The sequence below is a fragment of the Poromitra crassiceps genome (genome assembly GCF_964638095.1).
Source record: "Poromitra crassiceps genome assembly, chromosome: 14".
Classification (NCBI taxonomy): domain Eukaryota; kingdom Metazoa; phylum Chordata; class Actinopteri; order Beryciformes; family Melamphaidae; genus Poromitra; species Poromitra crassiceps.
This window is the reverse complement of record NC_139633.1, coordinates 20,001,492-20,073,580: the sequence shown is the minus strand read 5'-3', so window position 1 is coordinate 20,073,580 and position 72,089 is coordinate 20,001,492.

Here is a 72,089-nt window from a genome sequence, read left to right as displayed (position 1 = left end):
ATCAACACTATGAAATAAGTCCAAAACATCTCCCTCAATATCAGCGTACCATAAAGCGTGGAGGTGAACAAGCAGTTTTTTTGTTGTATGTGCTTTCTCTCAACGCTGTTGCAAAGAAGTACAGGGTATTCTAAAAGAATAGCGCTGCCTCAAGGTCAATCACACATCTGTAATGAAGGCTGGGATGTATTGTATTGTATTTATGTCTCACCTGCTCACCTGCATGCAGCAGGAGGACAGGTATGGCATATGTATGGTATGTGGATGTGACTGTTCACATGTCAGTGGCGTGGCTGTGAGAGTAAGCCTCCTCAGTTGGTATAGAAAAACACTTACTGCTAATGTAAATAGCACAGCAGCATAAATCAGGAGGCGCACGCGGCCCGGGAGAATATCGTGTAATAGTTATTGCGAAATGAAGTGGCATTGGGATCAATATCCCACTATATCTCACTCTGGCGTAATGGCGCAGAGGGAAGCTGGAGGCCAAGGGAGTCCGGTGCCTCCGCCGCGCCACGGCCCTATAAATCTGCCTGACCCGCAGCCTGCTTATTAAAGTGCATACACAATCGGCAGCAGCCGTCCAAAAAGACAAGCTTCTGCACTGACCTGGAGTCAGCGCAACGGTGCCTTTACCTTGTCTCAGGTCAGGGGAATGATGGCTTTACCTTGTCTCAGGTCAGGGGGTTAAGGGCTGATTGAGGCTGGGGGGCATCATCTCCCCTGTACTGTGCAGAGATACTCTGGGCTGGGAATACTGTAAACCAGGGCTTTTCAAAGTCTGAGACTGTGGGCCTCCCCCCAGACAAAGTTTTGAAAAAGCCCCCCGCCCCTCAACCCCCTCCCTAGCTCAATTCAGGGATCGATTCATGGGATCATGATTATATTATTTGATCCCATAGTAGACACTCAACACTGGAGCCAATATGACCTGATATTGCTGTTTGACATATTTCAGACTACACCAAATACATTAAAACAAGTTCTGACTTATGGCATTTATTTGTTTCTGGCTCAGGGAAACCAAACTAAACTGAATCTTTGAACTATATCGTTGACCAAACCACACATATTTAGGATCTTCTTTTGCTAACTAATGTAATAATAACTAATGTAATATTCTTTCACTTCCATTCACTGAGCCTCCCCTGAAACTGCGTGGAGCCCCCCCGGGGGGGAGGCCCGGCCGCCTCCCACTTTGAAAACCCCTTTGCTGTAAACCAATTTGTGTCTGTTGTGCTGGATGCAATATGTTTGTTTATTAATTAATTTGTTTGTTTTGTTATTTACTCGTGGTATCTGGAGGCGCAGTGTTTCTCCTGCGCAGTGTGAGACGGCTCGCAATTATGTTCCAAATGTATCTCCGAGCCCCGGCTTTTATTCACCATAATTAAACCATAGTGTATTGTGCAAAGCTGTCAATAGTTATTTGATAATAATAACAACAGACGTGAGAAAGGAAATTATTTTCAAGGTTGAGATTTCAAGGTTGAGATTTCTCCCTCTTGTTGAGAAACGTCTTTTATGTCTTTTGTGCGTATCATGTCTGAGCGGTGTCCTTTTCGCGCCCTCAGGTTGTAATATAACTTGATAACAAACAGCCCACAGCCTGCAGACAGAGATGCGTGCAAAAGAACAATATGATGATAATGGCTGCCTTTCATTTGCCAGATTATTCCTCCTTTTCCAGTTGGTACGTAGTAAGGCCTTGTTGCAAGCTAAGTGTAGCCTTGGGCCAGACAGGATTGGTCAGTAAGAAGACAAAAAGGCCATGAATGGGAATGCTAATACACCAATATGAACAGTCAGACCTGTGCTTTACCTGTGTCTTCTTCAGTGTTGGAGGGGTAACTCGTTACAAAAGTAACATATTACATGTGATATATTACTTTTAGCAGTAACTCAGTAATATAACTTATTACTTATAGGATTTCAGTAATATTACACCAGTTACTTTGTCAAGTAACTCAAGTTACAAATTGAGTTAAAACATTTTTTTAAATCAAAGCACATATTTAAATAAAGATACAATCATTTCCTAATCAAACTGTTTCTATGCAAATAACCACTACAAATGACAATAACAAAGGAAAAGAATAACATTTAGAATTTTTACACTGACTTCAAGGCGGTTGACATTATTTTTCGGGATGGTTCCGGGGCGGCGATGTCATTCTGCTGCTGCTGTTTTTTTGGTGAAAGTAATGCAAAAGTAGTGTAATAAGTAACGACTTACTCTACACAGACAGTAATATTGTAAAGTAACTTATTACTTTCAAATGAAAGTAACTACGGTAGTAATATCTAGTATATTACATTTTGAAATTAACTTGCCCAACACTGGTCTTCTTACAGAACACTGATTCATTGACCTGTGTCTCCTTACAGAAGTCTGATTGGTTTACCTGTGTCTTCTTACAAAACACTGATTGGATGGTATAATGATTGAAGACGGTGGATAATGATGCGTCTCTCTTAATGTCTTGCAGGACTGTGAAGGAGGCTTCCTCGACATCACAGCAACAGTTGGTGAGTGTTTTCTTCAAAGCGTTTTTCTTCACTGTAGATTCACCCGGAGTAGAAAAGGCATTCTAGAGGAACGTCTGTTTTTGTATAGATTTAATCTCCAAACAAACTCTTTTGGCTGGAGGAGGGATGTATCCATCATGAGAGGATGTGCTGAATGTCATTAGAGTATTGATATAGTCACCACATCCACACATCTCATTCTTTCAAAAAGCAGATCCCTTTCTTGTCCAAAAAAAAAGACCTTGGCAAGGTGCTTGAGGGGAACATTCTTTGAATTAAGCCTTTTCCTCTTCCTCTGTATGATTCACATTCAGAACAACTGTTCAGCCTCCGTTTGATTCCAGCCACTCTCTCATTCTGATGTGTGTGATTGAATTTGAACGTGTTATAGTGAGCAGAAGTAAAAATAACATGAAAAACATGCAGCATCCATAAAGGTACACGGGGATTCAGCAAAGTGGATTATTTCTCAGATCTGAAGAGAGTCAGTGCACGTTATGGTCATGTTGTATATTATTGGTATTTTTCATTTCTGTGTTCTTATACATAAGGAGTTCTAAGTAGAAATATGACCTCAAGGAAGCCTCAAGCATGACCTCTGAAAAAAGGTTCAACATTTCCTTTAGTATCAGTGCTAAGAAGCCAAATGATTAGAGTGTATTATTACATTCTGTTAATGTACCGTAATACATTTTAATGCATTTTGCAGTTTTTTAATCAGCCCATTGAAAGATGTATTTTAATATGTTACATTTTAATAATGAGTGTTCAAATCAAACTGCTTAAAGCACTGCTGATATTACTAATTTAGCAAATTATGATTTCTACATATTCAATTGACTTTGTATTATTATCACTGAAGTGTGCAATGATCTAAATCATATAATTAAGAATAGAAAGCAAGCAACTTGCCCTCACAAGCTGCATCATGGGTAATGATGGTTGATTAAATTGCTCTATCTTTACACTGATGACTTGTTCATTGCCGTCTGAGATACAGATTCATTAAGTTCAGCGTTTTCAATAGTTTATGGCAGAGCTCTGCTGCTTTTAATGCAAGCTAGTAATTATACAAACACACGCCTTTTCTCGTGAGCTAATTTCATGATGGTTTTAATAATATAACAAACAGACGATTCCAAACAATCTTTCCTAATTAGCCGTCTGTATTGAGCAGTTCTACTAATCAGCACCCATCTGAAATTGTTTTTATTTTGTTTCAATCATTAATCTAATCAAGTGTATTTTCATGGCTGTGAAGTAGACTTTTATATTGTGTATATTACCACACATACACGATCAATAATTTGTGTGTGTGTGTGTGTGTGTGTGTGTGTGTGTGTACGTACGTACGTACTGTATATGCACACACACACACACACACACACACACACACACACACACACCCCCACACACACTGTACACAGTATGCACACACACACAGGCAGTGGATGGCACACATGGATAGAGTCCTTTTATTCGCAGCATCTCTGCTTGCTGCTCTCGAGTCAGCGGATCAGACAGATCAGCTGATCTGTCATCTGGTCCAGCAGCACCGAGCCTTCTCACACACACACACACACACACACACACACACACACACACACACACACACATGGTGGACACCTCTCCCTGCACCTATCACTGGCCTGGCCTTGACCCTGCAGGGGTCAGCGGGGTCAGAGGGCAAGGGCCAGAGTCTGGCTGCGTGCATTAGGACAGAGGCAGACTCTAGACCTGGAGGTAGAGGGCGGGAGGATGAGGGATGGAGACATTCCCCCCCTCACAGACTGCACTAGTACACGGGGGGGGGGGTGTTGCTACCTCAGGTGATGCTCTTAACAAGGTCCGATATGTATGTGTGGAGACCGCCATGCAAATGCGCTGACCACAGACGTGACCTTTGACCTCTGTGTGTGAGGATCTGTGAGCAGCGGCCGAGCCCCTAATCCCCTCCTCAATGAGTTGACAATAGAGAGACGTATTGATCTGAGGTCAGTCTTCTGGCACGGGGGTCAAGAGCCGGACAAGAGCTGCTCACACACAGACAGCCACACTGCCTCTGCTGGGGGTCCACAGGTAGAGCGGCGTTGGCCCCTCTGCTGGGGGTCCCTCGTCCCACCACCACCTGTAGCCATACGGGAAGGCCCTGTGTCGATCATGTGACTCATCATGTGACTGACAGTCCTCGTGCGTCTGTTCCCACGTCACTCGCTTCACTGCTTTAATTAGGATTACAATGAGGCTATGTGTAAAACATAGAAAAAATAACACATTAGAGGTTATATTACCGCCTCAGGAAATAGCTTCTCTTTCCTCTTAAGACAGCACAAATTGCTTAAAGTAAAGCTTATGGCCGAGAGCTGTGGTAACCTACACCTTCTAACCCCCCCCCCTGAAAAACACGTCTGTGAGCTCCCTCTCAGAGTCCCCCAACTTCCCCCGCTCTCCTCTGGGCTCCGGCCGGCCAGCTCGCCCACATCTGGACACTGAAGAACAGAGAAAACACCAGGAAATTCTCCTTTCCACCACTAGTTCTCCCTCTCGCATTCCAAAACCCCTCTCTCTCTCTCTCTCTCTCTCTCTCTCTCTTTCTCTCTCTCTCCCTCTCTCTCTCTCCCTCTCCCTCTCTCTCTCGGATTTCTTTTGGAGTGGCCGGTGATAGAACAACATCTGGAAGGAGCAGCAGTTTTCTTTGCCTGTGTTTTTTCGGGGAGATCCAGGCCCCCGATAATCCCTCTCCGTCCTCATTAAAAGGAGCTGAATAAACACAGGCCTCTTCCAGTTGTTCCTATGAATTTCCTCACCAGGCGTCAGGAGACCCGAGCAGGGGCTACTGGATCAAAGCTGCCGGCGGCCCCATGAGTGGCCCAGAGCGTCGTGCGTTGCCGGGGCCAGGCCCATTACCTTACTCCCTGGGAGCCGGGGAGGCTCCTAGGTCACAGGCTGTCAGCTCTCTGGCCCAGGCTGAGGGGAGGAGGAGGGGAGGGGAGAGAGAACAGGAGGAGAGACAAGAGGAGGAGGGGAGAGGAAGGGAGGGGAGGCAGGAAAGGAGGGGAGGGATAGGAGAGAGAAAATGGAGGACAGGACAGGAGAGGAGAGAGCAGAGCAGCAGATATGAGGAGAGATTAGAGGAGAGGGGAGGAGAGAGGAGGACAGGAGAGGAGAGAGAAAAGGAGGAGAGGACGGGAGAGGACAAGACAGGAGAGGAGAGGACAGAGCAGCAGATATGAGGAGAGGACAGGAGGGAGAGGACAGAGCAGCAGATATGAGGAGAGGACAGGAGAGGAGAGGACAGAGCAGCAGATATGAGGAGAGGACAGGAGAGGAGAGGACAGAGCAGCAGATATGAGGAGAGGACAGGAGAGGAGAGGACAGAGCAGCAGATATGAGGAGAGGACAGGAGAGGAGAGGAGAGAGCAGCAGATATGAGGAGAGGACAGGAGGGAGAGGACAGAGCAGCAGATATGAGGAGAGGACAGGAGAGAGAGGACAGAGCAGCAGATATGAGGAGAGGAGAGAGCAGAGGAGCAGATATGAGGAGAGGACAGGAGAGGAGAGGACAGAGCAGCAGATATGAGGAGAGGACAGGAGGGAGAGGACAGAGCAGCAGACATGAGGAGAGGACAGGAGGGGAGAGGACAGAGCAGCAGATATGAGGAGAGGACAAGATGAGACTTGAGAGGACAGGAGGAGAGGACATGGTAACAGGCATGCCGGCACATGAAAGGGAGCTGTGAAGTCAGGTTGTCACAGTCCTAAGTTCTACATGTTGGACTTGAGCGACCTGCTGCAGCACCTCTCTCATACCTCCACTATCTACAGCAGGTGTTCTGGGCCAAGCTCTTTGATGCCTTCCTTCACAAATCCTCCCGTGTATTCTTAACAGCAGCAGTGTCCAGTTATAACTCTCTATTACATGCAGCAGCAGCAGCAGCAGCAGCAGCCCTAGGAATAATATGCAAATGTCTTCTTAATGCAGAGAAATATGCAAATCATTATTTATTTCAACAAGCGTATAAAAAAAAGCACGTGCCACAATTACATGTAATATTCTACAGAGAACAAACACACATTGTCCTGGTTTATGTGTGTGCCACTCCATGCAGTGACCCTGCTGTGACATTAATTTTCTAATTCCCTGCACTTCCTGGCAATCAACTTGGAGGGGCAGTGGTTCACTGAGAAACTTGGTGGCGGAGGCAATTAAAGGCAGAAATGTAAGCAGGAACAGCAACAACAGCAGCAGAATCAAAGGAGGCAGTAGAGGATGATGCCTCCCACTGTAATTGCTTGCTCAATAACTCAGAAAGATGACAAAATTGATCAAATTGCATCCCTTGTGCACTAAAGGGAAAAAAACTACAAATATTAAACGGTCAATGTAATTAATTTACCTGGCTACTAGTGCTGCATGATGGGTCCAGATGTGTTTGTGTTGTTGTGTGTGTGTGTGTGTGTGCGTGTGTGTGTGTGTGCATGTGTGCGTGTGTGTGTGTGTGTGTGTGTGTGTGTGTGTGTGTGTGTGTGTGTGTGTGTGTGTGTGTGTGTGTGTGTACAAAAGGCCCTGTGGTCGTCATCAGGCTCCCATCAACCCCTCCATTAGTTACTGAGCCGTGGGTCTGTGCTGGAGCCTACCTGCCCTGAATACTGATGAGCAGGAGAGGAGTATGGCCAGCAAGCACAATGAAGACACACACGCACGCACACACACGCACACACATGCACGCACGCACATGCACACACGCACACACACACACACACACACACACACACACACACACACACACACACACACACACACACACACACACACACACACACATGCATGCACTCACAGGACAACATTAACATATTATCTGCATTACAATGACATATTCTGACACACACTCCGAATCAAAGTAATTGCATTTTACACACCTACAGTAAGTGACTGAAATGCTACATCATAGGCCCAGTTATAATATCAAAAATCATGAAAACATATGAAAAACATAATATCCTGCTTATAATATAATATATATATATATATAATATAATATAATATAATATAATATATCCCCCCGGCTCGGTCACCTGATAAAAGCACTTGTGATGGCTGCCCATCAGCGGGCAGCGAGACGTGCAGAACACTTCATCTGCTGCAGGCAGATCATAGCGTCCACATTGTGGACTAACGTCACACACAGCAGAGTACACACACTGACAGCAGCGCACAAAGGCAAATATGGTCCCCTACTGCTCTCCTCCTCCTCCTCCTCCTCCCAGAGCTGCACACACACACACACACACACACACACACACACACACACACACGCTCGTGACAGGAAATATGCAGGCGGCCATTACAGCGAGCCAAGCAAACATAGAGACACCACACTCGCCGAAAAATGTTTTCGCATGTGCCACTGCTTTGTTGTCGGCATAGGGCATGCGTACACACACACACACACACACACACACACACACACACACACACACTCACACACACACACTCACACACACACACACACACACACACACACACTCATACACGTGCACACACACGTGCGCACACACACGTGCACACACACATGCACACAAAATGGAATGATAAAATGTATCCATGTGAGTGGATGATTGAATTTGTAGCCATGTCCACTGAGCACACGGGCTTCACTCACATTATAATTTAAACATGCTTTATTCTTTCCTGAAGAAGAAGAAGAAGAAAAAATGGATGGTTTCAGTCCAAAATGAATCAAGTTATTACTTCATATGCATTACTCAATGTTTCACAATTACAGATGATTTTTTTTTTGGCGCTAAAAAATAATTCACCATTTTCCAAGAAAATATATTAAAATCGCTGGAAACTTCAGTTAGATGAAATATGAAAACAGAGAAAATGACATCATGTATTAGACACGTTGTCATGCATGAAGACAGGACAGAGGAGGAAGCCAATAAGGCTGCAGAGATATCAGCAGTAACCAGTGGTGTAATGTAATGAAGTATTAATACTTAAGTACAGTACTTAAGTATTAATACTTCATTACATTACACCACTGGCAGTAACTGCTCAGTGTGTTTTGAGGGGATGATGACAGCAGATGGAGAGGGGCCTGGCTGTCCAGGTTGCGTTCAAGGCCAAAGACCGGTGCTTTGGCCTGGGGTTCAAGCACCAGCTCTAGGGCACCAGGGCTGGGTGTGTGTGTGGGGGGGGTGTGTGTGTGATGGCTTCTGTGTGTCCCTCAGGCAGCACGATGGGGCCCTGGGGAGACCTGGGTCAGTAGGCCTCCCTCCAGCCCCCGCGCATTACTGTGCCATTTAAAGCCACCCAGCATCTATTTCCCCCAATAAAAACTAATAACCTTTTCTGTCGGAAAGCACGGCGGCTCCTGAGTGCCGGAGCACAGGCCTGGCTGGATGGCCTGTAATTGCGGTCCAGAAGTCCCCCTTTAGTTTATTTTTTGCAGTGTTTTGGATTTGTGTGTGTGTGTGCGTGCACATGTGTGTGTGTGTGTGTGTGTGTGTGCGTGTGCGTGTGTGTGTGTGTGTGTGTGATCCCCCCCCCCCCCCCCCCCTCCCAGTCTTCTTGGTCCTCTGCGCTTTGCGGCTGATTGCCTGCGCTGCCCGGCCCACACTCAGTAATCAGACAGGAGCTGGAGAGAGCGGCCGAAACAGCAACTCAAGGACCTTTTATAATTGGGGGGGATTTGGAGGGCAGTTGGACTTTACATTTGGGTGTCAGAATGGCTTGTGATGGCTGGCAAAGTCCCCCCGCTGCAGTCAAGTGGCTCATTCTGAGGCAGCTATGAATAGATGTGTGCTCTGCCTCTGCTACTGTCCATTTTGTGCTTGTTGTTGTTGTTGTTGTTGTGGTGGTGGCATCTCTTTTGGAAAAGCGACTAAAAGAAGTCATCCATAGCAGTGTTAGGACGAGCGTCCTCCAACTCTTTATCAACTGTATTGTAACGTTTGAGAAATGTATACATGTAGCCTCTAGGTTCTGTGGTCTGGGTCTTGAATGCTATCAGTTACTGTTACTAAATCATACTGGGGAGGCTGCCTTCCCAATGAAATGAAAGAACTGCTTGTTTTGATCTTTATCGTTATTTGTTGCAGTTACTTATGAAAGATTAAATTCGTGGCTGTTTAGAGTTTCACTTTACAAAGCAAATTGTGATGAACACAGATTCTTATGGTGTGTAGCAGCTCTCTTCTCTCTGTATCTGTCACGTGTTTTAGTGCAGAGTTGAACATTCACATATAGCGACATTTTGTACATCTCTCGTGTGATTTTCTCTGTTACAATGGCTTTGGAAGAAGGTGTAATAAAACTTTCAAACGAGTAAATCATCAGTAATAACGTGTTTCACTGCTAGAGTACACACGCACGCGCGTGCGCGCGCACACACACACACACACACACACACACACTCACACTCACACACACATGCATTCTTGTTGCAAAACCTATATTAGTCATTACTACTATTCGTATTTAAATCTCAATAAGTCGGTTCTTATTAGGTGCTTTTTATTTTGTATGTTCCCGTCCATGATTGTCCTTTAGCCTAGTTTATAACCAATATAGCCCCTGTAAGTATTGAATCTGTAGACTACTACAGTTAATGTAACGGTGCTAGCTAGCTCTGGGCTAGCATCAGCATTGTCCAGGGATGTGGCAAATTCAGATTCAGCCCTCTTTAAATGGCCCGGGGCTTAGAGCCCAGTTTGCCCAGGACTACAAAAGGTCTAGTGTGTTAGTAGCCCTGGGCAAACTACAGTGAAAAGAACTTTAGCTTTAGTAGGATTCTCCATCTGTCTCTGGATAATTATAATCTGGCTTCACCAGCTCTAAGTCCAATTATAAAGGAATCAGTAACATAACTGAACCAATTAAAGGTTCTATCTACATGTATGCAGATTTTCAATTCATTCAAGCATCCGATTATTTATTATATATTTTTTCCATCATGTATTATTTATTGCCTATGTATATTATAATATTTGCCAGGATGAACTTCTTCTTCTACTACTTCTTCTCCACAGTCAATGTTCTCCACTGTATATCTCAGATGAAGGGAACAGAAAGTCAATACCAACCTGCCAGCTCTCCCGTGCAGATCAATTTGCAACCCAGCAGTAATTAATTATTTGCTAAACTTACATGATTGATTTCTTATTAATATTTGCAGAAATGATTTCAATGGAGAATAGCCCGGTCCAGAGGAGCACTGTGTGAGTGTGGGTCTGGGGGATTTGGGATTGGAAAGGAGAGTAAAAATCAGGGGTTCAGGCTAGTGGAAACCAGAACTCTGGGGGTCTAATAAATTGGCCAATTTTTAATTGCATGAGGAGAGGGGTGTGCTTGGGGAGGCGCAGCTGGATACTAATTGAAGTTAGCCGTAAGCACCCTTAAGGTCACTGTCTCTGCCTTTGGGTCCGGCCGTGCACTGATTGCACAGATAGCATGCTATACATGCCCCCTCTGCCACAGAGAGCCACATGTGGCCACAGCCAAGGCCAACATGTCCCTGTAGTCCAGCCAAACACAAGCACATTCTTCTGTTCTTCTTCCCAAAGTGTGCAGCACATGGAGTCATCATCTCTGCTCCGTGCAGGAGAGCTGAGCTGTTCTGTTTTTGCAATCTGAAGCTTTGATCTCAGACTAAGAGGTGGTTGTGAGCATTGATGAACAGGCCCACTGTCACACTCAGGCCTTGCTGAACTTTTGTATTCCACTGGCCTATCAAGAGCTTTCTTTCTTTGCTCTTTGTAATTGAATCGGATGGTCTCTCCTCCCTGTATAACTGTGCATATCCAAGATACGGTATATAGCACAAGCCTGATCATAAATTGATCTATCCATTGTGTCCAATTAATTCAAGATTGATTATTTATTTATTTATTTATTTATTTATGCAAAAGTGCATTTTCAGTTGCATCTTCCTGTAATTTCTACATACTGCATGCTGGATCGATTCTTATGCATGTAGTATTATCTTCTGAACTATTTAATACAACACATGGAATATTCAAAGAGCACCTGTAAGTGATCACTACAAAGACCCAGCAGTGCTTCCACGCCATTGTCTTCCTATTTAGGGACGTGTCACAGTCTTGGAAATTATTTCACACTGATGCCAAAGAACAGAATAATTACTTAATGAGGGGTGAAGAATGCTAAACAAATAGTTGTACAGATTATAAAGATCTGACAAATTTCACTGCATTTTTTTTCCACACTTTATTTATAGCGTTTCAGTTTACAAACAAATAAACAAACACAGAACTCCCCCCCTACCCACCCCATCCCAAGGCCTCACTGGGAAAATGACTATATATATATATATATATATATATATATATATATATATATATATATATATATATATATATATATATATATATATACTGTATATATATAAATCAACAACAACAACAAAGAAGATGGTATGGTTACAGCAATTATAGACATATATGTACAGTACATTACTTAGATGTCAATATAAGAACAATAAAGATACATCCATAAATCCAATTGTCTATCTCATGCGTATGTAATGTGTAAGAAAACATTTTATCAAGAGAGGGTTAGATTTTCAACAAATTCTATAAAAGGGGTCCAGCTTCTAATATTTTTATCTCGGGAATTACTTCGATTATACCTCAACTTCTCTAGTGGAATCATGGAAAGTACCTCCTTAACCCATTGATTGAACGAGGGAGGTTTCGCTGACTTCCATTGCAAAAGGATTTGCATATTCTTCTACAGTATGTGTCACAACCTCTATAATAGTGTTGCAAAGACTACAATCTATAACATAGAAGACAGTTGCCTTGTTTTTAATGTCACTTGAGTTGCATAATAAGAATCACTCATTTTATGTCAATAATTTTAGATCACCCCACATTGTGTCCCTCAGGAAGTGTTAGTACGGTACTTCAGGACGGACACCACACATGAGTCGTAAGGGGACTTGATGTTTAGTTATAGTTGCACTTTTAATCATACAAATACAAATTTAAATTTAGTTGAATCGCTGGGTTTGACCAAGTAAAACCCAAAATAAAATCCGTATACATTTTTATATGGATTTTACAAAATATCTATGGGAAAATAAATGGCGGACGAAATCCCTTGGTTCGTATGCCTAACCCGGAAGTGGGTGTGACATTGGCTCTCTCTGTGTGTAATAGTGATGTGGTGGCAGATGCAGTCTGATCATTCCATACTGTGTGGTAACATGGTGGATGTGTTGCTAGACATCTCAGTTTAGGTCCGTCCTCGGCAATGAACTTGACTTGAAATGTAGGGAAATTCAATTGGTGAGGAATACACCATAATGAGCATATCAATAATAATTATGGAGCCTCAATGTCTAACAAAAGATACCACTGTGGGCATACTGGTGCCTGTGGCCTGTGTGAAGGAAGAGACACAGCTATTTCTTTGAGAATGCTTGTGTATTTGTGTGTGTGTGTGTGTGTGTGTGTGTGTGTGTGTGTGTGTGTGTGTGTGTGTGTGTGTGTGTGTGTGTGTGTGTGTGTGAGAAAGAGAGAGAGAGAGAGACACACACACACACACACACACACACACACACACACACACCGTAAAACAGAGTGAGCTGAGCCTTAAACTGCAGAATTGACATTTTCAGTATATTCATTTTGAAATGTCCAACTCCTCTAGGGTTGGATTGTTTAACCTATCACAGACTGGGCACCGCCTGGCCTGGGCTGGTTGTGATTGGCTGGAACCCAGAATATGAATGAAGCTGTTGCAGAGATGAGGCTGCCAGATGAGATGCTAAAGTGAGAGAAATGAGCGGTGAGATTCCCAAAGCTGTCTAAAGAGGGACCGTGAATACACTTTGCCGCCAAAACTCAAATTAACTTCCTCCACCGCCCCAGAGAGAAGGTAACTTCCTCCACTGCCCCAGAGAGAAGGTAACTTCCTCCACTGCCCCAGAGAGAAGGTAACTTCCTCCACCGCCCCAGAGAGAAGGTAACTTCCTCCACTGCCCCAGAGAGAAGGTAACTTCCTCCACTGCCACAGAGAGAAGGTAACTTCCTCCACTGCCACAGAGAGAAGGTAACTTCCTCCACTGCCCCAGAGAGAAGGTAACTTCCTCCACTGCCCCAGAGAGAAGAGAAGGTAACTTCCTCCACCGCCACAGAGAGAAGGTAACTTCCTCCACCGCCCCAGAGAGAAGGTAACTTCCTCCACCGCCCCAGAGAGAAGGTAACTTCCTCCACCGCCCCAGAGAGAAGGTAACTTCCTCCACTGCCACAGAGAGAAGGTAACTTCCTCCACTGCCACAGAGAGAAGGTAACTTCCTCCACTGCCCCAGAGAGAAGAGAAGGTAACTTCCTCCTCTGCCCCAGAGAGAAGGTAACTTCCTCCACCGCCCCAGAGAGAAGGTAACTTCCTCCACCGCCCCAGAGAGAAGGTAACTTCCTCCACTGCCCCAGAGAGAAGAGAAGGTAACTTCCTCCTCTGCCCCAGAGAGAAGGTAACTTCCTCCACCGCCCCAGAGAGAAGGTAACTTCCTCCACCGCCCCAGAGAGAAGGTAACTTCCTCCACTGCCCCAGAGAGAAGGTAACTTCCTCCACTGCCACAGAGAGAAGGTAACTTCCTCCACTGCCACAGAGAGAAGGTAACTTCCTCCACTGCCCCAGAGAGAAGAGAAGGTAACTTCCTCCTCTGCCCCAGAGAGAAGGTAACTTCCTCCACCGCCCCAGAGAGAAGGTAACTTCCTCCACTGCCACAGAGAGAAGGTAACGTCCTCCACTGCCCCAGAGAGAAGAGAAGGTAACTTCCTCCACCGCCCCAGAGAGAAGGTAACTTCCTCCACCGCCCCAGAGAGAAGGTAACTTCCTCCACCGCCCCAGAGAGAAGGTAACTTCCTCCACTGCCACAGAGAGAAGGTAACTTCCTCCACTGCCACAGAGAGAAGGTAACTTCCTCCACTGCCCCAGAGAGAAGAGAAGGTAACTTCCTCCTCTGCCCCAGAGAGAAGGTAACTTCCTCCACCGCCCCAGAGAGAAGGTAACTTCCTCCACTGCCACAGAGAGAAGGTAACTTCCTCCACTGCCCCAGAGAGAAGGTAACTTCCTCCACTGCCACAGAGAGAAGGTAACTTCCTCCACTGCCACAGAGAGAAGGTAACTTCCTCCACCGCCCCAGAGAGAAGGTAACTTCCTCCACCGCCCCAGAGAGAAGGTAACTTCCTCCACTGCCACAGAGAGAAGGTAACTTCCTCCACCGCCCCAGAGAGAAGGTAACTTCCTCCACTGCCCCAGAGAGAAGGTAACTTCCTCCACTGCCACAGAGAGAAGGTAACTTCCTCCACTGCCCCAGAGAGAAGGTAACTTCCTCCACTGCCACAGAGAGAAGGTAACTTCCTCCACCGCCCCAGAGAGAAGGTAACTTCCTCCACTGCCCCAGAGAGAAGGTAACTTCCTCCACCGCCCCAGAGAGAAGGTAACTTCCTCCACTGCCCCAGAGAGAAGGTAACTTCCTCCACTGCCCCAGAGAGAAGGTAACTTCCTCCACTGCCCCAGAGAGAAGGTAACTTCCTCCACCGCCCCAGAGAGAAGGTAACTTCCTCCACCGCCCCAGAAAGAAGGTAACTTCCTCCACCGCCACAGAGAGAAGGTAACTTCCTCCACTGCCCCAGAGAGAAGGTAACTTCCTCCACCGCCACAGAGAGAAGGTAACTTCCTCCACTGCCACAGAGAGAAGGTAACTTCCTCCACCGCCCCAGAGAGAAGGTAACTTCCTCCACCGCCCCAGAGAGAAGGTAACTTCCTCCACTGCCCCAGAGAGAAGGTAACTTCCTCCACTGCCCCAGAGAGAAGGTAACTTCCTCCACTGCCCCAGAGAGAAGGTAACTTCCTCCATCGCCCCAGAGAGAAGGGCAGAGTGGAAGCATGGCTTGCCCATAAATAAGAAGACATCTGCACAGGCAAAATGGCCCCACATGGAGGTTGAAGTGTAGACTGGCCAGCTGTTGAGATGAAGCCTTGGTTGATTTGAATTCATCTTGTAGAGCTTGTAGAGCATCTTGTGTGTCAGACCAGAGTTCTGCCGTTTCAACCTGCCTGTGCCTGTGTGCATACAGTACTATGAGCCAGCTTTATCAATGCGTTTCTATGTTGTTTATGACATCAAAAATAATATTCCAAACCAGAATGGATATTGCAAGCTTTTCTGCAGGCCCATTTATCAAACTAGTAAACTACAGGACTAGCATATCATATTTTATTCTTAGTGTGTATCTCAGGTGCATAGGAAGCATTTGGGAACATAGCCAATGGCTTTGGATACCCCCCCCCCCATTATTTTTTAATCTGGAGACAAATAATCTGGAAAGATGAATGATTCAAGATTGAAAACTTGGTTGCAGTTCTAGCCTGATGTGTTAAAAAAATCAGACAGGTAAAACACATATACAACAACCAATATGCTTTTTAAAATCACTCATATAGCATAAAATGGGACGTAGTTCAGCTATAAAGTATACCTAAGCATGTCATCACTGTGGGGCTACACAGTAGATGAGATAGAAAATGTAAAAATTGTCACACTTGTTGTCCGTGTGTTGTTCTAAAAAATATATATATATATATATTTGAGAAATGTAAAAAGTAAGACTAGGTAAGCCTAGTTAAGCCAGACCTGGATTACTGCCACTCCAGCTGTGATCCAGCTAGCGAGCACACAGTCCACAGTGTTGTATTTACATTATATTGTGGTTGCAACATAATACTGTTATTGAAACGTGACCGCTAAGTTTCAGATTTGTCCGGTAAAATCAAATCTCAATTCTCCCTCTCTGCTCGGTATGCACTGCAGTGCACTCGCTGTCTCAGTCCTTTGTCCCAGACACTCCCACTTTTCAATGGCCAAATCAAATTCCTCCCAACGCTATGTCCCGCCTTTCAATGCTGTTCCTGCTGCCGCTGCAGCTCCACCCTCACACATGCATGTTTCAACAATGGGGAGTCAGTCAGTCAGTCAGTCAGTCAGTCAGTCAGTCAGTCAGTCAGTCAGTAAGCCCCATGTTTCTTGGCCGGCCCGTTCTGGGTCCAGCAAAAAATGGACACCATTTTTCAGCAGAATCTACATATTTATCATTCTACAGAATATATCTATTTAAAACTCTGAATTAGATTTAAAAAATATATTTATTTTATTTTATTTTTTATTTTTTAGCCCTTAATTTCCCCCAAGGAGAGCTCTTCAAACAGGGTATCACCGTTCACAAACCCAGACTTTGAAAGACATTGTCACAGAGGACGAGGCCCGACTAAGAGCTAATAAAGTAACCTTTTCTGCTTTCCGTTCTCTGTGTGTGTGTCTTTCTGTGTGTGTCTCTCTGTGTGTGTGTGTGTGTGTGTGTGTGTGTGTGTGTGTGTGTGTGTGTGTGTGTGTGTGTATGTGTGTGTGTGTGTGTGTGTGTGTGTGTGTGTGTGTGTGTGTGTCTCTTTGTATGTGTGTGTGTGTGTGTGTGTGTGTGTGTGTGTGTGTGTGTGTGTCTCTGTGTGTGTCTCTGTGTGTGTGTTTTCTCTGTGTTCTCTCTGTGTGTTCCTCTTTTTGTGTTGCAGGGTATTACTGTATGTTTGTGTGCACACTTCCTTAATTGCATTAAGAGGATGACGCACTTTGTTACTCTGTTTAAGCTCACTTTAATTGCCTCTGAATGGTGTGCTAGGGAAGCAGGGACTGACGGCACAATGTGGACATGCAATTAGCTATCTTTCATAAGACGCTCCAGGGGAAAAAGAGAGGGTTCCAATTCATAAAGGAATTTCACACACAAGGCAACAAATGCTATTTTGTGTGGCTGCTGTGCTGGCATCCTGATGGAATGGCATTTCATTCATTAAGGAATCAGACATCCAGGGAGACAGAGAGTTCAGACATCCAGGGAGACAGAGAGTTCAGACATCCAGGGAGACAGAGAGTTCAGACATCCAGGGAGACAGAGAGTTCAGACATCCAGGGAGACAGAGAGTTCAGACATCCAGGGAGACAGAGAGTTCAGACATCCAGGGAGACAGAGAGGTCAGACATCCAGGGAGACAGTGTGAGTTCAGACATCCAGGGAGACAGAGAGTTCAGACATCCAGGGAGACAGAGAGGTCAGACATCCAGGGAGACAGAGAGTTCAGATATCCAGGGAGACAGAGAGTTCAGACATCCAGGGAGACAGAGAGTTCAGACATCCAGGGAGACAGTTCAGACATCCAGGGAGACAGAGAGTTCAGACATCCAGGGAGACAGAGAGTTCAGACATCCAGGGAGACAGTGAGTTCAGACATCCAGGGAGACAGAGAGTTCAGACATCCAGGGAGACAGTGAGTTCAGACATCCAGGGAGACAGAGAGTTCAGACATCCAGGGAGACAGAGAGTTCAGACATCCAGGGAGACAGTGAGTTCAGACATCCAGGGAGACAGTGAGTTCAGACATCCAGGGAGACAGTGAGTTCAGACATCCAGGGAGACAGAGAGTTCAGACATCCAGGGAGACAGAGAGTTCAGACATCCAGGGAGACAGAGAGTTCAGACATCCAGGGAGACAGAGAGTTCAGACATCCAGGGAGACAGAGAGTTCAGACATCCAGGGAGACAGAGAGTTCAGACATCCAGGGAGACAGAGAGTTCAGACATCCAGGGAGACAGAGAGTTCAGACATCCAGGGAGACAGAGAGTTCAGACATCCAGGGAGACAGAGAGTTCAGACATCCAGGGAGACAGAGAGTTCAGACATCCAGGGAGACAGTTCAGACATCCAGGGAGACAGAGAGTTCAGACATCCAGGGAGACAGAGAGTTCAGACATCCAGGGAGACAGTGAGTTCAGACATCCAGGGAGACAGAGAGTTCAGACATCCAGGGAGACAGTGAGTTCAGACATCCAGGGAGACAGAGAGTTCAGACATCCAGGGAGACAGTGAGTTCAGACATCCAGGGAGACAGTGCGAGTTCAGACATCCAGGGAGACAGTGAGTTCAGACATCCAGGGAGACAGTGCGAGTTCAGACATCCAGGGAGACAGAGAGTTCAGACATCCAGGAGACAGTGAGTTCAGACATCCAGGGAGACAGTGCGAGTTCAGACATCCAGGGAGACAGAGAGTTCAGACATCCAGGGAGACAGTGTGAGTTCAGACATCCAGGGAGACAGAGTTCAGACATCCAGGGAGACAGTGTGAGTTCAGACACCCAGGGAGACAGAGAGTTCAGACATCCAGGGAGACAGTGAGTTCAGACATCCAGGGAGACAGTGTGAGTTCAGACATCCAGGGAGACAGAGAGTTCAGACATCCAGGGAGACAGATAGTTCAGACATCCAGGGAGACAGAGAGTTCAGACATCCAGGGAGACAGAGAGTTCAGACATCCAGGGAGACAGAGAGTTCAGACATCCAGGGAGACAGTGTGAGTTCAGACATCCAGGGAGACAGTGTGAGTTCAGACATCCAGGGAGACAGTGTGAGTTCAGACATCCAGGGAGACAGTGTGAGTTCAGACATCCAGGGAGACAGTGAGTTCAGACATCCAGGGAGACAGTGTGAGTTCAGACATCCAGGGAGACAGAGAGTTCAGACATCCAGGGAGACAGAGTTCAGACATCCAGGGAGACAGTGAGTTCAGACATCCAGGGAGACAGTTCAGATATCCAGGGAGACAGAGAGTTCAGACATCCAGGGAGACAGAGAGTTCAGATATCCAGGGAGACAGTGTGAGTTCAGACATCCAGGGAGACAGAGAGTTCAGACATCCAGGGAGACAGTGTGAGTTCAGACATCCAGGGAGACAGTGTGAGTTCAGATATCCAGGGAGACAGAGAGTTCAGAGATCCAGGGAGACAGAGTTCAGACATCCAGGGAGACAGTTCAGATATCCAGGGAGACAGAGAGTTCAGATATCCAGGGAGACAGTGTGAGTTCAGACATCCAGGGAGACAGTGTGAGTTCAGATATCCAGGGAGACAGTGTGAGTTCAGACATCCAGGGAGACAGAGAGTTCAGAGATCCAGGGAGACAGAGTTCAGACATCCAGGGAGACAGTTCAGATATCCAGGGAGACAGAGAGTTCAGATATCCAGGGAGACAGAGTTCAGACATCCAGGGAGACAGAGTTCAGACATCCAGGGAGACAGTTCAGACATCCAGGGAGACAGTGAATTCCAGTCAAAGAGAAAGAATAGAGAGGCAAAGTGAAACGTCACTTCCTGCTTTTCTCCCTGTACCAGCGCTGGAAAAAATATGAATGGTGCTGAACGGAGAATAAAGTTACTTTTTTTTTATCCCATTTGAATTGTGCCACGGGGTGCCAACGTCAATTTTGTCCATTTAAACTGCAAAGTTATGTTTTAAATTGACAAAATGAACGTTGGCACCCCGTGGCACAATTCAAACGGGATCAAAAAAGTAACATTCATCTCCGTTCACCGCCATTGATATTTTTTCCAGCGCTGGTACAGGGAGAAAAGCAGGAAGTGACGTTCACTTTGGCTCTATAGGTCTGTGATAAAAGGAGGGAAATGCAGAGCAGCAGGAGATAGAACGATATAGGTGAGGAGGAGCAAATAAAAAATGAGAGGAGAGAGAGACAGAAAAGGGAGAGCTATAGAGATAGGGGGTAGGGGTAAGGAAAGAGTGATGGAGGTAGATGGACAATGAGAGAGAGAGAGATTGATAGCAATAGAGACACAGAGATATGTGTGAATTCTCACGTCAGTTCAGAAAGAGCACTACTGGTGGCACAATGACAGAATGGCTGTAGAAACTGCTGGGCCTGTGCTGAAGTTAGACATTTGACATTAACATAGCCCATGTGGTCTGACATATAAGCAGAATGAGAGAGAGGTACCACGCATTTTTTATGCACAAGGGGTACAAACAGATTCAGGATGTTGCCGGAAAGTAGCATTGTTTCATTGTTTTCAATGTTGTTCAGACAAACCGTTGCGTAAACCGTAGGCTAGCCTACACAGTAAAGTATATTTAATGCTATGCTTATTCCGTTACTGAGTAAATTCAGTTTTTTGTTTTGCACACGGCACGATGAAAATTCACGGTAAATATTGTAACTGCTTGCTAACACTTCCAGAAGCGCTTCCGCATTCAGGGCGCCCAAACTGATGGCTCGTTAGTGCAGTGGCCAATTAAATTAAATCGCCGCCCAAGACTGGCCATTTGAATTAGACAGGTGTAGATGATCCACAGAATTGTAATGATCCCCGTTGCCACATGAGTTCAGAAATCTCACTTTCATTAACAATATTGTACTTAAGTAGGATTTGTCACTAGGCTGCTCTTTGCACCTCTGTAGTGTGTTGTCCTGTAGCGTGAGCAGCCCTTTGTCTTTTTTGAACATCAAGTTTTCACATGCCGTCACTGATCATTATTATGCCTCTGCAGTCCATAAAATCTTTATACTTTATAAATATTAATTTCTTTAAATCTTTTTTTTTTTCTCTGGGTATGTCTGATGCATATTGGCAATAATAATATAAGTAGCTCTTAAAACGTGATATTACTTTATGATCTTTTATCTCGATTAGGACACGCTGCACATGCATCTTTCATGTGTAAGTGTAAGGCACTATAAGTCAATGACGTCATACATTAGCTTAATGGCATTGTTGCGACACGTATCACAAGCTTCAGATACTGTACAATAGGTAGCTCAGACAGCACTCCCGATGCTCCCCATCTCCTCCAGCTACCCCTCCCTTCCCTCTTCGCTCTCCTTCCACTCATTTTTCTATGCTTCTTCTCCCCCTTCGTGCTCTTCCATATTCCTTTACCCCACCCCCGCCATCTTGGACAGTCTCTCTCTCTCTCTCTCTCTCTCTCTCTCTCTCTCTCTCTCTCTCTCTCTCTCTCTCTCTCGCTCTCGCTCTCCATTCTCCCTATCCCTCCCTCCTCTCTTCATCATTTAATAGTGGACCTCAGAGTGGTTGCCATGTCGACCAGCCCGCATATTACTATGGCAACCAGTCTGAGCGAGACGAGGCTGCTGATTAGGGAGAGATGTCTAGTGTAGCCTGGCCAGCGGAGGGGAGGGGAAGGGAGGGGGGGGGAGAGAGAGGGAAAGGCTGTTGGGGTGCTAGAGGGGGGTTGTATATTATAGGTCTGAACATTGTCTGTGTGTGTGTGTGTGTGTGTGTGTGTGTGTGTGTGTGTGTGTGTGTGTGTGTCTGTGTGTGTGTGTGTGTGTGTGTGTGTGTGTGTGTGCGTGCGCGCGCGTGTGTCCGTGCACTTGCATTTTTGTGTACATCTAAAAAACAAAAATAACCTGATAGAACCTGGTCAGTTCTCTACTATAAGCCAAATGCCATGTTGGCTTCAGATTGGAGCAGCCATGTACTGTCTAGATGTGTCTGGCAGTCTTTCCATTTCTATAAAAGACAGAAATGAAAATCTCTTAACTTGTCACTGTGCTATAGCCATGATCACATAGGCTTTTTATATACAGTATGCCTATGGCTTTATGTGGCTCCCTTGGCTACACTGATAGAAAATGTCTCATGAAGGGACTGATGATGAAATGCACTGTACATTTCCATTGTGTAACATACAGGAAGTCCCCTTAGTTTCCTCTTCCTTGCTGTCCGAGGCCCAGTGCTGTTACGCTATTGTGTGTTAGCGCCGTTATCGGCTAACCTGAACACGGTGCTCGTATTGTATTGGAGCAGAATCATGTCTGGTGTTATGACATGTGAGGGACAGAGCAGACAGAGCTTTTAAAAAGATGCCCCCTCCCACAAGAACACTAATGAACGCTGTGCAGAGGATGCCTCAGACCTCCCACATCCATCAGAGAAACTAATTACAAGATCCAATTAAAGAGAGAGAGAGAGAAGAAGAGAGAAACAGAGAGAGAGAGAGAGAGAGAGAGAGAGAGAGAAGGGGGAAAGTAAGAGATGATGATATGGGGTGGGTTACTCTCTACCATTGACCCATCCAAGCCGTCAGCTCATTCAAGACAGTAATTACAGTTTATTTATTATTCATCCCGGAGCTAAATAGGAGCGTGACATTTCAATAACAATAATAAGGACAGAAAAAAGGCAGCGCCAAACTACAGACGTACTAATTGCGGTGCTCAGAGATTAAAAGACTGGAAAAATGTTGTTATTTACTTATTCATAACATACATAAGCAGCCATAAGAGCACAGCAATGCTCTTCCCTGAAAATCAGTGTGAGGGCGTCTCTCTGGGGGATCTCCCCGGTGGACATAATCCTCCACAAAACCGGGATGTCATAACGAGCTTTCCATAACGAGCCGGTGTTGTGTCTGTATCGCTGGGCGGCGACTTAATGACTTTCTCTGCCTGTTTTTTATTGTGACCGTTGTCTCATTAGAAAGAGTTGTGCCATCCGGCTTGTGGTCACCACTTTTCAATAGATTAAAACAAAAAAAGAATCTTTGGCTTTGCGAGCACACTACACTCTCAATCAAGTTGTTTATTGGGATTATAATTCATAAACACATACTCAGAGTGAGATTTATCTCTTAATGTGGTGATTAGCGGTTGATCTAGCTGCCTGCTTAAGTGCAGACCTGCTCTCTCCCCCTATCCTCCCATTTCCCCCTTTTCTTACCATATACCTGTCTCTCCACGTCTCCTTCCCCCCAGCTGAACTCTCAGGCACCTCATTAAGCCTGCCAGCTCCTGGCCTCCTTGGCTATGGTGGAGGTGAAGAATATCACATAATCATGAAGTGGAGATGGCATTACACTCATCACAAATTATAGATGAGTTTCAGTGTGTGGCGGCAGGCCTAGCAGACATAGGCCCAGGGAGCTAGTGCTTAACTTAAGTGACTGTTGCAGGGGTCTCAAGTCCCGCCCCCCTCCTCCACCTCTCAATCACTCAGTCCCCAGCTCTCTGTTTGGACACTACCGTCGACATAAACTGTACTAACTATCAAGCTTCTGTGGTTCATATCAATGCTATATTGGATATTTTTGCTGCCCCCATCTTCCCTTGGCTCAGGCAGATGTGAAGACTGTGATATCAGAGTTTGGGATCTACCGCACGATCACAACGCTTTGTTTGGACACGCTGTTCTTCAAACCTATAGAAAGGGGCACTTTCTGCTAGGATTTCACCAAACATGCATTATTATTACTGTATATATGTCTATCGCTAATGAATCAAAATACAGGCTGTAGATCCAGTGAGATCAAGTCTAATGACAGTCAAAGTCCATAAACAGCATCCATAACAATTGTTATTGATTGGTGGTCATTCTGAATCCCTGGCTGTGAATATATTTGATCAAACACAGCAGACTTTGTTTGTGCTCCTCTGTCGTTTACCTGCCAGGCAGCATGTCTCTCTGTTTAAAAAAAAGCGAGGGAAATAGCAGCCAGTGATTTGCTTTTGATTTGATCCATTTGATCCATTCATGCGTTGTTCCAGCCAGGCCACTGGAGAAGTCCCAAAACTGCTCCAGTCGCAAAGTCATGTGCAGGAGTACAATGGAATCTAGACTCATCGTCTGTCCCACTGCCATGGGGCGACATGACTGTTCACGTCCCTTTCCTTCCCTTCCCCTCTCCGTGTCTTTGTCCTTGAATCTCAAAGGGGCCTGTTCATAGAGCTCTATTAGATGAATCAAGCAGCAACAGACAGTCTAAACCAATAGTCAATATTTGGAGATATTGTAAAGCGAAGTTAAGAGATGACTGTACTGTTAGATGATTTTGTTTTGTCGTCGGAAGGACATTTCCGACTCCGTATATCTTTGGTAGGTTTCCTATATATATTTTCCTCTTAAGGATGTGCACATAGGCATACACAAACCCACACATGCAATTGTACGCATGGATGCACGTAGGCACACACGCTTGAACATGCACACAAAAAGGCAGAGAGAGGCACATGGTTCTTGACCTTGCAGATCTAAAAGCATGGGGATAGCAGCTCAGTGACCCGTGCAGGGTGCAGGGGGTGGATTTGCAGTTAGGGGGGCTGGAAGGATCATCCAGACACTTCATACCCTCCTCCCTATGGCGAGCTAGCACACAGGAAGGGGTGGGAGGTCCCGGCTTCTATACCACTTATCAGCTGATATGATTGATTTGAGTTTTCACTTTTCACCCGTATTGCCTGCTCCTGACTTTAGCGACGGGGGGTTCAGCTTACACACAGACTTACAGAACGTGGTTGCTGGTTGGCCTGGTGGTCTGTCTGAGCTTGTAGCTTGTGTGGAGAGAGAGAGGGGGGGTCGCTGTTGTCTCTGTGGAGGAGAATTGGAACGGCTCAAAAAAGCCCAGTATAGTCTCTCCTCTCTAAAGCAGTCTATAAAACAGTCTTATAAAAGACTAAGATAGTGATCCTCAGACACGAGGAACGCATGTTGTTCTAGCTTGATATTTACTATGAGCCGTTCCTTTTCAAGCAAACTGCGTGCAAAGCGGAACACATGACTGCACACGCTATAGGCCATACTTACAGGATCACAGCAGACACACAGACAAACAAACACGTTGCTCTCTTTCGGTCTCAACACACACACACACACACACACACACACACCCAGCGAGTGACCAGATCGCACCCCCTCGGGGGCTGCGCCTGCGCGGCACTGCTTGAGCGATGTCTCCCCGGGGGGCTGATATTTTATAGTTTGTGTCCATCAGTGCCGTAGCCCGGCTGCCCGGGGCGCCCGGGTTGACAGTAAGTGCTCTCAACACCGGTGACACTGATTCATCTGAGCTATGACACAGATGAGAGAGGAAGGGGAGGAGGGACGATAATATAGGCGAGTGCGTGGGCCACTAGAGAACCAGGAAATAAGTACAAAACACACCTACAGAGCCAGTTTTGCCCATGTATGTTTTGTGTGTGAGTTACCAGGCCCGTGTGTTCTGTGTGTGTGAGTGAGTCAAATGCATAGCTTGAGCATTATTCATATTTTGTCGTTAGCGAACGCCACTTTGTGAGTGTTCAACATCAACACACACATGGTGCCTTATGGTGAACATGTGCTGGTCTAGAGTGTGGCCTAGACCGTGCTAGACTAGGAGATTGGCTTGAGAAAGGGACTCCAATCTAACATGGCATTTCAATTTCTCATTCCCCCCTCATGGCTGTGCTGTGCACTGCTGCACCTCGTCTACATATATATAGGGAGGACGCCTCTGAACCCCGGCCTTCTGGATGCTGCATACTAAGCAATCAATGTGTCACCTCTTCCTGACAATCCCCCTTTTTTTTTTTTTCATACGGGGGCCATGCTCATTTTTTCTTGTCAGCAGAAGGTAATTTGCTGTATTGTGATTCAGTCCTAAAGCTTGGTGACGAGGTGTCTGATAGGTCGCTACCTCCCCCCTCTGTCTCCCCCACTCCCTCGTAAGCTCACCCCCCGCCCCACCCCCCCCCCCCCGCCCCCCCGCCGCCTTCATCAGCCACAGTATGGAAAAAACTGAAGGAAGAGCACCCTCAACCCCCCCATCGTATCTACACCCAACGGCAGCCCCACACCCCTGTCCCCTCTCTCTCTCTCCACACCCCTGTCCTCTCTCTCTCCACACCCCTGTCCTCTCTCTCTCTCTCCACACCCCTGTCCCCTCTCTCTCTCTCTCCACACCCCTGTCCCCTCTCTCTCCACCCTCCTGTCCCCTCTCTCTCCACCCCCCTGTCTCCTCTCTCTCCACACCCCTGTCCCCTCTCTGTCCCCTCTCTCTCTCCACACCCCTGTCCCCTCTCACCCCTGTCCCCTCTCTGTCCCCTCTCTCTCTCCACACTGAGCCCAACATAGTTGCATCTGAGGCGGGCTGCTAAATTAGATAAGCGGGGCTGCGGCGCGGCACCCTGATTAATAAAAGATGCAGCGCTCCCTGGGGATGGCCCCGCTACGGGCCCGAGCACAATCCAGCCACAGACAATGCGGTTTGCTCTCGCACAATGGACAGGAAATGGAAAGAATGAACCAATCATGGAAATATAACATTTAAAGCAGACCTATCCTGTGACCCTCTGTGCCATTATGCATGCATCATAATATATAATAACTCATTTTGATGGTGGAAAAAAAGAAGGAAAATATTAATATATTCATATATTTAGGAAGCGTATCCTGCTATTGACATATGTTGGATGGAACTGCAGATTTCCTGCGGTTTTATGACGTTCCGGAAAACATTTGCAAGTCCATCAGCAGAGCCACTGCCAAATCATGGTCACTTTCTTTCAGGCTCGTCTCTAACAGCGCACATGTAAAACACATTGGCTGTTATTTATTATGCCGTTGTTGAGACCACTGCAGAATTATGAGAGGATTCCTATAAACCTGTGTCATTCGATTTCTGAAACGTTCTCGCATATTGATAATAGTGCTCAGATTATGAGAAGAGAAAAGCTGAAAGGCTTGCTCTCATGAACACAAAAACACACCCTGCGTTTGGCAGCGCCCCCTAATGAAAGCCACACTTCTCATGTGCGAAGCCTCGGAATAGTTTTGACATCTGATTTGCGTGATGGTTTATTGAAAGCTACAATGGTGCTTTTTCTGTTCGAGGAGCCAGCACTGCCCAGGGCTCTGTGGTCATCTCTCATGCCATTGCAACATGATGGGCCTACCAGATTCTGTCCTCCAACGTAAAACAAGCTAAATGATAGATATGTGTCTGTTCAGGATAATAACATTAGTTGTGTATAAATAGATCATAATTTAATAGAGCTTAAAGTCATACTTTCTTTGGGATTTGTCTGGCGTCTTGATTCTGGGCGGTGATGAAATTGTTAAAGAGACCGACAGACTCGATATGTGAAATAAATGAGAAACAACAGATATAAGACCTTTCTCCTCTGCGACATGCAGATAATCATTTGTCCACCTGTCCAGCTGAATATTCATGCTTTCAGACAACAAAGGTGTGTGATTTTACTGGCACCATGTAGGTGAATTGATGACGAGCAGCTTTGTGCAGAAATGAGTAAACCTGATTCAGATCTGATTACAGTATTACTCAGCTGATAAATAAGGCCTGTTGTCTTCCACCTATTATCATTTCACCCACTAGAAAATTAGATTTTATGTAATTTTCTCACAATATGAGCTGTCATGTGTAGGAAGGCATGTTCACCACAATGATATAATTTCACTATAATAAAATGTAATACAGCTTCAAGAACCAAAATAATCAAAACAACAGGAGGAACATATTATGTGAATCACAATACCATAATTTACTGACTCCAACTGGGTTTAATCTTTGTTTTTAAAATGCAATTAGTGGTTGGCTTGCTGTCATGCCAAAGCAAGAAAACAATGGTACAAAAAAAAGGAAAAAAGGGGAGAGACATTGAGAGTCATCTGATGGTAATTCTGAAAATGATTTCCACCTGTCACCTTTATGATGCTGATATTTGAAGTGATATTTTCATATAAAATCCTGCTTCCTCCGATACATGTGCCGATGTCGCCAGCCGCTTCTTTTCACCTGACAGCAAGGAGCTTCACCGGCAAGACGTACGGTATGTGCGGGAGGTTCACACTATTCCCCCCAGTTCCCCTCCCCAACAAACAGACGCCCCGACCGACCACAGGAGGCACTAGTGCAGGCGACCATGGGACTCATACGCCATTGGCTTCCCACATACAGACACGGCCAATTGTGTCTGTAGGAACGTCTCTCTTACCCGGAAGTACCGCTGCCGGGAATTGAACCCGCGTCTCTGCAGTGCTTTGACTCAGGTTTATAGCTTTGAGAAATACTGTAGATGTTGATGTTGATGTATTCCCCAACTTGACTAGCATTTTGAAATGAATGTTTGCACGTGTGTGTGTGTGTGTGTGTGTGTGTGTGTGTGTGTGTGTGTGTGTGTGTGTGTGTGTGTGTGTGCGTGTGCGTGTGTGTGTGTGTGTGTGCGTGCGTGTGTGTGTGTGTGTGTGTGTGTGTGTGTGTGTGTGTGTGTGTGTGTGTGTTTTGGGTGTGTTTGCATTTGTGTGTGTTGCACACCATAAATACTAACAGATGTTGAGTTTCACTGTTTTCACACCCACAGCATCATGGCATCACGTCATTTCAGTCTCACATCAGCCCCGTTCACATCCCTCACCTAACGACTTTGTTACCAGGAGGATATCATCCCCCTCACTACTCATCTTTAGCAGACAGCCAGCACTGATCCAGTAGCCTATGGAGACCATTGAAAGCATCATCATCCAGTTTTCCTTTCCAAATTTGTGCTTTAAATTGTGAACATTCATGCGGTTCATTTTAGTACCCCACATAATAAAAACATTTTCTCACCGCAAACTATTTGTCAACCGCTGGCAGACAAATATACTGTAGACCCACATCAACCCAGAATAATCAGCATGCCTATATGGACGTAGCTAAATATAGACCCACATCAACCCAGAATAATCAGCATGCCTAAATATAGACCCACATCAACCCAGAATAATCAACATGCCTATATGGACGTAGCTAAATATAGACCCACATCAACCCAGAATAATCAACATGCCTATATGGACGTAGCTAAATATAGACCCACATCAACCCAGAATAATCAACGTGCCTAAATATAGACCCACATCAACCCAGAATAATCAACATGCCTATATGGACGTAGCTAAATATAGACCCACATCAACCCAGAATAATCAACATGCCTAAATATAGACCCACATCAACCCAGAATAATCAACATGCCTATATGGACGTAGCTAAATATAGACCCACATCAACCCAGAATAATCAACATGCCTATATGGACGTAGCTAAATATAGACCCACATCACCCCAGAATAATCAACATGCCTAAATATAGACCCACATCAACCCAGAATAATCAACATGCCTATATGGACATAGCTAAATATAGACCCACATCAGCCCAGAATAATCAACATGCCTATAGACCCACATCAGCCCAGAATAATCAACATGCCTAAATATAGACCCACATCAACCCAGAATAATCAACATGCCTAAATACTGTATACTGTAGACCCACATCAACCCAGAATAATCAACGTGCCTATATGGACGTAGCTAAATATAGACCCACATCAACGCAAAATAATCAGCATGCCTATATGGACGTAGCTAAATATAGACCCACATCAACGCAAAATAATCAGCATGCCTATATGGATGTATATATTTATATATATATAAATATATGGACGTAGCTACCGTGACGTCAGCCATTGCTTTGTGGACTCACATTTTGAAGCCTCCAGGTTGGCCTTTTCACCGTGGTCCGTGATCGGCAAACTGCGGGATCACTGGACAGGCAACCTGTCAATCATGGCACAAAACAGTATTTTTTATCGTCTATTGTTGCACTGCGCCCTTGCCCATAAGAAATGATGGACAATGTTGATCGGAGATGGTTTCCTTGGCTTTTGGTTCTTATTGGGATTTTGCTGACAGTGAGGATACCTGCACATTTGGGGTGCTGTGGATTTGGGTGGGCACTGGGTGGAGGCGTGGGGGGGGGGGGGGCACTGACACCATATATGGGGGTAACAGGTGACATATAGCTCTATTTATTGGCTGCTAATGAGACACAGCTGGAACTATGATTGACAGAGAGACACGTGGGAGCCAAGATGGCGGCTGCTATGAAGTAAGGCAGACTGGATGATAAAGACACTAAGGAGTGTCACTAAGGAGCGGTTGGCAACCGCATATGGAGCGGTTGCCAAGCGAGGAGCAACTGGGCACAGGCACCAGAGATTAACGAACCTGAGGACAACTGAGTGGCTGATGTACCATCTAAATACTGTACTAAGTAGCTAGCTGGACGATGCTAGTTACTAGCTACAAGCCACAGTGAACATTTCCAATAGATCTGGACACCAATGGGTTTTCCAAGCCATGGTACCTTATCATCATCATCATCGTCACTGTGTGAGACTGGGGTTCTCACACATCCTTTGAACTACAAAACCAGAACACAGATGAAGCTGGAACTGATCCAAGGCCAGCGCCACGACGTGGACCTGAGCCGAGCCAGTATCCCATGTCAGAGCCCAACGCCCACTTCAGACCCAGCCGTGGGTGATCAAGACATGAAGAACCAGTGAATTCATAAACTGTTGTCTTTACCGATAGGAAAAATAACACACATACGTGAGTAAACCACACTCAGGGAAAGAGGTTGGTATTGTTACATTAAGGCTGGGAGAGCTAACAGGATAGAGAGCTAACATTGTTGGCTAGGGAAGGATTAACTTAATAACTTCCTAATATCTTAATATCCACTAATAATACCGTTAGCCTTTGCTCTCCGTAACATCTATTTTACTCTAAATGCGACCATAATTTACCAAATTAACATCATGATGTATTGAAGAAGACTTGAAACTAGAGATTGAGACATAAACTCATTAGGAAAGTGTCATAAATCAAGTGAGAAGTATGGCCATTTTTCCATTCACTTCCATGTAATCGTGTTTGCAGCCAGTGGAGTCGCCCCCTAAAGAATGCTGGTTCAAGTTACTTGGCTTCACAAATGGAACTACCAGCTAGCCCCTTGACTCTAATGCACACACACACACACACACACACGCACACACACATGCATGCGCACGCACGCACACACACACACACACACACACACACACACACACACACACACACACAGACAGACCTATCCGCACAGCTTCAGCAGACTGTGTTGGTGGCGTGTGATTGTGGACACTGGGGGGCATTTCTCTTTAAGCAACCTCCACCCCCCTGAACAATAGCGAGAGGCGTCTAATTTTCTGCCAGATACTGGTCGTCATATTGAGATGAAAAAGGTCAAGGGTTGGCTTGGGGGGATTCTGATTGGTTGGGAGCGTCGCGCTGCCCCCCGGAGATAAAATGGAAAGTGATATTTCATTTATAGCACCACGCGTCCAGACCGTGTAGCAATCTTCTACCAGAGTTCCATGAAGTCACCCAGTTCAGTAATGATTAGAGAGCATCTACCAGTCAAATCCTCCACACAGAAATGGCCGCTGTGATGCCATCCCATCATCAGCATCAGCAGGTTGTGTTGTTGTTGTTGTTTTGTGATCAAAGGCTTGTGCTGTATAATTTGACGCATGCTATTTTTATTATTTAGGGATTCAAATTTCCTCCCACCCCCTCCAGCCAGTGAAGATTGATGGCTTGATTTATGAATATGTATAAGGTATGCACATGGAGTTGAACTTGCATTTGACCTTCATCTGCTCACATATGAATTCAAGGCACTGTGAACTACCATGCTGCATCTTAAGTAGGAAGGAGTTTGAGTTCTTGTGGTGTTCCTATAATGCTTCAGAATCACTGAACAAAATATCTAATAATGCATGCATTGACTATTAAAAAGAAAACACCAAGCTACTTGCTGATATGTGAATGTATACTCTACTATACTGCCTGCTCTATGAGTCCATATGCAGACTGTAACTGTCCTATAAGCACTGTGCATTGCAAAAAGCATTAGACAAACAAACAAACAAACAAATCAACCAAACAACAATAAAAAAAACAGAGTGTGCCTCATAAAGGTGTTCCACCTCTAAAAGGTATAGGCTGTTACTCACATCAGATGTTATCATGTGGAAATTCCATATTGACCACTAAATGGTAAATGGTCTGCATTCATATAGTGCTTTTATCCAAAGCGCTTTACAATGTGCCTACATTCACCCATTCACACACCGGGAGCAATTTGGGGTTCAGTGTCTTGCCCAAGGACACTTCGACATGCGGACTGGAGGAGCCGGGGATCGAACCACCGACCTTCTGGTTGGTGGACGACGCGCTCTACCTCCTGAGCCACAGCCGCCACCACTAGACAGAGACACTGACATGTTGCTTACCCAGCATGCTGGCCTGGCCTCTGCATCATCCCTTCGGCCTGATTTCTACATTGTTGTTCTTTGCTTCCTGCCTAGGGGCCAAATGCGTCACACATTTATGCAGTGACCCAAACTGCATTTCCCACAGAGCAGTGCAGCCAGTGGGCGTGGCCAGAGCTTGTTGAGGGGCCTGCCCTTTGAGGTCATTACAGCGGTCATGTGACCGGCCGGCGCAGCAGCCCCCCTGGGCCATATGACAAACCGAGCTGCCAGGCCGAGGTGTGTGTCAGGGGTGTTTTTCCACAAAGCATTCTATAAAAGTGTAACTGGGCTGTATTTGCCCTTTCCTCCTGCGCCGTGTGCGCCGTTCAGCCAACAGGCCCCTAAAGATCTCTTCAAAAGTGCTGATCCACAGAGCCGGGGCCCGGCTAGCGCTCTCGTAATCCTTCCTAGCTCTGCTCCACCTCCTCTCTCTAGCCCACCTTCTCTACCTCCTCCTCTTCTCAGTGGCTCATTCCCTCACCTCCTCTCTCTAGCCCACCTTCTCTACCTCCTCCTCTTCTCAGTGGCTCATTCCCTCACCTCCTCTCTCTAGCCCACCTTCTCTACCTCCTCCTCTTCTCAGTGGCATTCCCTCACCTCCTCTCTCTAGCCCACCTTCTCTACCTCCTCCCTCCTCAGTGGCATTCCCTCACCTCCTCTCTCTAGCCCACCTTCTCTACCTCCTCCTCTTCTCAGTGGCGTTCCCTCACCTCCTCTCTCTAGCCCACCTTCTCTACCTCCTCCCTCCTCAGTGGCTCATTCCCTCACCTCCTCTCTCTAGCCCACCTTCTCTACCTCCTCCTCTTCTCAGTGGCATTCCCTCACCTCCTCTCTCTAGCCCACCTTCTCTACCTCCTCCCTCCTCAGTGGCATTCCCTCACCTCCTCTCTCTAGCCCACCTTCTCTACCTCCTCCTCTTCTCAGTGGCGTTCCCTCACCTCCTCTCTCTAGCCCACCTTCTCTACCTCCTCCTCTTCTCAGTGGCTCATTCCCTCACCTCCTCCCTCTAGCCCAGTGATTCCCAACCAGGGGTACGTGTACCCCTAGGGGTACTTGAGCAGCTTGCAGGGGGTACTTGGAAAGATTGGGATTACAATGTATTTCCAAAATGATAAAAACTAGTGACTTTTTCCCAATTGAAAACTGTCAAAATTGTATTAAAGAGGAGTCATTCAAATTATTTTCATTTAATGAGATGTGTTAGAGAGGCCTACTAAAAGTTTAATATAAGTTTAATATAACAACTTTAGGAGAATTATGGACACACATGAGTGAGGGGGTACTATCGGCATGGTAAAACGCTCAAGGGGTACATAACACAAAAATGGTTGGGAACCACTGCTCTAGCCCACCTTCTCTACCTCCTCCTCTTCTCAGTGGCTCATTCCCTCACCTCCTCCTCCTGCTCCTCCACCTCCTCCTCCTGCTGACTCACTGATGGGATGTGAGTGACACGCTGATGGGATGAACGGGCTTGTTTGGGCCTCAAGCTAATTAGCACACATTAGAGCATGACTAAATAAATGTTAAGTGCCGCTAATTGCACGTTCAGTGAAAACAATAACAACACTGGTAGTTTGCCCAGAGGCTCTGGGGTAGTGAGGGGCTGGGGCACTGGGGACCGGGGGCCCCTGGCAGCGGGCCAGGGGAAGACACCAGCACCATCAGTCAAACCCCCCCCCCCCCCACACACACACACACACACACACACACACACACACACACACACACACCCCTTCCTCTGCCATCACCATGAAAGTCACACGCCACTTGGCACTGTCACTACATACATGCAGCATATGCACCGCACATCCTCCACCCAGTGCCCGGCACCCGCCCCCCCGCAACCCTCCCACCGCACAACACACAGACGAGCACAATCTGTGTGTGGAGCCATCATAGATCACTGCATTAATAAACATGAATTAGTAATGGCACAATTAGATGGGCTCGCGCTGACATTTACTAGTGCAGTAATGGCGTCCTCCCCTCCGCGGCGCTCCCCCCTTTGGCTGGAGCACCAGTACATCTCAGACTAGAGAGGACCGCAGGGGGGCCGACCCGGAAGTGACAGTGTAGCATTGGGCTCGGTTCCCTCGTCTGGAAGTCGATGGCATTTTTTGCATGGCGACTTTGGTTAAAATCCCCGTGCAAAAATCCTGCGGCACTCTAGATGCTGGGGCTGGCATGGGGAGGAGGAGAAGGAGGATCTGGAGATATCTACTGCAGGTACAACAGAGAGGGAGGATCTGGAGATATCTACTGTAGGTACAACAGAACAAAGCTCCAGTCATATTTTCACCAACTCCAACATGACAGGGTTCTCACTCTCCACAATCAGCTGACATCCTGTCTCCCGCTGTTGGTTTGGACAGGCTAACTGCTGGAGTTGGGTTCTGATTTTGCTGTGTGTGTGTGTGTGTGTGTGTGTTTATTTCCCTCTTAGGTTCTGCTCTGCTGTGTGTGTAGAAGACGTTTGAACAGCCTGCGCTGCCTACCAGATCTCCTGCGGCCCAACGGTATGTGGAACACTCCCAGACTGAATGGGGCTACACGAAGCCTTTGACTCTGCCAGTGCACACACCAAACATGAGTGACAACATACCGCAGATGAGTGACAGTGGGAATTCGGCAGAGATCTACTTGTACTTTTTGAAGATTACTTGTCAACCATTATGGGACTAAAGTCTCTTCTTTTCCAACTTGTCGTCATTGGAATTTGGTGAATATTAAATGCTGCCCCCCACAAAGAGACTCAGACAGACAGCCACTGCACGCCATCGCACTCACGCCTGATCTGCACAAAATCAAACCTCTGTTGTGTTCGTGACGTTCTTAAAGAAATGCAAATTATTTATTTTGTCAACCAAAGTCAGTTTGACAGCAAGATTGCTCGAAGTTTCACCTCTTTATGCCCCCGTATTCAGAGGCCCCCAGTATGTTTAATCAAAGATGCAGAATTGCTTAGCTGCCATTCAAAATCTTCAGCAAATATTGGACAGAAAGATGAACCGGCTCGTAAAACAACGCAAGTTGGAAAAAAAACTATAAAAAATTTAAACAATAATTTATTTTTGTGTTTGACAGAAGTCACGTTCTTACCCTGTCACACTTTCTGATTCTCCCCTTGCTCTCTGAAACCACTAGTTTCTCTTTTGCACTGTCACTCTTCTGCAGTGTTTTACTGCTTTCCCGGGGGACGGATCTGCTTTTGTTAGCTCCTCTGTGAACAACACACACCGCCTAATTGGTTGATTAGTTCAGGTTGACTGACCTGTTAATTGAATAGTAATTTGCATTTGATGTGTCTAATGAAGATAATAATTTATCGTTTGGTCCTTGTTCAACTATTTAGTTTTCAGAGAAGGAATCAAACAAAAAAGATAAAAGAAAACCAGAAAATGATTCGGTGCCTCAGTCAGTGCTGCTGTGATAACACATGAATTAAACCTGTATGTGTTGTGATAAAAGTCTTCTTTCTTCAATAGACATACAACGCTGTTGTGCTCCCTGAAGTGGAGCTGAAATATAAAATAGAAAGACACTCATCACTGACAACTGCCAATATCAGTCAAACCCATGCAAATTTATTAAATTGTAGTATTAGTATTTAGCAGCATTTTTGCTCATGTTTCCTAATTGTGGGCAAGATTGCTGTCTTTTGAATGAAACGCAAATGTCAATGGAATATATCTAAACCTACTAATAATTTTCCCTATTGTCCTATAGGCTACATAATGTGATCATGTATTTCTTATATAGACAAAGGCTGATGTAACATAAACAATACACACTGTTTCTATTTTTTCATTTGTAAACAACACCCCGATCACACAAAAGTGAACCCCTCTTGTTGAACGTTATTGAATTTGATATCAATCTAACTTAGTTACATTAGTATAACTACTGAAAAAAACAAGACCATGTGTTTACATTGTGTGCTGCCGGACTGGATTTCACAGGGCATTGAGGTCAAGGTTTGTTCTGTTTCTTTACGCCACAAAAGCAGATTGCTTAACGGCACAAAAACAGGAGCTGCAAGTAATGCAAAACGTTATACAGTATCAGTTCCACAATCCTTGTATCCTTTTCAACTTCATGTCACCTGACCTCATTGGAATGGATATTTGGGGCAAGGGTGGGGAGGGGGGTGGTTTGGGGGCCAGGAAGCGACAGGGTTCATGGGATGTGTGGTCTATATTTGGAGAAACACAAACTGCTACACATACATAGCACCTTTACAATCATTTAGATGAGATTTTCATTCCGACTATGCGAGGCAACTTACAACCATCATCCTACTGTCTGCCACTGTGCTTCAGGTTCTTGCGTCAGCGCTGATTTACAGTCAGGTTTTGTGGCAACGGGCTGAAATATGTTGGTTGCATTCACTGCTCATCACTACAGAATCAAGCCTGCAGTGCTTCCAGAGTCATGAGAAGAAGCAACATCGCTCTTAAAGTTTGCCTCAGCTGTAGATATACTCTTTTTTTTTTCTTTTTTGTGTGGGTGTGTTTGTTTCGGAACAATAGAGAGCCAAAGTGAAACGTCACTTCCTGCTTTTCTCCCTGTACCAGCGCTGGAGAAAATATGAACGGCGGTGAACGGAGAATAACCTTTTCTGATCCCGTTTGAATTGTGCCACGTAAATTTTGTCAATTTAAAACATAACTTTGCATGTCAAGAAAGTCGCAGTTAGTCGTCAAACTGAAACGTAGGGGTTAGTTTCGTATAAAAACGACATACGGTAGCTCATGGAAGCTCGTGGCATGTCGCCGGTCTTCAGCTTTGCCGGTAGAGAAAGTGACGTCACTTAGGCAACAGTTTATGTAGTCTTTCTGATTTATAACTTCTAGTGCGACAGTTTCGCGACAAACTGCGGCTTTCTTGACATGAAAAGTTATCTTTTAAATTGACAAAATTAACATTGGCACCCCGTGGCACCATTCAAACGGGATCAAAATAGTAACATTACTCTCCGTTCACCGCCACTCGTATTTTTTCAGCGCTGGTTCAGGGAGAAAAGCAGGACGTGACGTTTCACTTTGCCTCTCTCTATAGAAAAACAACTTATTTTTGTGTTTGGGCACCCTTTGATGATCAAATATTGTAGGCATCTTTTCACTAGTTAATTTGATTAAAACTCCGTTTGGCTCTCCTCATAGTTTTCTCATATCTATGCAACCCTTTGATAAACTCGATTTACTATTAATGAATGAAATTTACAGAAATCGTCAATTATACGCCAATACATGCATCAATCCATGCCCTTCATCAAGACATGTGGTTGAGCTAGATTGAGACGATGAGACTCTGAAACGAGGTTAAAGTACTGCCACACATTGAGAGAGCTATGCACTGTGGACAACACTGTATTTGTTATGTTCTACACTTTATTTACATCTAACAGAACCCTATGCACTCTTCTTGTTCTCGGTACAGAATGTTCAGTCTCTTAATTCATCTGTACAGTGCAGCCACCTGCTGAACCTTCCTCTGTGTGTTCCCCACCACAGCTCCAATGCAAAGTGGAGAGAGATAAACCCCGCCCCCTCAAATACACCATTATGCACGAGGAAGGCACATTTAAAATCAATCAATGAAAACTCGATTTGCTTTGAACGTTGGGCAGATGATCCCAGGAGCCTTCTGACTCTTCCTCCTGTGCGCTGGGGCCGCTTGGGGCCTTGAATTCTGCATCCATTGCTGTTGCACGGCGGTCCAGTCAGTCTCCTGGTTTCTGTTCAGTTAAATTCCAATTCAAAAATGTAAAAAATTATATCCACCCAAAGGACATGTCAATACGCGTCCAGTATCCCAAAGCTAGCTGTATCCATACAAGTAACACTTGCCAGTTGGTCTCTAGTTGAATAATTTCTCATTGTCCTCAGTTGCCAATGATGCCTTGCAGCCATCTTGATCTTAGAATCTGGAGTCAGTGTAGGATCATAAATTCAACTTTGCCATGATCAAGAAAAGATTAATGTCACTTCCTTCATCGATTCTTGTATCCAAGAGGTATGCTATTCCTTTGCTTTTCCCACTTGTTCCTTCAGGAATTTCCCATTTTCGTTTGACCATGAACAGCTGAACTCATGAGGACAGTATACTGTATACGCCAGGCCTTCTGTGTCCCCTGTAGTCGTCAAGGTAAACAGAGCAGATCTTTGACCTCCCGGGTTCCTCCTGCTTGGAGGACGTCTTTTTTTTATTTCTAGGAAAGAAATGCAAAATCAAAAAGCCATGAGTGATAAATAAACCTGTGTAATTGGTTTCTCACCCCGCCCCCCCAACACACACACACACGCACGCATGCACGCACGCACATGCACACACACACACACACACACACACACAACACACGCGTGCGCGCACACACACACACACACACACACACACACACACACACACACACAGACACACACACACACACACACACACACACACTCAATCAATCCATTTGCAACCTCATGCTATCAGGCACACTCAAGCACATGCAACGACATACCTGAAGGTGCTACATACCAGGCCGAATTAGTGCAGGTGTTAGCAACCTCCTGTGTGAGAATCAGCCCCTTCCTTGCACACACACACACACACACACACACACACACACGCGTATTTTGCCTATCTCTCCGTCTGTACTCACCCCGCATACTTAAAGCGGTAGTCATTAGTCGCCCTCTCCCTCCCTCCCGGCCTTAATGAGAAAGTAATTACCACGGCGTTTCTTTCTCGCCAATCTCAGTGGCCTGGTCGCATCTTCCCAACATGGCTCCCCACCTGCCTTCAGCTCTGCGTCGGCTTCCTTCTCCCTTCTCTTCCCTTGTACCTCTTCTCCCTTTCACTGTGGCTGCAGACTCTCTCTCTCTCTTTCTCCATCCTCTCTGCAGCCTCTCTCTCTCTCTCTCTCGCTCCTCCCATCTCTGAGCTCCAGGCTGCTCTGGGTTTTAGACGGATCACTCTCACAATGCCTGATCAATACAGGTATTGATCCGATGGCAAAATGTTTATCAAATCATTCTGGGAGCAGCAGGGGAGGGGGAGGCGGGGCGACCAGAGGGCCAGCGTGCCACGCCATTCGGCGAAGCCGGCGTCAGCGCGGCCCTGATTGGCTGCGCGTCTGCCCGCCTTGCCAGGAAGAGGGCTGGCGCAGACGGGGCTGCATTTTTTTTGCCTATGTCATTGTTGCCTGGTGCGCCACACACAGCCCTCCCTGGCTGCTTAACGCTGCGAAACTTTCCAGACCACCCAAGCAGAGTGTACAGCGCTGTAACCCTTTCACTGCTGGGTGTCTGGCTGCTAACCAAGCAGTGACGCCCGCTCACCCTCCCTTTGCATGAGCCAAGAAATTAATTTGCATCAAATTAGCAAAGCTGCAGGACTCTGAACGCTGCGCTGTCGTGTCATTTCCCCTCTCGCATTGTCGTCCTCTCGTCAGGAAAAACACTCTTGCACCGTCGTGCCCGTCCCCCGGTGCCTGGTTCCATGTCCACTGTGGGCACCAAAACACATCCACACAGCTAGGATGTTCCCAGTACAGACAACTCAATCCCCGGCCCTCTCCTCCACCTCTCCCCAGCATGAGCTGGAAGGGAAGCCAGGGGCAGGCGAGCAGGCAGAAGGGACTTTGGTTTGTCCCTGTTGTGCTGTCATGAGGGAGCCAGGAGCAGTCTGGGGACAGGACTTCCCCCTGGCTCTACTCCCTCGCCTCCCCTCCAGACTCTGCACTAAGTGAATGAGCTCAGCTCCGCTCCCTGGTACTCCACTGTGGGGATCATTAGCAGCATTTAGCAGCAGCACCTCGACCACAGCAGGCTTCTGTGCTCGGCTCTACCTACAGCAGAACTACACTGTTGCTGCTCCAGTGGGGAATGCTACTGACAGACCAGCTAACGCTAACACTCACATCAGAATACACTTCAGTGCCGTGTACAACTAGCTAGCAGATTAAAGTGGGAGGACTTATCAAAGGCTTGTAATCTAAGGAAAGGCATTTGCCTCTGCTCTCTCTAGTGGATGTCTCTGTGAGCGATGATGGATGAGATGTTTCTTTACACAGAGAAGATCATTGCAGTGCGCCGCACAGTGTGGTGTAACTTTTTCCAGAATCACAACTGTGTTGAACCAGACTAACATCTGTCAGCCATAAGGCCAGGCAGCCTCCATGACCCAGAGTCAACCTCATCCCTCTGGGGCGTGTGGCTTTTTCTGTCCCCCTCCCTCGCTGGCACCGACCCGAGACCCAGATACCCAGACACTGGCCCAAACCACATGGTCTGAGGCTGTACCCAGCCCACCTTGTAGGGAGGAGCAGTGCTGAGCTGCTTATGGGAGATGACATGGACGGCTGTGGCTGTCTAAGTATGGCTTTCTTTATAATGAGGTGCAGCAGCTTCTTCTGCTTGACTCATGGTGGGAAGGGAGGAAGTCAAAAGACCTCCTGGGTTTTCTTAGGCCTCCTCCAGTTCACTGACCCAGGATCCCCAGCAATATGATCAACACACACACACACACACACCCACAGACACGCGCGCAGACCCACACACACATATGCACACACACACATACACGTGTGCGTGTGCGCACACATGCAAACACACGCACACACACATGCACACACACACATACACATGTGCGCACATGCACATACACATGTGCACACGTGCACACATGCACACACACACACACACATGCACACACACACACACACACACACAGACACACACATGTGCACACGAATGCACATGTGAACGCAGGCACACACACACACACACACACACACACACACACACATGTGCACACGAATTCACATGTGAACGCATGCACACACACACGTGCATGCATGCATGCACATACACATGTGCACATGCATGCACACGTGCATGCACACACACACACACACACACACACACACACACACACACACACACACACACACATACATACATACAGACATATGACTTGACACGTGTCTAGGGAGTCACTCATGCACTGGAGGGTTGGTGGTAATTATTCTAACACATCCAAGACTGGCCACATCCCACTCATTACCATAACATGTTGTAATGATGTTTAATCCCTGGTCGTGTCATCTGTGGTTGGAGAGGAGAGTGGTGTGTGGCTGTGATCCTCCACCACTCCAGATGTCTCCCAGACTGTCTCTCTCTCTGCACTGCTCTGCTACACTGAAGACATGACACTCTGCAGACTGTCTCTCTCTCTCTGCACTGGTCTGTTACACTGAAGACATGACACTCTGTAGACTGTCTCTCTCTCTCTGCACTGGTCTGTTACACTGAAGACATGACACTCTGCAGACTGTCTCTCTCTGCACTGCTCTGCTACACTGAAGACATGACACTCTGCAGACTGTCTCTCTCTGCACTGCTCTGCTACACTGAAGACATGACACTCTGCAGACTGTCTCTCTCTCTGCACTGCTCTGCTACACTGAAGACATGACACTCTGCAGACTGTCTCTCTCTGCACTGCTCTGCTACACTGAAGACATGACACTCTGCAGACTGTCTCTCTCTCTGCACTGCTCTGCTACACTGAAGACATGACACTCTGCAGACTGTCTCTCTCTCTCTGCACTGCTCTGCTACACTGAAGACATGACACTCTGTAGACTGTCTCTCTCTCTGCACTGCTCTGCTACACTGAAGACATAACACTCTGCAGACTGTCTCTCTCTGCACTGCTCTGCTACACTGAAGACATAACACTCTGTAGACTGTCTCTCTCTCTCTGCACTGCTCTGCTACACTGAAGACATGACACTCTGTAGACTGTCTCTCTCTGCACTGCTCTGCTACACTGAAGACATGACACTCTGCAGACTGTCTCTCTCTCTGCACTGCTCTGCTACACTGAAGACATGACACTCTGTAGACTGTCTCTCTCTCTGCACTGCTCTGCTACACTGAAGACATGACACTCTGTAGACTGTCTCTCTCTGCACTGCTCTGCTACACTGAAGACATTACACTCTGTAGACTGTCTCTCTCTCTGCACTGCTCTGCTACACTGAAGACATGACACTCTGTAGACTGTCTCTCTCTCTGCACTGCTCTGCTACACTGAAGACATGACACTCTGTAGACTGTCTCTCTCTGCACTGCTCTGCTACACTGAAGACATGACACTCTGTAGACTGTCTCTCTCTCTGCACTGCTCTGCTACACTGAAGACATGACTCTCTGTATGCACTTTGTGTATAATCCACCTTCAGCCATTTCCTCCCTTGTTTTTTAAACCTCTGCTTTTCTCCTTGTAAATTCATTTTGACCTCATCCATCTTTATTCCTTCCCTTCCCCCCTCTGTCCCCCCCCCCCCTTCCCCCCACCATCTTTAAGAGCGTGTGTTATGTATTTCATCTCAATGCAGGCTCTTTGGCGCACGCTTCAGCGTCACACAGAAATCAATTTCAGCTCAGGCAGCATAACTAAACAAAGCACTGCACTCGTTTCAGCACGGCCATAGATGTAACCTATCTCTCTCTCATTCTCCTCCTCCCTCCTGCCTCCTTTATTGGCAGACATTTTGTTCTCACTCTGATGCCATTACGTCAATCACCGCCGACATGTGCTGATGTGTGAACGCTGCTGCTAAATGACTCATGGCAGGCAATGATCATTAGAGACAAGGAAGCTGCTTCCGTCTGTTAATGTATATATCTCAGTCTCGTTGCATAGGTCTCGCTCATTCCACTCATATCTTTATTTTTTTACAATATGTTTTATAGCTTTAGGACCTATGAGTGTTTCTTGTGTGTTTGTGCAGCATGATGATGTATGATGATGTATGTGTGCAACATTTACTTAAGTGCCTTGCTTGTCCTTACTGGTCAACAGGATGGTCTGTATAGTAGACTGAGAAATACCTTCTTTCCAGCAGTGTTGTAGTACTCGAGTCTGAGTCTGGACTCATTTCCAGGGCTCGTGACTCTACTCAGACTTGAACACGGATGATTCGGACTTGGACTTGAGCGTTCATACATTCAGACTCGTAAGTTGGAGATGAGGACTAGTTAGTTGATAAAGACTGTGTTTTTTTTTGTTGCCATTTTGCCTTTATTTGATAGGATAGTATGTGCTAGACAGCGACAGGAAAGCAGGGAGGGAGAGAGGGGAGGACATGCAGCAAATGACCGCAGGTCGGATTCGAACCCGGGTCAGTTTTTTGTTTCTTTGTAATAGGCCCTAATAATTTGGCATTAGCTATTAGGTGTTTTCGGACCAGACAGTTCTGGTCTCCCTCAGATGAACTGCCTACTGCGGAGCTCCTTGAGGACTACATACCTTCAGGGGCTTTTTTCTGTTTGCATTCGCTCCGCCAATACGAACGCTCAAGTGACGTAAGCCGGCCGGTGGTTAGCATGCTAACCGCTACTAGTAGCTTCACAGCAAAGCAAGTGAGAGTGCACTGGGCATTGATAATACTTTGGATGACAATCAGCTAGCTAACGTTAGCTTGCAAAAAATAAATAAATCTAGTTTTAATGTTAGTTATGATATTACCGCCTTGGGGCATTTCTCGAAGTTCGACTAATCGACGTACACGTACGTCTGAACCACTCATGGTTCCTCTTGTGTTGGTACCTACCCTGAAGTAGGAGCTAAAAAAGCCCCTCAAAGCGGTGTTCTAAGAGCTACCATGGTTCCCACTTCCAGTTCCTACAGTGCGGACACAATAAAAAGCTTCCAGTCCCTGCAGTGTGGACACAATAAAAAGAGGGTTGTTCCTCCAACTGCTCTTGGAACCATGAAAAGGTTCCTCTAGTCCGAAAGCGCCTATTGATAGCTATTCATACCGTGACTCGGACTTGGACTCGACCACTGGGGACTGGAGATAATGGTGACTTGACTACAACGCTGCCTCCCAGTGAACGTGTGTGGATCAGTGAGATGGAGCTATACCCGCTCTCCGGCATCCTTCCCCCTGCCTGCCAGCCCTCTTTGTACAGCAGACGGAGACCACCAGTTAATGCAGCCTCTGGATGGGCTCCACTTGTATTGATTTGAGCCAGACACCGAGGCAGACAGAAAGAAAGGGCCTTTTCAGGAAGAAGTTAAATGGTCAAGTAGCGGGTGGAGGGTGGCTTTCACCACTTTATTGACGAGGCGGTGAAAAAAGTCACTATTATGGAGGCCCTCGCAGCAGATAGTGAGCTGATTGGATGAGTGCCCCCAGGTCAGACTGGAGCGTGTTCCCTCTGCAGCCAAACGAGAGCAAATAAAAGGCCAGAGGAATCCGCTTGAACTGGAGCTGAGGTTCCTCTCTGCCGTGCAGGCCTCTCTTTAGGCACCGTTTCTATGGGTGCATCAGGCTGCAGGGCTGATCTCTGCTGGTCTCCATCCTCTCCCTGCACTCTCTGCTCAAAGCCCCTCTGGGTTTGCACTTCAGCATGACTTGAACAAGACTTTACAGCCCTGTTGGGTCTACTCCGGGACTCCCGTGTTTAACATTTTACACCCGCTCATGATACACATAAATGTAGAGCCTGCGTTAGGCTGTCGTCCTGTAGCTACAGCTGGCTAGCTGTGTGACTTCTTCTGACCTCCATAAAAGGGCCGCGCTGAAGGAAGTGAGGAGGAAGGAAGAATGGAGGGAGATGGATATTATCGTTTATCGCTATAATAAACACTCAACATAATTGTGTCAGGGATGAATTCCATTAATCGCATAATCATATATATCCTAACATGAGAAGGAATAATCGTCCTGAGTCCCGAGTGACTTGTTTGTATATTTTAGTGCCATAGAGTTTTAAGCATATTGTAATGATTAAAGCTAAAATATTGTTAATCGCAATTATTTTGGACAGAATAGAAATTGTCTTATTGTCCCACCCCTAAAATGTATATCGATAGAACATTGTGGGGAAATAAAGGGGACAGAAGGATGTTTCCAGAGAGAGAACAAGTGTATATAATGCCAAATCCAGTCCACCTTCCGGACTTGTGGACTGAGCACTCGTGGACTTGAGTCGTATGTACCGTGACGCGTTCAATGTCATCACGTCCAGTCTGTGAGGGCGAGAGACTGCAAGGCTAATAAGCCGCTGATAGACAGGCCTAATGACTACAATAATAAGATGCATTTTGCTGACCTCTATGGCCTGTACTTATACGTATTTCTGTGTCATGATGTGGTTGAATATTATTTCTGGCCTACACGATTCAAGTAACATTTTTAATTAAGTGATTGTTTTATACAGTACATTCAAAATAAGTTATTTTTGGGGGGTTTTGTTCAGCAATTGGAAAAACTATAACATCACGACCGTATTGGAATGAATTATTGGTCATTAAATCAGTCAAGTCTGGTGAAGACTGCACCCCAAGCAGACTGTCTGGAAGTCTGCAGAAAATCCGCTCAAGGCTCCTTGTGGACTGAATGACAGCCATCAGCACTCGCAGACTTCCCGGGAACACGCCCGCAAAGTCTGCCAGTCTGCAAGTGCAGGGAAGTCTGGACATTTGGATTGGGCCTACAAAGTTGAGTCTGGACATTTGGTTTGGGCCTACAAAGTTGAGTCTGGACATTTGGTTTGGGCCTACAAAGTTGGGTCTGGACATTTGGTTTGGGCCTACAAAGTTGAGTCTGGACATTTGGTTTGGGCCTACAAAGTTGAGTCTGGACATTTGGTTTGGGCCTACAAAGTTGAGTCTGGACATTTGGATTGGGCCTAAGACGTTGAGTCTGGACATTTGGATTGGGCCTACGATGTTGAGTCTGGACATTTGGATTGGGAAACACGTTGAGTCTGGACATTTGGATTGGGCCTACCATGTTGAGTCTGGTTTGTGAAGACTCCTTGGGCTTGACCGAGATGGGACTGGTAGTCCTGAGGAATGGCCACAGGGGTTCAACCATAAGTCACTCAGGCCCCCGGCTGCTGACGTCAAGCAAGCTAATTAGCCCGGCATCTCATCTGGCTAGCCGCTCCTTGCAGCACAAGACAGACCTCTGGAAAGGTCAGCATACCACAGCATAGACAGAGGAGCTCTTAATCAGAGGTGAAATGGTTTCTTTTCCAAATTGATTCCAGTTCGGATGAGACAAGAGTGTCTTGTGTTCTAATTGAGCCACTTAGGAAGGCAGCAGACGCTTTGAGGGGAGCTTTTAAAACAGGACATTAACAAACAAAAACTGACATCTGGACCACAGCCCAAATAGCATCAGGCTGTATGAAAGCTTTCTGTCTGTTTCCATTCCTCTGTCTGTCTGTCTGTCTGTCTGTGTGTGTCTCTCTCTCTCTCTCTCTCTCTCTCTCTGTCTCTCTCTCTCTCTCTCTCTCTCTCTCTGTCTCTCTCTCTCTCTCTCTCTCTCTCTCCTCTTATACGTGAGACACGACGCGCACATCCCCCAGCAAAACGGAGCAAATGAACGCAAACTCTCCGGGAAAGTTTGCGTTCAAAATAAAAATCGCTTTTATAATGTTGACACAAAAAACTGTGCGAAATAAATATTTTCCCTTCTAACTCACAAAGTAAACTAAGTGCCATTAAGACAGGACTCCCCGAGGCGTCATGTCTTTTCACACTCGCTTTAAAACTCTTTTTACAACAGCCTTGTCATGGCCATGTATACATAGTAAGAAACATCTGAGCTCTCCCACACACACACACACACACCCGCACACACGCACGCACGCACGCACACACACACACACACACACACACACACACACATGCACACACACACACCCGCACACACGCACGCACGCACGCACACACACACACACACACACACACACACACACACGCACACGCACACACATCTACACGTTCACCCACTCCCTTATGCTGAATGCATAATATATGTAATGAAATAATGTTTCCAGTGGGGATGGCTGTGGCTGGGGGATGGAGATCTGTGGTGAATATCAATGTGCCTCCCCGCTAGACGCCCTGCTTCACTTGGTCTGATGGCGGGGGGTAAATGAACATGTGGGAGGCAGAGAGGCTTTATCCCTTCGCCCACAGCTACAGCGAGGAGTCCACACACAGCATCAGGGCTGATCTCCACAGCTACAGCGAGGAGTCCACACACAGCATCAGGGATGATCTCCGTTGGCCCTCACAGTCATTATTACCACGCTGAACATTCATACGTGCCCAATTTGGCGGCGCTTCCTCCGTCTTCCTCTCCACCATCCTGCGTCCAAGTTGGAATTCCACGGCGAAGGTTTAACCTTCGGAGCGCAGACTGCCTCCTCTTAATTAGCCTACTACACCAACCACCCTCCATGAGAAACGGAATGCAAACACGCCTTGCAAAAATGATGGAAATTGTGGCGTTTAGATATAAGGGATGAGATGAGATGTGTTAGTGATATTAGGCACTACATCTCCCCTCCCTCGCACTGTAAGAGACAGCCCCTTCACATGGTGGCCACAGGCCAGTCCTACTCTCACAGACTGGAGAGACACTGGCGTTTAACCTGCCTTGAACCACAGCTTCTCCAGGAGATCCCAATGGGAATCAGTTGAGAGACAAATTGCATTCCCCCCGTGCCTCACCTTGACTGACTCGAGTGAGCTCATGTGTTCCATGCTGTCAGGAGAGGAGATGCTGCGTCTCTGTCAGCCCAGGTCTTTGATGTTTTAAACATTACCATTCATAATGTTCTCAGCAGCTCAATTAATTGCTTTGCTACTGCTGTGTCTGAAGCGTGCATAAATCACCACTAACTACCTTTGTCTTGAGATTTGGAGGCCAGGAATTTGGAGTGCGACCAAACGTGAATGTGGCCAAGTGGTGCTCTGTCAGACAGTCAAGAGTACAAGCTCTGTTGGGGTGTGTGTGTGTGTGTGTGTGTGTGTGTGTGTGTGTGTGTGTGTGTGTGTGTGTGTGTGTCTGTGTGTGTGTGTGTGTGTGTGTGTGTGTGTGTGTGTGTGTGTGTGTGTGTGTGTGTGTGTGTGTGTGTGTGTGTGTGTGTGTGTGTTTGCTTATGTGTGTATGCATGGATGTGTTTGTTTTTTCAAGGGCAGTAGGTAAATACTGTATATATCTTTGCAATGCCTCAGATCGCCACTTTATTCTAATGATGACTTTTCATCAACATATGCTGGATCATAATGCATTAACTTTTTCCAGAGTGATTCGAGTATCATATAGAGATGGCAGATTTTTTTTAAATATTGTTTTGCAATAAAAAAAATATAAATATGGGAGCTGCCACTACGCTAGCTTGGGATGTAGTTCATTGCAGGATGTGGTGACTTTTGAATGATTTGGGACTAGACGCTAGAGAAGTATTTTTGTGACTTCCAGATGTTCTGTTATCTATAATTCCCAGCTGTGTTCTGAGAGGTTCAATGAGCTGGAAACTTTCTGTCCAACTTCTGTTTTGCTCATCAAACTCAGGGAAATGTAATTAGTGACTTTTTGGGAGTTCACGTCGCCTAGCAACTCACCCCCTAAATAAACAATAAAAAAAATCGCCCTCCTCTTTCATTTTTGCCACACCCCTCATTTGCCAAGCCCCTCCCCCTGACTGCCTTTGGCCCTGCCCAGTCTCTGGGGCCCAGCGATGTGAAGACAGGGTGAGGAATGTGTGAAGCATCCAAGGAAACATGAGCTGCTATTTTCCCACAAGGATGAAAAAACAGAGGCCATGGCTGTGGAATCTCTCTGACGCAATCAGCAAGTGGGACGGCCGCTATAGAGAGAGGCAAAGTGAACGTCACTTCCTGCTTCAGCACTGTACCAGAGATTTTCATCCGCCGTTTATTTTCCCATAGACATTTCGTAAAATGCTTATAAAAATTGTTTTACTTGGTCAAACCAAACGATTCAGCTATATTTAGAATTGGGAGAGACCATAGAACATTTCACTCTGACTAAAAAAACAACAACAACATTGATATTATTTTTATTTTTATCCACAATTCTTTTTACGTTTTGGTCCGAGTGAAATGTTATGTGATCTCTCGTTTCTAAATATATCTGAACCATTTGGTTTGAACAAGTAAATCAATTTTTTACAAGCATTTGACGAAATGTCTATGGGAAAATAAATGGCGGATGAAAATCTCTGGTACAGTGCCGAAGCAGGAAGTGACGTTCACTTTGGCTCTCTATACAGTGGAGGTTTGGACAGGAGCTGGGCCTCAGGTCAGGGTGTTGTTCAACTTGTAGTCTTAGGACTTAAACATCTAAGCCGGACCTGGGGGGGGGGCGGTGCTGGGCTGGGGGGCTTCGGGGAGGGGTGGCGGGGGTGAGAGCTGCTGACGTGAGTAAAAGCAATGCTCTGGAGCTGCTGAATGGACCCGTTTGGGAGCGCTCCATAGTTCCTGCTATTTCATTTTTTAACAGGCATCTGTGGGGGCAGCCTATTAATTGTTTGTTGGCCGAGGCATCATTAAAAGAAGCAGGCAGCAGCAGGGTGGCTTTTACAGAGATGTGAGGGGGGGGGGGGGGGGCAGAGGATCGCTGAAGAGGCCCCCGAGAGGCCGTCCCAGAGACCCAGATGATTACCAGCGCTACTGTTGCCTCTGTAATGCCTCATGCATTAAGACACAAGGCTGAAAGGAATTCCCAAACAGCAAAACAGAGCACACTTCAATGAGCCTCTCCTTCTTTGCCTGATCTAATTATCGCTGCCTCCATAATCGCTGTTATATTCATCATAGTGTTCAGTATTTATAGGGTCTGTTTTTATCATAGTAATAATGCCACTCTGGAATTCCCAAGCAGAGAGACCGAGAGAGAGAGAGAGAGAGAGAGAGAGAGAAAGACAGAGAGAGAGAGAGAGGGAGAGAGATCACAGAGAGTATATAGAGGAAGGAGATGGGGAGGGCTGGTTCTTGGATTCAGATATTATTTGATGTTGACGAGGCCACAACAACAGGGCCGCTTCACTTCCTGTCTGTGAATGCCCCCTAGTCTCCCCGTCACTTCCTGTCTGTGAATGCCCCCCTAGTCTCCCCGACCTGACGTTCCCCTCTGCCTCTCCAGCGGTACCCTAGTCTCTGGTGCATGTCTGGGCCCTGACTGGGCCCTGGAGCTGGCACTGAGCTTGCCTCACGCTCCTGAGCCCCTTAGCTGGGAAACGACAGGCCTACTACACAGTATACACTCCATACTCACTCCATAGTCTCTCTCTCTCACTCACTCTCTCTCTCTGCCCCCAGCTCCACCCCACGCCTATTGGGAACCTATTGCCTCCGGTTCTCTGCCCCCTCCCCCCCACACACACACACACACACACACACACAGTATTTGGGTATATATTTAACACCCGCATGTGAGGCCCGGTTGCGAGTGCCTAGGGAATGGAAAGGAAAACAAGCATGCCCTCTCTCCCGGCCCTTTAGAGCTGCTCTGCTATAAATACCTCCGGGTGGCGCGCCAGTTCCAGAACCAGTGGCATGGGAACCTCTCTCTCCCTCCTCTGGTCCATCGCTGGGCCACCAAAGTCCAGTGTGGGAAGGCTGCGGCCAGCGGAGCCGGGCTCTGAGGTGGGTGGGCGGGTGGCTAGGTGGCTGGCTAGGTAGGTGGGTGGATGGGTAGCTAGGTGGGTAGCTAGGTGGGTAGGTAGGTGAGTGGGTTAGTGGGTAGCTAAGTGGGTGGGTAGGGTTTGTGGGCAGATGGGTAGCTAGGTGGGTGGGTGGGTGGGTGGCTGGGTAGGTGGGTGGGTAGCTAGCTGGGAGGGTGGGTGGGTAGCTAGGTTTAGCTAGGTCGGTGGTTAGCTAGTTTGGTGGGTGGGTAGGTGGTTGGGTGTTTAGGTGGGTAGGTAGGTTGAGTAGCTAGGTGGGTGGGTTCTAGGTCGGTAGCTAGGTGCGTGGGTGGGTTAGCTAGGTGGGTGGGTGGGTAGCTCGGTGGGTGGGCGAGATGACAATGTAAAGGAGTAGGGCAGGCTGTGCATGGCAGTGAAGCTCTGCCTGTCTTGTCTGCTTCTCTGAGGAGCATCTCTGTGTCTTCTCCCTTTCTCCCTCCTGTCGTCTCCCATTTCAAAAGCCTTCATGTATACTGCATTTCAGCTGTTTTGCCGTATGAAGATTGTATGAATATGGGCTTTTCAAAGTGTTGAGAAAAAGAGATCCCCTTTTCTTCACTGCGGTGAAGCGTTTGTTATGTTACTCCCCCCAAAAAATTGATTTCGACTTTTCAAAGGTCTGTTCTCCACAGTGCTGTCTCCCTGTGTCGGTGCACGACAGCCTCAGCTCATATTCTCAGAGTTTGAGCTAATAGTTTTTAAACTGACAGACTAAACATCTCTCTCCCTGGCTGTTCCGCTTCTACAGAGTAAATAGTTTTACGTACACACACACACACACACACACACACACACACGCAGAGTGGGTGACTGGCTGAGTCTAATGATTATTTCTTTTTGCTTTGTGGGGGTGGGGGCGGGGTTGTAAGGTATAGGGCCTCTTCGGTTGTTTGCACCTTCTCTGCCTCTCTTTTCTCCCACACTATTCGAGGTGAGGTAGACGTCATCGTTGTGTTGTATGTTGCAGATTCATATTTTGTTGTGTTTTGTCGTATCTTATAGATTCTACACTACTATTGCAATTATCATGACTTAATATCACTATATATTGTTACTAAATAAATAGGTTTCGCTGTTCTGGTGTCAAATAAAGAGGCGAAATATTCAGCATTATTATAGCTTTTTCTGTGTCATTTACAGTAACATGCTGAGAGTCTACATATCCTTGTTTATTTTTTCCTCACACCTCTTAGCTCGCTCCCTATGTCTCTTATGTCCCTCTCCTCTCCCCCCCCCCCTCCTCTCCTCTCCTCTCCCCTCCTCTCCTCTCCTCTCCCCTCCCCTCCTCTCCTCTCCTCTCCTCTCCTCTCCTCTCCTTTCCTTTCCTCTCCTCTCCTCTCCTCTCCTCTCCTTTCCTCTCCTCTCCCCTCCCCTCCTCTCCTCTCCTCTCCCTCTCCTCTCCTCTCCTCTCCTCTCCTCTCCTTACCCCTCCTCTCCTCTCCTCTCCCTCCTCTCCTCTCCTCTCCTCTCCTCTCCTTTCCTCTCCCCTCCTCTCCCCTCCTCCCCTCCCCTCTCCTCTCCTCTCCTCTCCCCTCCTCTCCTCTCCTCTCCTCTCCTCTCCTCTCCTCTCCTCTCCTTTCCTCTCCCCTCCTCTCCCCTCCTCCCCTCCCCTCTCCTCTCCTCTCCTCTCCTCTCCTCTCCTCTCCTCTCCTTTCCTCTCCCCTCCTCTCCCCTCCTCCCCTCCCCTCTCCTCTCCTCTCCCCTCCTCTCCTCTCCTCTCCTCTCCTCTCCTCTCCTCTCCTCTCCTCTCCTTTCCTCTCCCCTCCTCTCCCCTCCTCCCCTCCCCTTTCCTCCCCTCCCCTCTCCTCTCCTCTCCTCTCCTCTCCTCTCCTCCTAGCTCCCACTCCTACAAGGCGCGCTTGTTATTTTTTCGTACAAGGTCCTGTAATTAAGTTTGACATAAGCACAGGGATTAAATCTGTGGTTGAGGAGGGAGAGAAAGGAGCTCTGTTACAATCTCAAGGCCAGCTGTAAAATGGAACCAGATTGCGACACTTGGAGTTGGAAAGTTTGGGAAAGGTGCCGAGACTGGAGCTGTGTTCGACCAACACCGGGATCTGAGTTTCTGCTCCAGCGTCAGAGCAGCCAAAAGACGACTGGGTCTCCGGCCAAAAACGCTAATATTAAAAATCCTTAGGCAAAAAACTAACACTCAGTCCTATCCAATGATAATTTCTTCTTCAGCTAAAAGTCTGCCATCTCCCCCAACTAAAACATGAACTATTATCTGTCCAACCAGACTGATACATGAACCCCAGCCAACTTCTAACTCTTACCCCAGCCAAAATACTATCCTATCTATCTATCTAATCTATCTATCTATCTATCTATCTATCTATCTATCTATCTATCTATCTATCTATCTATCTATCTATCTATCTATATCTAATGTTTCTCTGTTCTGTCATAAATCACTGATGATGTCATAAGTGATGTCGCTTGAGCAATTGTGCATTGTGGCATCACTTATGATGTAATCAGTGACATCATCAGCATTGTGACATCACTGATCATGCCATCAGTGATGTCATAAGTCACTGATGATGTCATCAGTGATGCCTAGCTAACAAAGTAAAATCTAGAAGTCTATTGTATTGTTTCCTTCAAGAAAAGATGTCTCAGTCAGGGTTTATACTCAATTATCAAAACCAATAGACAGCAATAAAAAAAAAACAGATGCTAATTCAATGGCAAAAAGACCAGTGTTATTGAGTTTACAGGTGACCAAATGGTGGCTCTCACAAGCGAAGACAAATACAACGTTCAAATCCATAACCTCCCACGGATGCTATGGAAAAGTGATTGCAACTCTGACCCATAAACGCAGCAGGAAAACCCATCTCACATGGTATCACTCAATCACTGACACCAAATATAGAAATATAGGCTAAGATCAGCCCGCAGTGCAGCGAGCATGTCCAGAGGATTTTCTTCTGTTCTGAACTGGGAGACATCTCACATGGAACTTTGCATTCTTAAAGAACTCTGGTGAAATGCTCTAATCTTAATGAGTCTGAACAGCAAATCTCTCATCGGCAGCGAGAAGGATTAAGAACGCCGGAAAAAACCCCACTGGCGTTCCACTTTGATGAATTGTGTTTAGCAAATCCCCGGGCATGAAGTTCCCCCGACGAACAAAGCGTTCAGCGAGGACGGATGCTTTTAAACAACACGCAACTTATCGGAGGAAAACACAACATGCATTTAAGTGCAAATACAAAAGCAGAGCTGATTCGACTCCTCTGCAAATGATAAAAGTGACTTAACTCTTTTCACAATCCACTTAGCTACTTTTGGAATCAAACCCACAGTAGCTTTGCACAAATTAGGTGCCTATTGTGTTTCCAGTGCTTCATCACGGGCGCGGCGTGTTTACGTCTTTTGCAGGATGCATGCTGCTATTGTTATAAAAGTTATAAAAGTGTTTACGTCTTTTGCGGGATGCATGCTGCTATTGTTATAAAAGCACAAATACATGAATTCATAATTTTCTGCCTCTTGGTAAGAAGCACTATAAATAGTTGACACAATGATGAAGAGCGCAGTTGATGAGCGCAGACAGATAAGTGGCCAGAAGTGCCAGAAAAAATGCTGCTGCTTCCAGTGCGGTCTGCTGCGGTTTGCTCCAGCGCTGAAAGAGAAGAGCAACCTCGCGCGTGGAAATATTAGTTAGTTACGTATGCGATTATGCAGAGGTGTTTATTTGTTTTTGATTAATACATTATTGATAATATGTTAATGTAATCCAAATCAAAGCAGCTCGGCGTTTACTTGATTAATTATTACAGTGTGGTGTAATTTCCCCAAACGCGCCCCCTGAGTGCTAGAGGTTAGCGCAGTAAGCCTCTGGCTAGCTCAAACCGCTCCGACTACAAAGAGCTCCACTGCACTGGGACCTGCTCTCGGTTCCCCCGGTCCAACCCCTCCACCCACCTCCCCCCCGCGCCCCCGGGCCCCCGGGCCTTTACACAACTACTCTGGCTCATTTTCACTGTATTTATTTTACCTTTCCTTCCAAATCAGCCCTCTCCTTTGTTTCCCTTAATGGACGTAGGAAGTACATATCGCTGATGCAGGCCAAAGAAATACAATCCATATTAATGAGAATACACTATCATGCCAGATATAGCCTCCTGGAAGAAATGAGCATTTCAATAAGGTGTGATGTGTTTTTCTTCTTCTTCTTGTTATATATATTATACTCCTCTCTCCGGCGCCGGAGTCTTTCTGGTGCCCAGACGTCAGTGTCCTTGTGTGTGCAGACTAGTGATAAATATGACCATGCACTTGACTTATTGATCTGCTGGTAGGCTGTATACCCACCCGAGTGTGCTGAGCCTAAACATCTGGCCACCAGAGTGCTGCTTTGAATGACAGATAACATCTGGGAAGTCTGCTGCTATCACAGGAAACAATGTTCCTATCTGCCCTGCCCCGCCCCTCTATCTCTGCCCCCCCCCCCCCCCCCCTCCCCATGTCCTGCTCATAAGCACATCCCTCTCATTGATTTCCCATTAACCCCTTGTGGACTGTGAGTACCCGCCCACCCAGACACGCACACACACACACACACCAATGGATTGATTAGCAGCATAATGGCGTCATCACTATGGCTGCCCGTTCTCATCGGCTCTGACCGGTGCCCCGGGGCGATCCGCTCCGTGTCATCGGCTCTGACCGGGCCCGGTTGAGCCTGGTGTGTGTCCCACTGTCTGCTACACTCCTCCATCACTCACTCCCTTCCTCTCTCTCTCTACCTGCTTACCTTATTATTATTAGTATCCATCCCTCCCTCCATCCATCCCTCCCTCCCTTCCTCTGCCAACAATATTCCTTTCTTCCTTACAGTACGTATAGGCTATGTCCTCCCAACCACCTGTCTGCCTTTACTCGTTTCCCACATTTCTTGCAACTTTACTATAACTATAACTTTTCCTTACAAACCCATCCCAAGGAAGGAAGGAAGGAAGGATCCTGCCTCCCTCCCTCCCTCCCTTCGTCATCCCCTGTTCACTCAGTTGTCATGGTCTCCCTCGTCTGCCCATCTGTGTCATCCTCTCAGGTGCCTGTGAGTATTCACATGGCGTTCACCCTGCAGGTCACACATGTACATCCACCATCCCAAGCACAGTACTCACTGTTCCCATCTGTTTTCACAACACCTTGATGAAATCTGTGCGAACGGAGCGTGTGTGTGTGTGTGTGTGTGTGTGTGTGTGTGTGTGTGTGTGTGTGTGTGTGTGTGTGTGCATGTGTGTGTGTGTGTGTGCATGTGTGTGTGTGTGTGTGTCTGTGTGTGTGTGTGTGTGTGTGTGTGTGTGTGTGCGTGTCTGTGTGTGTGTGTGTCTGTGTGTGTGTGTGTGTGTGTGCGTGTGTGTGCATGCACATGTGTCTGTGGGTATCATCTGTGTGTGTGTGCGTGTGTGTTTCTCTCAATATGAGCTTGCAGGAATGTGCTGATTGCTGTCATTGAAAAGAGCAGTCTGCAGTCGACAGAGGTCGATATGAAAAGTTGTTATGTTCTATGCATTTGGGTTGCATTAGAATACATTTGGCAAGTGCTGTAGTGGCAGAGATGAAGTACACGTGTGTGTGTGTGTGTGTGTGTGTGTGTGTGTGTGTGTGTGTGTGTGTGTGTGTGTGTGTGTGTGTGTGTGTGTGTGTTAGCTTGTGTTTGTGAGCTTGTGTTTGTAAGCTTGTGTTTGTGAGCTTGTGTGTTTGTGAGCTGCGGCGACGGAGGCAAGTTAGAAAAAGGCCTTCATTTAAGCACGGCGTGCCTCCATCAGTCCTCGTCTGTGAAGTACAAAGAGCCCAGAGGAAGGAGCTTCACAGCTGTTTGTAAAGCAGGAGAACAGGAAAGGTCAACAAAGTGATGCGGCGTGTTTTTTCTTGTCTCTCTCTGTTCCGTATGGAGAACGGCAGCGCCCCGCCTCAGTAGTACCACTGCATTTAAATGACTGCTCTAGCCTGGAGAATAATGGTGCAAGCATAACCCCATTGTATTCTTTGATAAACTCTGGAAAATGCACGGTATAAGCTGAGGAAGAGGCACGCTTTAAGGGCACAATTGCCTTGCAAATCTACCATGGCAAAGTTTTGAGAGAGAGGGAGGGAGGGAGGGAGGGCGGGAGGGAGGGAGGGGGAGGAAGAGAGTGATGAAGAGAAGAGGAGGATGGGGTGGAGAGAGAGAGAGAGAGAGAGAGAGATGGAGGATCCAGCATGTGGGTAGGGTAGGGTAGGGTAGGGTAGGGGGGGGGTCTGTGTTGCAGGGCCATGTGTTATCTCTGTGGGTGCAGAGGTCTTTGTTTGCAGGGCAGAGAGGTATAGCTTTCCTCTCCATGTCAGTGCCTGTATTTAGGGCTCAGCACAGAGGGGACAATAGCAAAACTAATCCAGCCCTGAATCAGGATTAATATTCAAGCTTCAGATATTAATTCACAGCCAAAAGGAGGAAATGCAGAATGTGTCAAAAGCCTCAAACAAATAAAGAACAAAAAAGATCCAAGATCCTTGACCAGAATTTCCATCGGGAGTCTTTCATGAGTGCATTATTTTCACTGGGTCCTACAGGCTCGTCTCCGCATTCTGTCTGATTTCTGTATTCATCTTCATAATGATTTTCTATAGAAGAGCGGGAGTCGGGGGGGAAGCTGAAGAGCCGCATGTTGTTTTTGGCTATTCTCCTCGCTAAGCCCAGGATTTAAGATCTGGATTTGAATATTTATGATAGAAAATAATAGAGGTTATAAAAATAAGTCCCTGCAGAGCTGGGCTGTAAGTTATAGGGGTAAACACTGCCTCCCACATCAAAGAAGCCTGGTGATGTTGGCCAGTAGTCTGAAGCCTGTAAAACCTATGGCTGCTGAGAGTGTGCTTCTGCTGTCCATATAGGACTCAAAAGCCCAGGTCCGCCCACTGGTCCTGGGACGACCTGGAGCATAGTGCCCACTGCTCACAGCACAAATATCCATTTAACAAGTCATTTGGTACTGAACTTTCCTCACAGGTAAGTGGACTGCATTTATAGAGCGCTTTTAGCCAAAGCGCTTTACAATGTGCCTACATTCACACATTCACACACCGACAGCGGCAAGCTGCCACGCAGTCGCAGGGTGCTGGCCATGTGCTGGCACAGCCATTGGGAGCAATTCGGGGTTCACTGTCTTGCCCAAGGACACTTCGACATGCGGACTGGAGGAGCCGGGGATCAAACCACCGACCTTCTGATTAGTGGACGACCCGCTCTACCTCCTGAGCCACGGCTGTCTTCATAGGAAGAGAAAACAAACAAATGAATGGGGACATTCCATTTCTCCCCAATGCAGTTTCACCTGTTTGATTTGCATTAGAGACAAGTGACATTCTCTTACATCTTACATGTGGCTCTTTCCCCACTAGTTTTTAGACAACTAGTTAACAACCTGGATGTACAGATGCTGCAGTGCTGTGGCACTGGCAGGCCCTCTGATAGGTTGATAGAGATGCTGTGATGATAGTCCAGCCCATTACTGTCCAATTAAAGGCCTTTAATGCTAGCCTGGGTAAACCCATCCCCCACGTGACCTGCTCTCAGACCTGTTCTCAGTCAGTCAGTCAGCTAGTGACTGGGAACTGAGAGAGCAGGTCACGTGGGGGCTGGGTTTACCTAGGCTACTTTAATGCTACAAGCCACATCAGTTAAATTGAGGCATTAGCAGTTCGGTTTAGTATTACTTTACCACTGATCTTAATCTTGTCTATTTTACGTACTACAGCCCAGACAACCACACACACACACACACACACACACACACACACACACACACACACACACACCCACAACCACGCACACACAACCACACACACACGCACACAACCATGAAACGCAAAGGAGACATTATAAAACGGTATTGTAAAGTTTTCATTCAGGATTAGTGCTTTAGTATTGTACAAACAAGTAAATATGTACTCCCACCCACGCACACGCACACACACACACACACACACACACACACACACACACACACACACACACACACCCACCCACGCACACACACACACACCCGCACACACGCACGCACACACACACACACCCGCACGCACACACACACACACACCCGCACGCACGCACGCACACACACACACACACACACACACACACACACACACACACACACACACACACAGAGACACACACACAGACAGAGTAATCCTACAGTAGGGGGTATGGGCTGTTGTATAGCAGTCTGAAGAAGCATTGTGATGTTCAAAGGGCCTTCAAAGAGGCTGTGACCATTGATCAGGTCTAATGTGATGAGGGACTGCAAACTGCATCTTTTATACATGGCAACATCATATGAAAGGTCAGCTTATCTTAATCCTCCAATCTGCAGCATCCAGGCCTGTGGCCCCATTTGATGAACTTCAAGAAATAATCTGAGAGTCCATTCTGAAGAAGGTTCTTATTATCTTCTCTGCCAGGTCCAATCAAGAGATATCATTAGAGAGTACTATGAATGCAGTGTTTCTTCTCTCTCTCTCTTCTAATCGGCCTCAATCACATCAGCGTATCGGCTGGACTGTGTGCCCATGCTGAGAGGCTTTATTATGGCCAGTGATTCATCATCAGGCATGGCCTTATCCCTCTTCTACACACAGCACACTGCTGGCCTGCTCCACACAGCACACTGCTGGCCTGCTCCACACAGCACACTGCTGGCCTGCTCCACACAGCACACTGCTGGCCTGCTCCACACAGCACACTGCTGGCCTGCTCCACCACACAGCACACTGCTGGCCTGCTCCACACAGCACACTGCTGGCCTGCTCCACACAGCACACTGCTGGCCTGCTCCACCACACAGCACACTGCTGGCCTGCTCCACACAGCACACCGCTGGCCTGCTCCACACAGCACACCGCTGGCCTGCTCCACACAACACACTGCTGGCCTGCTCCACACAGCACACTGCTGGCCTGCTCCACACAGCACACCGCTGGCCTGCTCCACACAGCACACCGCTGGCCTGCTCCACACAGCACACTGCTGGCCTGCTCCACACAGCACACTGCTGGCCTGCTCCACACAGCACACCGCTGGCCTGCTCCACACAGCACACTGCTGGCCTGCTCCACACAACACACAGCTGGCCTGCTCCACACAGCACACTGCTGGCCTGCTCCACACAGCACACCGCTGGCCTGCTCCACACAGCACACCGCTGGCCTGCTCTACACAGCACACCGCTGGCCTGCTCCACACAGCACACCGCTGGCCTGCTCCACACAGCTTCTACACACAGCACCCCGCTGGCCTCACACCACCTTCGTCAGCATTGGCCCTACCTGATGAATGGGGAATTTACTTCCTTGGGTCCCATGCGGAAGCGGGAAGAGGGTGGGACTTTTTTGTCACTCTTTCTTGTGCCTCATCATCTTTATATGATGTGTATGTGGACATGATATAAGAGCAGCCATTCACTCGACCTCCATGTTGAGTCTATCTCATCAGAGTTAGTTCTAACCCAGAGCACAAACATACAGTACACTGCCATTCATTATTTTTTTGCCTCCATCCCTAATTGTGGTGTTCCTTCCTGATTTGGCTTACCTCTGGGTTTGTGTTTGTTAACTTCCTGATCTGTTCTGAACTGTTGCGTTTCATTACTGGCAACGCAAAGTTGTTATTGACATAAAGAGGGATAACAAAGTGTAATTGAAGACAGATTACAGACACAGTTGTGAGGTGGAAGTCGCTAGCACGATTTGTGAATTAATGCAGGTCATCAAGGTTATTGTCTAAAGACCAAGATTGGATAATTTGTTGTTTAGAAAATCCTTTGTTCTCATCTGAAAGTGTGTCAAATGTAGACACTGACAGATTGTGAAATATTTATTCCTTGACTGCGGATCATATTCGAGTGTTATTGTTTGTTTCGTTTTGTATTCCGCCCCTAATTTGCTCGTGGTACAGTCTCTCTGGAAGTCTAACAAACACACATCAACTTTACCAAAGGTAGACCCCATCCTGTAGCCTTAATTAGAAGGGAATTGTAAACAGACGCACGCCTTTCTTTTAGGGATTATCCATACTTTATGACTGAGCGTTTGAAGTTATGAGGGATTCTGAATCAGCACTGCTCGAGTGCTGCTCTTATAGGACATTGTTGTCTTCAATTATTTTCAGTTACATTCCCGTCTCTTAGAGGCAGTGGATCATTTATTATTTAAAGATGCAATCGTTGCTGTTTATCTGGGATTTTTAAAAACCGGGTTATCTGTTCGCCTGGGTTTTTTTTTTTTTTTTTGATTAAAAGGAACAAAGTGTAATAAAGTGCAGTTTCAAATAGATGCGTGTCTCTCCAGCGCTGCGGCTCATCTGCCATTATTGTGATTTAATATGAACGGTGCCAAGCAGCAGCCGAGAGACGAGATCTAACGAGCACCAGGGATGCTTTAGTATGTACATAAAGGGTCTCAGACAAACACCAGCTGAGACACACACACACACACACACACACACACAGAGACACACACACACACACACGGAGACACACACACAGAGACACACACACACACACACACACACACACACACACAGGGAGACACACACACACACACACACACACACAGAGACACACACACACATGCAGTTGCACACGAATAATCGCACATATCTCCATCCATACGTCATGGCTGAAGACAGCAGACACAAAGACTGATAGCTGTTTTTATAACTAATGGATTATCGCGGGAGTAACTAGTGATGATTTTACAAATAATGATCAGTGCCTTCTTCGTTTAACTTAACTAGCTTGGACTAGGAATAACAGGCAACCAAACTGTGTGTGTCTGTCTGTCTGTCTGTCTGTCTGTCTGTCTCTCTGTTTCTCTCTCTCTCTGTCTCTCTGTCTAATAGCAGAAAGCAAGCGGCGATAGATTCCCACACTGCAGAGACAGATTGATTGGAAGTAGTAGTTGTTGTATGCATCTTGCTTGCAATATCCATTTATTTCACAAATCAATAAAATGGTCATTCACACAGCTTCCTCCTAAGAATGAATCTTTTCCCGGGTTTCAACAGCTGTCTTAGATCCAGTGTTGCTGCTGTCCGCTCTTCTTTACCAGCCCAAAGCCCCCACACGTCTCGTGTCCCTCTCCTGGTCACTGGTGTCCACTCAGCCCATCATCACTCTTGTTACTTCCAATGGTTAACTTCACACGCAGGCCGGTGCCCCTGAGACCGTCCTATCAGGAGATTAGTCCCGCCTTAACTGAAGTAGACAAACTGCAATCAATACGTGATGTAAGCAGTCTGCCAGGGTCAGGCGACCTCGCTGTATGGCACCCACGGCAACCGGACTAAAGTAAGTCCTTGTAAATTCTGGGTGATTGACCCCTGACGACCTGGGCAGATAAGGTCAGTCTGGCCAGAGTGACCTAGGAGCTGGGGGCCCAGTGTCCAGTCAGTATGGGCTGTGCTATAATGAAGTGGTCAGTATTGCCTTTCTGTCAGTCAGCAATTACCGGGAGAGATATGGGGCCATAGATAGGTGCCCAATGCACAAGGAGGCGGCGGCCACGGCATCACATTCACTAGGCACGGCCCTGTAAAGTGACATGTAAACTACTCTAATATGGACTGCTAATGAGCAGGGGCAAGATGGATGGAAGGGGATCTGATGAGTTCCGTGGGACGTGCGTGCGCTGCAGTACGTCTACTCGCCACCGTGTAGCTATACGCTCAATTTCTGCACTTACAACCATGCTGATTTGCTGCAATAATAAAAGGCAAACCCAACAGATATACTGTATACAGGTAAATGGGAGATTGTCTCTATCCCACTATATTATTCTTATTTCTTATGCTTATATTATTATTAATATAATTCTTCATTTAAATGAATGATTTGCAGGTTAGTTTACACAGTTTGATTGGAAAATATATATATGCAGTGAACATTGGTGGTCATAACTAAAATGCAGAACCATGAGTCCTTATTTCTCATTTTTATTAGGTGTGATATAATAGATTAATAGAGCGAGCCATTTGGAGACTATAATGTGCCTGTTGGGTCAGTCACATGGTGTAACATGCTGACAGAGAAATGACAACATTAAAAGACAGCCAGGCAGGCAGACTGACAGACAGAGAGACAGACAGACAGACAGACAGACAGGCAGTCAGACAGACAGACAGACAGTCAGACAGACAGACAGACAGACAGACAGACAGACAGACAGACAGGCAGACAAACAGACAGACAGACACAGGCAGTCAGACAGACACAGACAGACAGGCAGACAGACAGAGAGACAGACAGAGAGACAGACAGACAGATAGACACACAGACAGGCAGGCAGACAGACAGACAGACAGACAGACAGACAGACAGACAGATTATGCTGCCTGCACATGTCACAGTGTTTCTCCCATGGCCGGTTGTGCTCCGGCCCACACAGGTCAGGGGCGAGGAAATCCCCCCAGCCAGCCAGCCAGCTGCTGCCATCAGAGACTCTCAGCATTCTTCTGTCTAACTATTTAGTCGTCAGTGATTTGGTTAAGTGGAATTGACTTGATCTGCAGTGTGCTGTGGGGCTGCCACTGGCGATACAGAATCCCCCTTCCTCAGCTCCTTGTCTTGTCTTCACCATGGTGTCACATCCAGCACATTGCTATTGGCAGCTGAGCCGGGCCTAATCAATAGCCCAGGTCAGGGATGGCCCGCGGGCCTGCTGTGGGTGGCCTATTGATCCCACACATGCACTCCCACAGGTCGCCCTGACACACCGGCAAGTCACGGCCTCGGACGGAGCGAGAGAGCTTGAGAGAGAGAGAGATAGAGCGATGACAAATTCACAGTGCCGCTGTCTGTCTGCTGTAAACAAACTGTCATAAAATCAAGTTGATTATTGATTAACTAATGATATATCCTCTTTATTGTGTAGCTTAAAAGGGTCATTTGATTTTTGGCAGTCGAAATGAAAAGTGATGTGATTCTATTTCAATTGAAAGCAGGAACAGTATACATTAACAGAAAGCAGGAACAGTATATATTAACAGACACAAACTGCAAGATGCAAGACCATCACAACTGTAAAAGGCCTCTGCCCATCTCTCTCTCTCTCTGTCCCTCTCTGTCTCTCTGTCTCTCTCTGTCTCTCTGTGTGTCTCTCTCTGTCTCTCTGTGTCTCTCTGTCTCTCTCTCTCTGTCTCTCTGTCTCTCTCTCTCTCTCTGTCTGTCTCTCTGTTTCTCTCTGTCTCTCTCTCTCTGTCCCCCTCTGTCTCTCTGTGTCTCTCTGTCTCTCTCTCTCTGTCCCTCTCTGTCTCTCTCTGTCTCTGTGTATCTCTGTCTCTCTCTCTCTCTCTGTCCCTCTCTGTCTCTCTGTCTCTCTCTGTCTCTGTGTCTCTCTCTCTCTCTGTCCCTCTCTGTCCCTCTCTGTCTCTTTGTGTGTGTCTCTCTCTCTCTCTCTGTCCCTCTCTGTCTCTCTGTCTCTCTCTGTCTCTGTGTATCTCTGTCTCTCTCTCTCTGTCTCTGTCTCTCTGTCTCTCTTTCTGTCTCTGTCTCTCTCTGTGTATCTCTCTCTGTCTCTGTGTCTCTCTGTCTCTCTCTCTCTCTCTTTCAGACCTGTGGCCAATGAGCAAGAGACTCATTGTTTTTGCTGCAGTTTTAAATGTTGCTCCCCAAGCTCCTTATCAACACCAGCATCAGAACTCTTGGGAACAATTAAACACGGGCTTTAACTCAGGTCTAACCACAGAGGTAGAAAATAATCATACACTGTTGCCAAATAGAGGTGGCTTCAAAAGAAGTGTTCAGTTATCAGAGCCCGTCTGCCTCTCCCGCCTCTTATTCCCTAACTAAATCTCACTATGGAACTATTGGAACATATGACAAGCATATTTACCCGGCGTCACAAACCAGGCCCATGTGGAATTCAAAGTCTTCTTTACATGTTTTTTTTCCTGTCATCGCCGGAATTGACAGTTGAATAAATATGTATTGTCTATGAGACTTTGTTGTTGTATACGAGAGATCCTCTGCAGAACAGGCAATTATATATGCTATTACAGGAATATGTCTTGTTCTGGTTACGGGGAAATTAAGTTTCTCCGGAAATCTCTTTCATTTCTCATTTTAAAAGCCTTCAGTGGTATGAGAAGAAAAATTACCCACAGCAATCCATTTACTGTTTAATGCAATCTTGAAATCATAAGATGCTGTCCTGCAGTGGTAGCCTACAAATAATTATAGATTAATTTTGTTGGCTCTAAAAACAGCTTATTAATTTCAAAGGCTTGATAGAAGTCATATTGCTCTGGTTTTCTTCTCCTGAAAGACATTTATTCTGCGCTTGGACCCAGCTACGGGCTTGCACTTTGAATTGCCTCTGTGTATGAGATGTGCTATACAAATAAAGTTGCCTTGCCGACGGTTGCCGTGGCTGCTGTAATAACAATGTAACGGTTGCCATGGCTGCTGTAATAACAATGTAACAGTTGCCGTGGGTGCTGTAATAACAACGTAACAGTTGCCGTGGGCGCTGTAATAACAATGTAACAGTTGCCATGGCTGCTGTAATAACAATGTAACAGTTGTCGTGGGCGCTGTAATAACAATGTAACAGTTGCCATGGGCGCTGTAATAACAATGTAACAGTTGCCGTGGCTGCTATAATAACAATGTAACGGTTGCCATGGCTGCTGTAATAACAATGTAACAGTTGCCGTGGGCACTGTAATAACAATGTAACAGTTGCCGTGGGCACTGTAATAACAATATAATGGTTGCCATGGCTGCTGTAATAACAATGTAACAGTTGCCGTGGGTGCTGTAATAACAATGTAACAGTTGCCGTGGCTGCTGTAATAACAATGTAACAGTTGTCGTGGGCGCTGTAATAACAATGTAACAGTTGTCGTGGGCACTGTAATAACAATGTAACAGTTGCCGTGGGCGCTGTAATAACAATGTAACAGTTGTCGTGGGCGCTGTAATAACAATGTAACAGTTGCCGTGGGTGCTGTAATAACAATGTAACAGTTGTCATGGGCGCTGTAATAACAATGTAACAGTTGCCGTGGGTGCTGTAATAACAATGTAACAGTTGCTGTGGCTGCTATAATAACAATGTAACAGTTGTCGTGGGCGCTGTAATAACAATGTAACAGTTGTCGAGTTGTCGTGGGCGCTGTAATAACAATGTAACAGTTGCCGTGGGTGCTGTAATAACAATGTAACGGTGGCTTTATATTCATTCTTGTCAAATGTGTTCAAAACATATTTCTTATGGTGTCCTCTTTCTGCTTGTTTTGTTCCAGATGATGGTGTCATCCTGAAAGCCTATATTTGTTTCTCTTGTGACCTGGGAGTCCCTAAATCCCAAACCATATAGCTTTGGAAAACCCTGGAAATACCTGGAATTCTAGGAGTTTATCACCAAAACTTCTCAAGGTGCCCAGGCACCGGATCAATAGCTTTACATTATCCGTAGTTTATTTTTTTGCATACACAAAGAACGAGATGAAAGTCTGAACGTTAGCGATAGCCGCTGGCCGTCCACCATTGCTTCAGCTAACCTGCTGTGACCAAGAGGGCGCGACCTTTCTGCCTGCCGACTTCAAACAGACACTTGAAAAGACGAGGCAGTGAGAGAGGCTTCCAAAAACACCATCAGGTAAGGCTGTGAAGTCCCCCTGCTCCTGCTGTCCACACCATGAGCCCTTTAACTCCTTCAGGGCTTTGAAGCCCAGTTGTCCCCTTGTCTGTGTCCCACACAGTTAGCTCAGAGCTAGCTCAGAGCTAGCGGTTAGCTGATAATGCTTCCTTCATGCTCTGCTCACCTGTGTCTTCCTCTGATTCGAGGCTCTGCATACGTGGAGGTTGTTTGCTTGATAGACGCCTCACCCCCGGGTTCTTTACCGGCCCCTTGCAGATCCGGCCAATGAGCAGAAAATGTGAAGTCACTCAGTTTGGGTGACCAGGTGGACCACACACAATATGCCCTTTTCACAGCAACCGTTTTAAAGCAGGTGTAACCAATAACCTTAATGAGGTACACCTAAATGGGAATGGAACCATCATTAATGCTATTGGTTACACCTGCTTTACCACTTCAAAATGGTTGCTGTGAAAAGGGTCTATAGACAAACACAGGTGCACACTCGAGCCTCTCTCACGTGCAAACATGTGCACGGCACGCACACACACACGCACGCCCGCACACACACACACACACACACACACACACACACACACACACACACACACACTTATATAGACCAATATAAACAAATGCATACTCAAACAGTGTGCAAATGCTCATTTTATTCATGGCTTGACACAGAGAGACATTGTCACTATAACAGTGAGTCCTGTATGCTATAATGCTATCAGTAATGTGACAGTTTCAAAGCATCTGTGTACATTGTATGTGTGTTGTGTGTAGAGGTGTACAGATAGGTAGGTGCCTGTTATGTATTTGCGTGTGTGTGTGTGTGTGTGTGTGTGTGTGTGTGTGTGTGCGCGCACGTGCGCATGTATATGAATACATGTATGTGTTTGATACTTGTATCGGAAATGCGGCATTGCTTGTTTGTGCTGTAGCATATAGCACACAGGTAGTGGGGGTTTGGTATCTCCATTCAGTGTGACTTTGGAATTGATTTAGGCTCAGCTTCAGTCTAGTTTTTATTAGGATTTTATTAGGACTCTTAAAGATTCAGACCGGTGGATTTGAATCATAATCTGTCAGTTATTTTGAATAATTTCATATTTATATTTCACAGTTCAGTTTTGCAAAACACCAATAACACATTTTCAGTCATAAAGACATAATCCCAGGTTATATGGATTATTGAAACACTGTTTGACGAAGGAATCTGCATTATTATAATTTTTTTCACATTCATTGAATTGTTATTTTGTGGAGTCAGTGAGTGCCTGATATAAGGGCATAGAGCCTAGTCCATATACCTGTGTGGCACAGCCATTTTTTCAACCGATGTCATACAAAAGATAAAACAGCGAACATGTTAGCTTTTTAACAACTGAGAAATATATTATTTTGTGCACTGTGTAAATAGTCCTGAGATACAACAAATTATGTTTATAGAATTAAGCAAATAGGATGAAAACATGGCAGTGAAAGCAGAGATGAGATATATGTCTTCAAGGCTCTAAAGAGCAAGCGGCCTTTGTTTGAAAAGTTCAAAGTAATTTTTACAAAATTTGGGTCAGTGAAAATGATAAGCACACAGCAGCAAGCCATGTTTTGAAAAAGAATGAAGGGGCAATAGATACATAAGCAACCTAATAGATTTATTTTTTATTAATTTTTTTGCTTTCTCGTGCATCTTTAAAGCTAGTTTATATGGGGGGGGTAAATTCAAAACTTCAAAGCACAATAAAATAATATCCATCTTTGTGGAGCTAATTAAGGAGGTGATCTGAAATGTATTATTTTCCAAGAAGCCCGATACAGGGCCCAACGGGTCAGCTGCCTCACACAATAGGACAAAGATAATGGAACAGGAGTCAGGGGTGGAGAGAGGGGTGCAGTCTGGTGGGGGGGGGGGGGGGGGGAGCAGCTCCCCTCCCTGGCCTGTGTGCTGATGGAACAGGAGTGAGGGGTGGAGAGAGGGCTGCAGTCTGGGGGGGGGGGAGCAGCTCCCCTCCCTGGCCTATGTGCTGATGGAGCAGGGCTCCGGGGCTCTGACACTACACCCTATTTTTCATGTGTTCTGCTGCAGTCAGGGGGTGCTCCCTTTGTGCCGGCCCTCCCCCTTAAAAAAAAAAAAAAAGAGACATGCATGATTTCATACATGGATGGTGTAATTGGACAGCAGGGCCTATACGACGTATTTACAATTCTAAACAGAATATGTTAAAACCAATTTCCTCTATCTCCCCCCCCCCCCCCCCCCCCCCCCCCCCACACACACACGTTTCTTTTTGAGGAAATGTATTTGCACATATTACTAAACACAAGATCAAAAATCGACAAAATACAGGTTATCTTTCTTGTTATTTGCATGCATTATATATCTGGCGTGAATGTTCAAAGTGCACAGCCATTGCCAATACAGATCACAATCCCACTTTATCATTGCATTATAGCCCAGGCAAGTTGTGTTGTGTTGTATGGCCTAAAGAGAAACACAGTAGTGGATTCCTCTCGCTGTGTGTGATGAGGACGTGTGTGGAAAACAACACAAATGCTGCACTTGGAGCTGCCACCGCAGATGATGTCTCAAAGAGCTCATTTTGTAAGGAGAAAATAGCAAGTTGACTGATCTCACTCATCTCATCATATAGGAGGCTTCAGGAACATTCAACGCTGCATTGATATTGGATACTAATGTGCTTAGAAACATGCACTTGTGTGTATATATGTACTGTAAAGTTCTCTTTATTTCACTCGTGTCCCTCTTCGCCGTCAAGATATCACAGTCACAGTCAAGATATATTATTGTCAATATAGCTGCAAATAGATTAGATAGTTAATACACACCAACACACATCATGAAATGCTTTTGCATTTGACAATGTAAGAGAGAGAGAGAGAGAGAGGAAAAAACACAATAAAGACATGAAAATATCAGGTTTAAAGGTATTTTAGACAGATTTATTCAAGGTTTTGATGTTGGTTGTACATTTGGCCTCCATTCTCAAATTTACAAAGCTTGAGCCTGAACCTGGAATCTTCAGACTCTTGCTCAGATAAAGGATCAAAATATGGAATTGTCTTAACAACTGTAATAAAACATTTCAAAGTGGTCAAACAATCTATATGTTCCAAATACATTTTGATTGACAATTGACAGACACATTCTCAGTGTGGCCCTGCATATTGGAGTCTTTATTGTATATGGTAAAATGGCCCTGAAATAATATGCCAGCACTTATGCATTTAATAATTGCAAATTCAAGTTGTAATTCAAGTTCAAGACAAGCAAGAGGCAAACTTTATCATTCAAAATTTAATTTACGAGCTATCGTTGAGTCAGTGATCCAATACGCATGTGTTTCACCCTCTGAGCTATGAAAGGGAGTGTCACATCACTGTCTGTCATTTGACCACAGGGGAGGGTATGACCTTTCTGCTGGCAACGACATTTTTTCCTGTTGATATCTTTTTGACCTATATATGCAGCAAAACAACTTGTTTAACTGAATTAGATTACAATTGATCAACTGTGAGGTCAGACGTATGCACACATAATTCCAAATCACTCAGTAACCTCACAACACAGTCACAGTCTTAGAAGTGGTATTAGACTATTCATAATTTCTTATTGCATGTCATCGGTCAGTATACTGCCTTCACATGTTACAGAACACATCATGAAAACACATTGTATAGCAACACAGCTCCATGCAGTGATTCACCCTCCAGTGCCGAGCCTGCTATGTGCCTGCCAGCACGATAGCGAGCCGCGGCGCTGCTGATCCAGCTAAAGTAGCCTATGTGCTTGAATTTGAGGAAGGGGAGAGTGTTTCTACCACAGGGATGAGTTCAACCGGCTGTTACACACACACACACACACACACACACACACATGCTGAAATTCACTCCACACACAACAACACACAAGTCAGCTGGAGAGCGGGGCTCGACCCTGCGGTCTGGGTCTGCAGGCACCATTGGTACAGGTGTCGTTCATGAGTGTCTTCCCCCGTGCCAGACCTGCAGGTCCTGTGACTGCCGACATGATAGACAGTAACGCTATACCAGTCAAGCTCATTTGAAACGATAACGTTTCTAGTTTAAGAGACGTTTTCAACTCTTTCACATGAGCTTATGCATGCGTGCACAGATCCCTGACACAGTGCACAGGAGAGAGCATTCTTAGGTGGCCTGGTCCAGCGCCCCTAGTTGAGGTTCTCAGGCCACCCCCGCCTCCTGTAGTATATCTGTCATGCAAAAGTAAACACCTTCACTATATGAACTCCCTCAGCAGGCTAACACCTAGGCAGGGAATGGCCCCACTAATCACCTGCTTTTATTGGCCCCGGGAACACCAAAGGCCAAGAGGGCCCTCGCCTCTACTGAGGTATTTGGAGCAGACAGGCCAAACAAATTGACAGGTGATGCTCCATGACCCCCCCACCACCCCCGTTACCACAGCCCAACCCACCTCACCCCCCAGCAAATATGGGTGGGATCAGCTGCCGCAGAGGCCAGGTCGGTGGGTGAGGAGCGCTGATGGGGGTTAAGTATCCTATAATTCTGACCCCGTTGCTTTGGCCACCTGAAATAAAGGTCTTCCAGTCCGTATCCACACACCTCCAGATGCTCCAGACGGGCTGGGTCTCAGCTCTGCATGTTCACCCACATCATGCTATACAGATGAGCTTGAGTCTATATCTTAAGTAGCTCACACGTGTTTTTCTTTGCACCACTTTGTGTGGAAATGGATGATTCCAGCATTTGACTTTCATGTGCATGTAAAATTTCCAACATCTGCAACTTCTATGTGGGGATCCCACCTTGTCTATTTTCTCTTCGGTCGCTTGTTTGAATTTCTGAGTGCACGGTTGGCAGTGCATGGACATTTGTGTTTAGTAAGTTCGTCCATGACGTTATCAAAGGTTAGGCCAATACTCAATAGGAAAAAGCAATAAATAAATCAAAAACATTTTCTTCATAGGCTAGTTACTCTTCCTCATTATCATCATTAGCCTATGTAAACTATTCATAATAGCCATCAATTGCCATCATTGTTGTCCTCATATAGTTTATAGATTAACTGCATTGATTTGAATTGCAAAACTCATTACCTCTGATTCGTTCTCCAATAACCAGCAATTGCGTGTGTAATTGGGTGTGTCTGTAGCCTTATGTGCTTTAGCTTCTATGCTACGTTGTTTAATGCTATCTGTGCACAACTCAATGTTTAGTTAGATGCATGAACACCTGTAAAAGCTTTGCAGTTTTGGCGTAATGTTGCTTCCGTCTGGATACTTTGCATTTTCTGGTTGCAACATTGTTGTGGTTTGACTCCTGTCTCACCCAAGCGTACAGATATATAGATATGATATAGATATAGAGGCATCCATATAGGCTGTGAGGTGCAGGATTTGGATTTGACCCTTGGAGATAATCTAGATGATGGGTTTGCCCTTCTGTGTCGCTTCCACCTGTCATCCTTCATCTCATCATGCTGTTTGGGTGTTCGGCATCATCTTGAAGAAAATGAC